Source organism: Molossus molossus, unplaced genomic scaffold (assembly GCF_014108415.1).
Source record: "Molossus molossus isolate mMolMol1 unplaced genomic scaffold, mMolMol1.p scaffold_m16_p_17, whole genome shotgun sequence".
Classification (NCBI taxonomy): domain Eukaryota; kingdom Metazoa; phylum Chordata; class Mammalia; order Chiroptera; family Molossidae; genus Molossus; species Molossus molossus.
This window is the reverse complement of record NW_023425352.1, coordinates 14,105-86,193: the sequence shown is the minus strand read 5'-3', so window position 1 is coordinate 86,193 and position 72,089 is coordinate 14,105. Positions and strand designations below refer to the sequence as shown.

At 45.2% G+C, this 72,089-nt stretch overlaps 1 protein-coding gene across 1 annotated transcript; it reads right to left on the bottom strand.

Moving 5' to 3' along the window:
• Positions 1-31,716: 31,716 nt before the first annotated feature.
• On the bottom strand, positions 31,717-58,808 carry LOC118632396 (SEC23 interacting protein). The gene is given in 20 exon segments (XM_036265475.1): positions 31,717-32,035; positions 32,466-32,567; positions 33,011-33,173; positions 33,780-33,965; positions 35,302-35,404; positions 36,046-36,201; positions 37,093-37,290; positions 41,084-41,179; positions 42,817-42,969; positions 43,283-43,401; positions 43,988-44,026; positions 44,029-44,195; positions 45,848-45,989; positions 46,989-47,078; positions 48,188-48,308; positions 49,906-49,995; positions 51,020-51,213; positions 52,225-52,447; positions 53,956-54,488; positions 58,636-58,808. Coding segments are annotated over 19 exon segments (3,015 nt in total). The 5' UTR covers positions 58,796-58,808; the 3' UTR covers positions 31,717-32,035; positions 32,466-32,485.
• Between the last annotated feature and the right edge of the window lie 13,281 nt (positions 58,809-72,089).

Below are 72,089 nucleotides of genomic sequence, written 5' to 3'. Positions count from 1 at the left end.
AGCGTGGACGGAACAACTCCAGTCAACAGGCATCTGTTATGCAGGCTCGGGTGTGGCCGGGCGTCCTTTCTGAAGCATGATCCACTCAGCTTAGTAAGTAGCACAAAAGGTCGTGAGCCCTCCGTTTCTGTGCTGGTGCCCGGGAAGGGGACGGCCCAGGCTCAGGCAACTCACCAGACAGTGTGAGCCACTCAGCTTCCTCGTGCCCTGCTGGGCCTGGACCCAAAGGCGCCTAGGGACATCTCGGTTCATTATGCCTTTGTCTTCTGAAACAGACCACATGGTGTAGGAAACAGATTCAGATATGAACAGTGGCGCCTTTGGACGTGAGTCAGCTTTGTACTCGGCTCCAAGGGTCCACCTGTGGTGGTGGAGGGCAGGTGACAAGTAAACGCACAACTATGTCACCCTACCCACCGACACGGGGTGCCTCGCAGGCAAGGGTAGCACTGTCAATCAAAGATAGAAGAATTGGGTCCTAGGCATCTGGTAAACAGAGCACTCGATATTTCTAAGTTTTATATCAGGGGGAGGGCACCTCGTCTTTCTTTACTTGAAAGAACTTGTTCTGCAGAAAGATCACAGTTAACTCCCCACCTGCAGTCTTGGATGGGTACAAGCAGTAACTTACCGCCATTTCATATCTCCAAGTTCAGCGTAAGTGCCAAGGTGTGGTTTACTTGAGGTACCCCTAAATAGAGAGGTGCCCTGGTTGATGGTCTCAGAGCATCCCTATAGGAAAACCTAACTGAAGGTTTAATCCCAGACTAGAATTCTCTTCACTGTAAAATGGAATTGTCAGTGTGGTATGAGATACCCCAAAATACACACTACCCACTGGTCATCCTTTCATTAGAGTTTAGGTCTGAGATGCCTGAGGGTTCTTACTCTCCGGTTGGAGCGTCTTCCCAGACTTCATTCAGTTAAGACAGTGTGGCATTTACAAAAGGGCAAACAGGCCAATGAAACAGCACTGTCTAGAGCTAGACACAGACATATCTCGTCAGCTGGGTTTAAACAAAGGTGCCAAGGCGATGCAATGGGTAAAAACACAATCTTTTCAACAAATGGTCCTGGAACAACTGGTCAGCCGTATGCAAAGAGAAAGAAAAGATGGGAGAATATTTTAGGGCTTAGATTATGCAAAGATTTCCTAACATACAAAAAGCAGAAACTATTTTTTAAAACTGATAAGCTGAACTGCATCAAAATTTAAATATTTTTGTGTTTAACAAACACTGGTAAGACGAAGAGCTGAGCCACAGGCTGGAAGAAAATATCTGCAAAGCTTGTATCTACCCAAAGTATAAAAAGAACTCTTGCAGCTCAATACAAAACAGATAGACAGGCAAAAGATCTGAATGGACACTGCACCACAGATGTATGGGTGGCAAACAGGCAGATTAACCATCAGGGAAATGCAGAAGGAAATCGTAGCGAGGAGCCACTGCACACCCACTGGAATCACTAAAATAAAAAAAGCAGTAACAAGTGTTTGCAAAGATGTGGAACAGCTTGAACCTGGGAGTGCACAATGATACACTTTGGAAAAGCAGGTTGTTTCTTGTTTTATAAACTGTGGGATTTTTTTCTTAATTTTAGTAAAGTCGTAATTATGTTTTTACAATTAAGATTTTCACATAATCTGTGTTATTGGTAGCAATGACCTAAATGATTAAATAATCAAAATGTAATAATATTCAAAATGTACAAGATTGCAATAAATTTTCATTAAAAATGTAAAGTTAAAAGAAAACTTTAGAATTTGAAAATTAACATTATTTTATGCTCTCAAAATAGGTTATTTTTATTCTAAAATATTCCAAGTATATGTCAGGTAGGAGGTATGTACAAACAAAATAAAAATTTTAATTGATGAATGTAAATTTTTTAATAAAAAGTACTTGAAACGAAAGTATATTTAATTTTTAAAATGTAATCAAAACTCATTAAATGTATCTTGTAGAAGTAAAACTATTCATAATTCTAGCATTCGATTTCCATCTCGTTGCCTCTATAAAGAATCGATATCGTGTGGCTCAGTGGCTGGGCATCGACCCAGCACCAAGAGGTCACAGGTTCGATTCCCAGTCAGGGCACATGCCCAGGTTGTGGGCCGATCCCTACTGAGGGGCATGTGGGAGGGGGGCAATCAATGTTCTCTCTCATCAATGCTCTCTCTCTCTCTCTCTCTCTCTCTCTGAAATCAATAAAGGAGGAACACAGAATCGGTATCACATGTCATGCATGCTATACATAGACCTACACACATGTAGGTTTAAGAACCATATACACTGTTTTAACTGCAAAATACTCCCCAGCCGCCACGTGTAACTACCGCAAACGCTGTGCTGATTTGGGAGCAGCTGTGACACCAAGAGCTGGAGCACCGACAGGAGCAGGAACAGGTGCGCTCGCATCGCTGGGAGGGGACCCCCCACTCTCTGCAGGGATCCCCGGTGCGGACAGCGACCTCAGCGCGGCTGTCCCGGCCCAGGCAGCACCTGCAGGCACAAGGGGCAGCCGCCTCCCTCGAGGACACAGTGCAGGAGACAGGGGGGCATTTCCGCGGCCTGAACAGTCACAAAAGCAAATGTTCAGGTTGTAAATTAGTGTTCATATGAGTGTTAAGTCCTACTGTGCCCATGTGGAGAACTAGTTCCTCAGTGACAGAGACGCTCTATGTTCTTGTGTGTGTGAGTGTGTGTGTGTGTGGGGGGGGGGTGCAGCGCTCCCTAAAGCAGGGGCTCAGGACGGGGTCCCCTCTGTCCCTCTGCCCGCGTCCTAGGGCAGCTGTGCTTCTGTTAGCTCCTACATTTTTAGTGTGAATATATCTGCTTGGGTTTTTTAGACTCTTAAATTAATTTTTAATTATACGCGTAACCGCGAACACACTTCTTCACTGCGGAAGGACGTAAACGTAAGGATAAGGCTCCAGCCCAACTCGGTCCTCCGCCCCCGGCAGGGGACCCGCAGGTGCACGGCCTCCGGGCTCACACCTGCCGCCCGCGCCTCGCCCCGTGTTCCCAGCGCGCGTGACGACCGCCGGCTCCTCTCAGCTGCACGCGCACACGCACCAGGCTCTCCAGCACCGTGTTCAGCCGAAGTCACACACACGTTAGTGCCAACACTCTCGTCACTGGGCACAGGAGGGCGGTTTGTCACAGACGGACACGTACTCACGGTCCCACAGGGTGACGGAGCCGAAACAGTCCTACGGCTGGGGCTGCGTATCCTACGTGACGTCTGGCATGACGTCCTATCAGCGTGACGTCTTTTCCGACATGACGTCCTCTCTGCGTGACGTCCTGTCCGACATGACGTCCTATCAGCGTGACGTCTTTTCCGACATGACGTCCTCTCTGCGTGACGTCCTGTCCGACATGACGTCCTATCAGCGTGACGTCTTTTCCGACATGACGTCCTCTCTGCGTGACGTCCTGTCCGACATGACGTCCTATCAGCGTGACGTCCTATCTGCGTGACGTCCCGTGCGGAGCGGTGTCGTAGCCACAGTGACGTCAGGGAGGCCTTAGGTGTTGTGGGGCTGCCAGTCAGGGAAACGCGTAGCCCCTAAGATGAGGTCGAGTACCCAACACTCGATCATGATAATAAAAGGCTGTGTCACTGGATTACGAATTGGCTGCGCTAATCTTGTTGTCACCATTGGAGAGAAGACTTTCCTTGTGACAAGTATCTGCTGCAGAACAGCAGCCTCACACGCGTGTTCACAGTGCCCCCAACTGCACCGCTTCTCCCGTGCCCGGTGCAGCCTCGTGGTGCTTCGCCCGGAGCAACAGGCTGTACCTGCAGCCCAGGCGAGCGCAGGCGAGCCCAGGCCGGGCGAGCACAGGCGAGCCCAGGCGAGCCCACGGTGTGGACAGCGCTTTCCCGACCGGGTCACCTCCGGCCTTTCCCAGGGCTGCCCCGTAGTTGGGGCGCCGACGGTACTTGTTCTCTTACTGTATCCGGAGACCTTCTCACGTTAGGACGTTTAGCGCACGTGTCCTTCATAGCAGGAAGAGGTGCCTGTGAGCAAAATCTGCTTTCAGACAGAAACCAGTTTCCCGAAGACCCTCGGAATGTCCGGTATACTGCGATTTCCAATTTCCAGGTTTCTAGTTTGTCTCAGCGCCTGAGAGCCGACAGTGAGCCCAGGTGAAGGCTGGCTGCGTGGGGCCCGAGGCAAGAGCTTCCCTGAGCCAAACCCACCTCGGGGGGCCTCGTGTTCCCCCCAGACAACGCTCACGGAAGGGGGTAAAAGCCCCACCAGGGCGTTCAGCAGGGTTTCCCAGTGAAGACATATGGACGAGCAGAAGGTGCAACGTCCCTACAATTATTGGTGATGGAAGAAGCTGCTCCCGCTCTGGACTAAATCACTGAGGGGTCCCAGTACCCCGACCTGCCCCCGCTCCCGCAGGCTGAAAGGTCAGGAGTCCTCCCTCCCCCACCTCCACCGTCTCCACCTCAGAACAGAGAAACCTCCTCCCTAAGGTAGGTTTCACTTGGTGCTGGAAGAAAAATAGTCCAAGTATTTCCCACGGATAAATGAGTGGCTGATAACGTCTCTGAGAACCGTTCCAAAAGGAGACTTGTTTTAACCCCAAATCTCTGTTGGGTGAACTCGGGGGGAGAAATGTAGGGACAGAGAGGACACACCCAAACCTCTCTTCCTCGTGGTTGTTACGTCAGACAAGCTGGGCTCACAAATCAAGTGAACCATGGACTAGCCAAGGCTGCTGGGGCCCTGCACCGAGAGACGGAGGAGACATGGGGCAAACATGCAGATTTAATGATAGCAATATAGAATTGAACTCCTTTACAAATCCAGAGTTTGCTTTTTAGCATGCTAGAACCTGTTCCTTCATTTAAAAAAAAAAAAAAGTGCCAGGATGATTTTGCCTAACACTTACTTGCCCTAAACTGTCACTGGAATTTTCCACCACCACCCAGTCAGGAAAACAAAAGTCCTGGACACCTGGTCCCTCTCGGTCTGTCTCTAGGCAGCTGTCCGTGGTTTAAGGCTCCCTCACCCTTTGCCTGAAGCAGCGTTGTAGTTCGTCCTAAGCAGCCCTGAATATTGACCCAGCACAGTTCACGCCCTTGTGTTCAGTTTAACCAGCACCAGTGTGGAGCTCTCAGACTTCACAGGGAAACTGAAGTCCTGGACAATCCGCCAGGGACAACCATGCCTCTCCCACATCCAGTCTGGCCCCTCTTCAGAGACCAAGGCCCAGCTCTCTGCATGGTCCTCCCGGTCTGTCGCAACAAAACAAATCCACTCAAGCACTGGTCCCCCAGCCCAGCCAAGAAGCACGTGGTCTACTGGCCAGCTCACAGACTTAATCCTTTACTGACCCTCCTATTTGCCAGGCATTTTGTGAGTCCTTTGCAGACATATAATTCTATGGCACCAAGAGGTCGCCAGTTCAATTCCCAGTCAGGGCACATGCCCAGGTTGTGGGCCCAATCCCCGGGGGGGGGGGGGCGACCAATCAGTGTTCTCTCTCATCGATGTTTCTATCTCTCTGTCCCTCTTCCTTCCTCTCTCTTTAAAATTAATGAAGAAAAAAAATTTTTTTAAATTACTTATTATTGGTTTAACTATCAAAGAAAAGGATAACATACAGTGAAAGAAAATCAGCCTACGAGTGGCCATGTCTTTGGAGGGCCCTTCAAAGTGACGACACACACAGACATTTCTCCGTGCAGTGAGTGTGCAGGAAGGGCCCTGGTGTCAGACCCCAGCCGAGCACTGGGAACCCGAGGCAGGGCGTTTACACCCAGCGGGTGAACAAAGGAATGAGCCCGGTAATGGGGCAGCAATCTGGAGGTCAGGTCACGAAAACTTCACAAGGACAAACAATTTAAAATAGGGACCTAAGTAATTTCTTGTCACAGTAGGTCTTAGATGAAAGCAGACGTGTTTAAAGTTGAATTTTTTGTGGCATGTTTAAAAATATGGAAAATCAATTATAAAGAAAGTTAACAAACAAACCTGATTTGTTGGTTATATAACCGCTAGTAAAATACTGCAGAGCCCCTGTCCTGAATTTCTACTTTATGACTTTTTCTGTATTTTACTCTGAAACACATTTTTACTTTTTCCATATACAAAACAAAACAGTCACTTAAGCACGCAGATAAACATATAGGTCTGAAGTGCAATTCTTTCTGTGTTGTGTATAAGATAAACGTTTAGGGGAGGAGCCAAAGCCAACTCAGTGTGGTGATTCATCAACCACACGTAAGCCCCCATGAAGCTTCAGGAGGAAGGCAGCCGAGCTGACCTGGGGCGCCCCTCCTTTTCTGCCCAGACGCCACCAACTCGGCACCTCTTGTTCCCCAAAGCCCACCAGGTGGAACCTCCCAGGCTAACCGCCACCCCCACTCCATTCTGCCTCATACAAAGTAAAACAAATGATTTGCATGTAGCATTTTAACTAAAATACCAATGATTATACATAATAAAAATCACATATGATAAACATAAATATAAAATACCAACATTTACGTAACACAAATGGTAATAGTGAAGAGTGAACATTTTAAATTCAAATGTAGCGAGATGTGTGGAAGTTTTGCCCTGAATTAAAATGAAGCTGTATTAAACTAGCCCAGTTCTCTGAACCTAGGCCTCAGGGTTGAGGCAGAGGTGAGGCCCAGGATCTGCATTCCCGGCGCTTGTGCTGCGAGATGCAAGGCCTCTCTGTGTGGAGGTTTCTTTCTGCTCCTGAGAACCTGACTTGGTTTCTCCTTCCTTGTCCTGGGCGCCTGGGAGGTGCTGCTTCTGGGAGGGCGTCGCGGTGCCCGGTCCATCGGCAGCCTTCCGCCTGCACCTGCTCTACACGCTCAGAGGAGTGATTCCCAGGCACGGACCAGAGTTCCTCCTAACGGAGGCAGAGCCTGGCCTCCCGGGACTCGCAGTTCTCACTGTGTAGCTGAACCATGTGCTTCTTCTCCAGCGAGTGCAGGGCCGTGTTCGCAGTGTGTCTTCGTTCAGGGCTCACTGCAGCTAAGACACAAGTCTAAGTCCTCAGAGGAATGCTGAGACTCCTTCACTTGTTAAAAGTTCTTATGGATCCTTAACTATGTACGTCTCCGAAATGCATGAATGAATACTTTTATTCAGCGTGTATTCATGGAGCAACTGCTACAGGCCAGCGTGATGCTGGGTCTGCACAGGCAGACAGCCCTGCCTCGTGGGCGTGACCGGCCGGCGGGAGGCAGGAGGCACACACAGACCAATGCTCAGATGGGACGTGCTGCGCCCTTGCAAAGCCTGGGCCCCGGTCGGTGGGTTCCCTGGTGTTGGCACAAAGAAGCTGACCCAACAAACAAAAGTAATTTCAGTGCAGCGGAAATCAGTCACAGTGGTGAAAAGCAGAATAAGGCTGAGACATGGTCCCAGGAGGCTGTGGAGATCTGATAACTGAGTGCAACGTGGGCCCTGGGCGGGATCCTGGACACGAGGGGATTAGTGGAAAACTGAAAAACCCAAATAAAGTCTGGAGTCGGGCTGATGGCAGTGCGCCAGGTCAGCCCGGCGGGGGCACAGGGTTCGTGCTGCCGTGAGGCGGCCGTGAGCAGCGGTGGGGACTGAGTGGGAAGCATGCGGCCCTCTGTGCAGCCTGGGCAAACGTTCTGAAGTCGTAAATGCCTCGAAACTAGGAAGTGCATGTAAAGTAATAGCTCATTTCTTTACCTGAATTCCCCAAAACTCATGAAGGTACCTAAACGCAGGGACAGCTAACACGAAAGTCTCTGTGGCCGACCTCTTACATCAGCTACCTGTTGCTGCGCGTCAACCCACACTAGGCAGCTGGAGACAACAGACGTTATCACCTACGGTTCTGAGGAGTGGACCTGAGGGGTGTACCTGAGCGGATCTGTCTCGGGGTCTCCCGTGAGGCTGAGGCTTAACTAGGACTGGAGAATGAAATCCAAGCTCATGCCTGTGGTTGCTCTTCTTTTTCAGAGGTTTTTATTGGTTTTCTAGAGAGAGAGGAAGGGAGAGAGGGATAGAAACATGTGAGATGGAAACATTGATCGGCTGCCTCCTGCACGCCCCCTACTGGGGATCTGGCCCACAACCCCGGCTTGTGTCCTGACCGGGAATCGAACCCGACCTCTCAGTCCCTGGGACGATGCTCGTCCTCCGAGCCGCACCGCCCGGCCTGTGCTCACTGTCAAGCATCACTTTCCTGCTGACGTGGCTGGAGGAGTCAGTTCACCAGAGACTGGCTGCTCGCAAACGGGGCAGCTGCTTCCCCCAAGCAGGTGAGCCGACGGAGCAAGAACGCACATCCAAGACAGGGCCGCGGTCTTTCGTCACCTGCTTCAGGACCCGTCCTCACGCCTCCACACTGTTCATCGGAGACAAACCGTAAGTCCAGCCCCCACCAAGGGGAGAGGCGAGCTGCCCCTCCAGAAAGATGCGATCGAACCATCTGTAGACGTGTTTCCGGAAATACCACCCTCCTCCCTCCAGACACCTCGCCAGTGTCACAGAGGAACACACCACCCGCACAGTCCACAGGGACAAGCACGAGAGGACAGCAGGAGACGACGTGAAGCAGGAGCCGTGCGGGAAGTCACGAGGCACACGCACCACACACACCACGCACCTCAGAAGCTCCGTCTCGTGAACGGGCAGCACCAGGCTGCTCTGGACGTGGCGTCGGGGTTCGGCGGCAGGTCTGTGTGAGGAGCAGTTAACAGCCCTCCTGCCCCTTGGGTCTGGGCTTGCACGGCGACCTCCTTCTCAAACGCTGTATTGAAATGGGGAAGAGTAACTTGGCTGTGAAGGAGCCCGACGAGCACGGCCCCCCGGTGACCGAGGCGGCGTCGGCGGTCTGCATCGCGCTGACACCGTGAGCACCTGACCCGTGGAGGCAACGGCGCTGCCCCTGTGGTCTTCTTCCCGGTAGCCCGCAGCCCCAGTGTTACAATGAGAAAACGCAGACCGATTCCATGCTGAGGATCCTACCGAATACCCTACCAGTGACTCCTTCCTTGAGCGTTTGCTCAAGTTCATCAAAAACAAGGACAGTCTGAGAAACGTCCAAAGCCCAGAGGAGCCTGATGAGACATGGACGCCATGTGCAGTGTGGCCTCTTGGATGGGAGCCTGAAGGGAGAAGAGGACATTAAGAAAGAAAAAAAAACTAGCCCTGGTTGGTTTCGCTCTGTGGTTAGAGCATCAGCCCGCAGACCAAAGGGTCGCGGGTTTGATGTCCATGTCTGATGGCAGGTTTGGCCCCCGGCCCTGGTGGGGGCGCAAGAAGGAGGCAACCACTTGTGTCTCTCACGCGACGTTTCTCTCCCTCTCTTCCCCCCTCCCTCCCTTCCACTCTCTAAGAATCAATGGAAAAACATCCTTGGGTGAGTATTAACAAAAAAAAAATTTTTTTAAATAAGACTGAAGGAATCTAAACTATGGACTTTAGTTAATAACAACACACCAATCAGTCCATTGACTACAACAAAGTGTCACAGTGTGAGATGCTGATGATAGAAGACACGTGCTGGGTGCATGGGGACCCTCGGTGCTGTCCCCTCTGTTTCCGTGAACCTAAAACTGCTCCGTAAGGAGAGCGTATTAGAGACGTAACGAGACCCCCTCAGACCAGGCCTGGTGCTCACAGCCCCGGGCAGTCCAGCGGCTGCCCCAGCAGAAAGTGGGGGGGGCGTGTTCACTGAAGTGGGTGAGACAGACCAGGGCCAACCCCCTGAGGAACAGAGTAAGTGTTGACATGGAAACACTCAGCGTCCCCGACTCAGAACCAAGGGGAAGCAGGAGTCCAGACCCCCAGATGGGGACATTCACGCTCTCCTCTGGCCAAGTCAACAGGACAGACAGACACCGACCTGGGAGAGGGGGAGGAGCACCCCATGAAACAAGCCCCTCAGCAAGCCCAGTCCCACATACAGTGTTTTCAGCGCTTCCATCTTACAGATATTTACTAGGTATTTGAAGAAAACCCTTAACATGAAAGACACCAGAAACTGTAAAAAGCAATTTCATAAAAATAAATACAGGAGAAGAAAAGCCTCTAAGTCCTATTTGATATTCTCAGAGCAGAGAGAGATTTTATCTCCATGAGCTATGAGTAGGATGCTACGGGAATGAACACACAAAGAGAAACAACATTCTGGGAAATTTTTAGCAGCCAAAATGAAAATTGAGGTGGCCTCAAAGGGATGGAGGGCATCACAGAAATAAGAGCAGTGGACAGTCCGGAGGCTCGACGCCAGGCCCTAGGGATGCCAGGGGAGGGCACCGACAAACCGAGGCGAGAAAGCACCTCCTGCGCAGTCCAGCGTCATCTCCCAGAGTGCAGTGTGCAGGCTGCAGGGCGCGGGCAGTGGTCACACAAACCCATGGACACAGACTCGTGACATCTGGAAACGAGAGGGGGGTCGCCACGCCGTTCCATCCCCCTTGCCAAGGGCTGACCTCTGACCTCGGACGGCCACGCCTGCAGTGTAGCCAAGGAGATGAAGGGAAGGCACAGGCCTCCTGGGGCGGCCCCTACAGCTCACAGGGACGCAGGAACAAAGACCCCCTCTGGCTGCATCTGCCCCTTTGCAACTGCCTCAGTGACCTGCAGCCCCAGAGCAGATGGCCTAGTGGACGCATTTGTTGAGCAGAAGAGCTGGGCCTTCAATCCGACTCCAGACCTGTGTCGCTGTTCCTCCCGCAGCCCACTCGGGGAGACCAACCAGGGACCGCGGCCTCCAGGGAAAGCAGGCCGGTGGCTCCCGTTGGGTCACAACCCTCGTACATCAAGGGCCCCCAATCACTCAGGGCACTTTCTGGAACCTCTGGACTTGAACTGGCATGTTTACTATAACTAGAAAGTGATATCAGAGTAACAGCAATGATCACTCCAAAGGCGTCTCAGAAGGCTCTTCCAGGTTCGCTCATGTTCACGACAGGTATTCAAACAGCACTGAAGCGCCAAGGTCATGAACTTGAATCTCCAGGTCACTTTAATCATCTCCACTGTCCTAATGCCCACTACTGATTTCAACCAGTAATTTTTCAAGCATTTTAAGTCTGACTCTGAAACAAGAGGTAAGTTCTATCAGGTGATGACAAAAATGAGGAAATGGTCAAATTGGGGGGGGAGGAGATCATCCTATTTTTTTTTTTTTTTTTTTTTTATCCTCACCCGAGGACATTTTTGCATTTTGTGTCCAGACAGAGCGGGAGGGAGAGAGAGGAAGAGAGAGAGAGAGAAACATCGATGCGAAGGGACACATCGAGTGGTTGCCACCCGCACAACCAACCAGGGCCGGGGACAAACTGCAACCGAGGTACATGCCCTTAGCGGGAACCGAACCCTGGTCTCTCTGTACCGCAGGCCGACGCTCTAACCGCTGGGCCAAACCGGCCAGGGCCATCCTATTTTTTTTAAATGTGGTCATATCCGGCCAGTGGGGCTCAGTGGTTGAGCGTCGACCCTGCACCACGAGGTCACTGGTGCGATTACTGGTCAGGGCACATGCCCAGGTTGTGGGCCTGATCCCCAGTGGGGCCCTGTGGAGGCAGCTAGTTGATGTTCTCTCTCATCAATGTTTCCATCTCTTTTCCTCTCCCTCTAAAACCAATCAAGGAAAATAGATTTAAAATAAAATAAGACAGGAAGCTTTTTGACCCAGGCAACAGCCTCACTGTCCAGTGGCGTCAACCACCTGCTTGATCAAAGACACCCAAACCCACACCTCGGGAAGACGCTCTCCTAAATCCCAAGTCTTCCAGCGACTGGTGCACCTCCCCCATCGCAGACGCAACTGGTCTCATCATCTTACCTTTCAAGCTATACTTTCTCCTGTCCGGCGAGTAGTGCCACTGGGTGTCTCCCAGGTTCCCCAAGCGAACCTCAGGAACCCTTCCCAAGCTCTCCCGTCCCCAGACGGCAGGTCTGCACCCCCTTCCGCCTCAGCATCCCCCACTCTCACCCGTGTGCCCACGGAGACGCGTCCTTCCTGCTCCCTTTCAACAGTCTACATCCTTCTGCTTCCGTAGCTCCTCGCTCTCCAGTTTTACCGAAATGGAAGCCCCATGTGAGGGCGCAGGGGGCAGTGGGAGGCGGGCAGGTGGGCCACCGAGCAGGCACAGCCGTGTGCTATTTCCTAAGCTGGGTGTCTGAAGGGCCCTGGCCGGGGGAGGGTCTCGTCACGATGTCGCGAATGTCCTGACTGAGGCTGGGCATCTCTTCACACCCTCCCCGCTCACCCCAGCTTCCCCTTTTGTAATTTGCCTATTTGTATCTTTCCCCTTTTTATTTTTTTCCTGTTTTTTTTCCATGCTGATTTTTAGATGTTTTTCTCTACGTTCTAAAAACTGACTTTCTCACAGATATTGCGAATCCCTTACCAGCTGTCACCCACCCACTCTGACGGTGCAGGTGCCTCCCAGCGGCAGCCCCAAAGCCTATTTCAGTGCATTCAAACCTATTATTTCCTTTATTGTATACATTTTGATGATCCTGTTACGAAATCTTTTCCCACCAAGATCACAAAGAATCATCTACAATTTTTCCTATAATGTTCAACTTTTAAGTTTACATGTAGGTCTTTAATCCACCAGGAATTTACTTACGGACGTGGTGTGAGGTAAGGATCCAGATAACGTAACTTTCCTATGATTATTCACCAAATACTTCCTTGCATTGAATTTACAGATTATGTGAAAACCAAGTTGTTATTCCAGCCACAGCTCTTAATTTATTTACATGTCATTTATATGCTTTAGAAAAATTTCAAATATTTCTTCATAAAGGTCTTGAGACTTTTTACTATGTTACTTCCTAAAGAATTTATAGGTTATGGGGTTTGGAGTTTTTTCTATTTTAACTGAGGTTCTCTTTTTTACACTTTATAAATTATTTCTAGAATAGAAGGTACTCTTAATACCAATTTTGTACCTCAAACCTGGATGAACTTTCAATTCTCTTATTAGTGTTATGCACTCTCTTGGGTTTACTACATAAATTCTCATAGCATTTAAAAATAAGGACACTTTTATCTCTTCACTTCTATATTAGTTATGAGGTAGGTTCAGCTGCATCTAAGAGACACGAAATAACAGTAGCTTAAAGAAGACAGAAGTTCTCTCTCATGGAGAAGCGTCGGGGGGCTGGGAGGGCTCTGCAGTCACTGAGGAACCGAGCTGGCCCTCAAACGTGCCACCCTCCTCACGGTCCACGATGTTGCTCCAGGCCCCCTGTTCACACCCCCTGCAGCAGGACAAACAGAAGACACAGCTCAGAAGCTGCCCACACAGCTCCTGTTTCAAACCGGCTGGCAGAACCTAGCTGCAAGAGAAGCTGGGAAGACACAGCTCCTGTTTCCAACCTGCTGGAAGAATCTAGCTGCAAGAGAAGCTGGAAAGTGTGGCCTGTATTCCGAGGGGCTGTGGCCTCAGCAAGAATTCAAAGACTCTGATAGAACACGGAGAGAAGGACAGCTGTGGGTCACCTCGCAGACGCTGTCGAACTTTCGAAGGCCTCTTACTTCTTCTCCTCACTTCAGTCTGTTAGCCAAGACCTCCCTCTATCGAGTTATAGTCCATGTGATGTTAATTATAGGTTTTCTTTTGCTACCATTTTCAAGTGCTTTTAAAAAAATACATTGAAACATTTAAATGATCATGGTTTTTTTATATTTATTAACATCATAGGTTATAGTGAATCAGGATGCTTTTGGATACTAGTAACAGAATGGCCACCTAAAATGACTTAAATAAGGGAGACTCACTATTTCACATTACAATGAAGCCAAAAGGAAGCTCTCAAGGTTGCTTAGTACTCGGACATCCCTTCATGGCCACAGTCCAAGGATTATTTCCTCACATAACCCCACATGAAGGCAGAAAGCGGGGTGAAGAAAGAGGGTAGGGATCCTTATGGATTGCTCCCCTTTCCCTTCCCCAGCATACTGCAGGATCTCGGGGTTCTCCTATTCAGCCCATCGAGTCTGTGAACCTTGCTGGTCCTCCCTCCTTCACAGGGCTCCTGCTCCACAGGTGTCTCCTAATCATTCTCCTGAGTTCATCTGTGTTCCTTGGAAACTACTCCTTGGCTAGGGAGGTCCTCTGGCTGAGAGAAAGGGCTTTGTCGTGTGTTTCTCCAGGTGACTTGGGGCGTGGGGACCGACAGCCTGTACCTTGGCTTTCCAAGGCCGAGCAGCTCCTGCTTGACGCCCTCTGGGGCACCCATGACGGAAGTCCTGGTCGCATGCAGGTGGGCATTCATCGGTCAGTGTGTCCGTCTGCCTGCTTGTATGAGTGGCTGCAGATTGTGAGGTTGCGGACAAACCAAGTTCTGGTCCATCGTGTGAGTGAAGGCTGAGCACCATGCTGAAGAGCACCCCCACACTAACCTGCTCACCCTGGACAATGTGAGGACACAGGAAGCCTGAGTAAGACTCAGTCCTGGTCCATCCTGGCTCTGGGTTCCTGCCCTGCCCCACTCAGACCCCAGGCCCCCACCCAACACTGCCCTCTCCCCTCCCCACCTCCCCTCCGGCACCTCCCAGGCCGGAACAGAACCAGCTGTCAGCTTCCTGGACCCCAGGGAGAGCTGAAGCGCCTGTAATGGGTTTGTTCTCCTTACGTTGGCGTATACAGTTGTTTATCGCCCACAAATTGACGTCAGTTAGATTTCAAGCCTCTCCTTTGGTCAAGCTGGTGGGAAAACATAAGCCCTGACTGTCTGTTTACAGTAGGTGATAAGTTCACATGGCTGTTCACCTGTGAACATCTTCCACCCCCACACCTATCCACTGAGCTTGGTTATGCATCTCTCCAGAGCATCACTATAGTTACACAAGCAAGCACAATAAGTATCGTGTGTGCACACTCATCTCGTCTGCTCCCCTTTTCCACGAAGGACGGCACGCAGCCAATCCACTCGGCACTTTGCCTTTTTTACGTCACTCAGAATGTCTGGTAGCTCTTTCTTTGCGGGGAGGTCGCTCGTTCTTTCCCACGGTGCACAGTACGCCAGGTGTCGAGGGCGGCGATCTATCGAGCGGACAGACGTGGGTGGTCAGCAGTCTCCGAGTCACGGTGCCACACTGAGCAGCACCAGGGCTCAAACAGGGACGAAGGAAAGAGGAGGCGGGTCCCTCCGTGAGCGGCTCCCAGCAGTTCCGTCTCCTGCTGCCGTGTCGGCTGCTGCAGTTTCATCTTCCTAGAAGCCAAATGTCGATGCCTCATTGTAGACTGCACACTGCTCAGGATCATTTTCGCTGTTGGAATCGCACAGTAACATAGAATTACATACATTTGTGGAAGTTTTGCAAGTCGCAGCAGCAGCGGCGAATCTCGCACTTGCCCAGCCCCTCGGGCACTGAGCCTCAGACGCAGGCTGGTGGGGACTGCGGGCCCCATCACAGGCGCCCCCCTTTCTGTCACGGGAGGCTGAGGAGCCAAGGCTGGGACAGGCAGGCCCGTGGCCGGGACTACCGGCACCATGGAAGGCACTCGGGAGTGTTTTCCTCCATCTCTACAGCTTCCAGGCACCCACTGGCGTATGCGCCTCCAGGAACTGTGAGCAGGGACCCAAACGACCCAGATACACCCACGTTCAGAGCAGCACTGATCACAAAAGCAAGGGGTGCAAGCAACCCCAGATTCACTGGCCAGAGGACTAGGAAAGCAAAATGTGGTCTATAAATACAAAGGAATGTTATTCAGCTTAGAAAGGAAGGGCATTCTGGTAGATGCTACAATGTGAAGGAACCTTGAGGGCATTATGTTAGATGAAATAAGCCAGTCCCAGGAGGACAAACTCTCTGCGATTCCACTTCTGAGAGTCACCTAGAGTAGTTCAGGTGACAGACACAGAGAGCAGAAGGTGGCTGCCAGGGCGGGGGGACGGCGTGATGGGTGCAGAATCGCACTTTCACAGGGTGAAGAGTCCTGGATGTCAACAGTGGCCAGGGCTGCTCAACAATGTCGATGGACAGAACGAGACTGAATTACACACTAAAAAATGATTAAGATGGTGAGTTTTATGTTACGTGCATCTTACCACAATTGCAAATTTTTTAAAACAGTTAAAAGAAAATAAACTATTGGCAGCCCCTTGACTGATGTCGATCTTTCTGTATATGCAGCAGCAAGCAGAGCCTTTTCCGGTCAATCACTTTCTCTGTAACCCATGAGGACAAGTTGCACCATGAAGTCCTGCTAGTGAGAATGCAGCGACTAGCCCAGCCCACTGAGCGGGCACGAGCTGCCTCCTGCTTCACCTCATTCACTCCCCAAGTCCGCAAGGTCAGCATTGTCTGCATTTCGCAGATAAGAAAACGGATGTTCAGCAAATCAACAAAAAACAACAACACTGAAAACTATTAGCTCTAATGAAAGCAAAGAGTAGCGGAATGGACAGGAGATAAAGGAAAAATAAGCAATGCTTTCCCACGAACTAGCAACATCCAATTTGAAATTGTTTTTAAAAAATAACCCCATTTACAACAACAACCCTAAGTACGAAATACTTGGGAAGCACTACTGGGGAATATAAATGAGAGAAATTGGGACAAGGGGCTGGAGTGAAAAAATGACCTTTTACCTGATGTAGTGGACTGAACCTATGTGTGTCCCCCAACCTGAAAATCATACTAACTCCTAACCCCTGCTGTGGTGGTATTAAGAGGGGGACCGTAGGGAGGTGACTAGGTCATGAGGGTGGAGCCCTCATGAACGAAGTTAGTGCCCTTACGAAACAGACCTCAGAGAGTCCTGGCTGGTTTGGCTCAGCAGTTAGTCAGCCCACGGAGCAATGAGTCGTGGGTTCGATCCCAGTCAAAGGCATGTACCTCGACTGTGGTTCGTCCCTGGCCCTGGTCGGGGTCGTGCAGGAGGCAGCCAGTCACTCTCAGAGATGTACAGGTCAGCTCTCTGCTTGGACACAGGACGCCCACCACCCCCACTTCCCTGGGAGGTTCCCAGTGGGGCCAACTCGGCACAGAGTGTCAGGAAGACTCAGCTGTTATTAAGGAAGAAATAAACGGCTGCTGACCAGGCTAAAGAAATGGCTCAAGAAAGTTTAAAAATAAGCCCATCCATTCATTGTTTTCTGTATATCAAGCGCTTTATGCCCATGAGCTCATTTGAATGCCACAACCACCCTAAAAAGTGTAGGCCACTGTAATCATCCTCACTGTGCGTGTAAAGTCACTGAAGCCACAGAGGTGCGATTATGTGACGAGGAAGTGGTGCAGCAAGGACTCGACCTCACAGAGGGGACTGGTTTCCAGACCTGCGCTCTCGGCCAATACTCGCACCCCTTCCAACCCCACGGACGGCTGCCAGGCCAGCACAGAGAGCTTCTCTCTGGGGTCGTGGACAAGGGCACACAGCGGAAAACACCAGCTCTGGGAGCTCACAGGTTCCAGGTTTTCACTCTGTCACCCTCCCATGATGAACAACCCCGTGTAGGGAATCTTAGTCCTTTTTAAAAGACTATTTCTGAAAGTAAAATTATTCAGTTAAAGGTGAAGATCATTTTAAGACTCTTGATACACATTATACAAATCGTCTTCTAGAAAAGAAGGACCAACTGATACCCCGTTAGCAACACATGAGGTATGTACCCATCTTCTCAACTGTTTCAGCTTTTAAAGGGCCCTTCTCTTTACATTAAAAAACTGTTTTTCTTTATTGATTTTAGAGAGAGAGGAAGGGAGAGGGAGAGAGAGATAGAAACATCAATAAGAGAGAACATCAACTGGCCGCCTCCTGCACGCCCCCCACTGGGGATGGGCCCACAACCTGGACAAGTGCCCTGACCGGGAATCGAACCGGTGACCTCTTGGTGCAGGGTCCATGCTCAACCACTGAGCCACACCAGCCGGGCTCTTTACATTTTAATTTGCACTTTTGACGAGGTTGAACATTATATTTCAAGTATACTAGTTTTTTTAAGTGAATTATCTGTTCATGTCCTTTTCCTATTTTTTAGGTTGCTATAAGTTTGCCATAAGAAAATCTGTGAAGCAATTTCTTCCACAGCTCAAATAGGTTGGAGACAATTCTGGATGTGAAACTAAAGTGACCACTTTTAAGCTGGTCACACTTTCACTGCACATGACCAAACAGAACCTAGAAAATGAAAACTTCTTTCAATGTCCATTTCTGGCCCTGGCCAGTGTGGCTCAGTTGGCTGGAGCATTGTCCAGCATGTCATAATGTTGCAGGTCTGATTCCCAGGCAGGGCACATGCCCAGGTTACAGGTTCAGTCCCTGGTTGGGGCAGGGTTAGGAGACAACCGATTGATGTTTCTCTCTTGTCTCTCAAATCTATAAAAACATATTCTCGGTTGAGGATTAAAAAAATATTAAAAATTATATGTATATCCATTTCCCCTTGGGGCTTGTTAAATGGGGATTTAGTTTCAGTTAACTACAGATGACTCTCTTGCGTTCAGGAAAGCCGTCTAGAACTTTAAGGTACGCCAAGGAACAGGCTCGCGTTCTTCTCTCGGCGCCAAGGACACGTGTCTGTGGCACGGGGTTGGTACAGGCCCATCTTGCAGGTGAGGAATCGGTCAGAAAAGCAGGGACTGGGACGAGTGACAGGCCCCAAACTCCAGCAGCAGGTGGGTCTCACTCTGCACGGAAGCAGCAGCGCTAAACCTGAAGACCACCAGGGGTTCGGATCCTTAGCCTTCACTTGTTTCTTCTGGAGACTTACTGACTCAAAATCACCACTTCAAAGCTCACGACACTGGACAGTAGTTGGGAGAACTGCCCTTTCCAGGCAACAAACAGTCCCTGTGCAGAGAACAGAACTGACCACGGAGGGAGAGGAGGACGCCTGTCGGCCAGCGGCCATAGCCCCGCACGAGTCAGACGCGGGCAGACACGATCCGGGGACACGCGGGGACCTAAGACTCGGCTCGGAAACCTGTTGGCAAGTGGAGAGTGGCGCCGGAAATGAACCGTGAAGAAAGTTAAGTGAAAAGTGCTCGGGCTGAAAGGAGTGAATGGGACGTGGTCTCAAGAGAAATAAAACAACTGTGTTTCGAACGTAAGACCAAAGGGCTGCCTACAGACACCGAAGTAGCAAAGTCTCCCCTCTGCACACACCCCAAGTATGACCCACAGGACATGCTAACGAGATGGAAAAGGGACACGTCAAACAGCAAATGAGGGGTTTCTGCACAGCATACAGAAGTCTACCTACAAAAACGATGGCGTGTGGTATTTAAAGAAACTAAAACAAGATGGTACTTCGGGGGGTATTATATGTCTTTCCAAGGGAAATCTTTGTACTAAAGTTTTCTTTCATCCAGAGAAACAAAAACCATGAAGTGCAGATCCTTCCAGAGCATCTGAGCTCCAGAGCTGGAGAGACCACCTCATGGGCGTTCAGAAGCGGGCTCCCTCCTTCCAACAACGCTGACACCGCGGCAGCTGAGGGAGGCCCACAGCCCCGGGAGCTGGGGGGCCCTTGACAGTCCCTGGCTCAGTCAGGGTTGCTCCTGTGGCCAAGGTGTCACTGTAAGAAACACCTTCCTTCTCAAGCTCCTGTTGGGGGAGGGGTGCCAAGCTGAGAAAGAGGCTGTTAGCTTTTCTGTGGGCTCTGGGTCTGCTCCCTTTAATGTTCTTTGAGAGCAAAGGATGGATCCCCTGGTAGACATTCTTCCCTACTGAACTATGCTTTTTGAATGACACACCCAAGACCAAATCCAGGTAGAATTAATGTGAATTAAATGTCGGCAGAGTGGCGTAGTTTTGGGGACTCTTGCAGCGGCTTCTGGACGAGCTGGAGGCTCTGTGCTCAGGCAGCGCAAGGAGCAGCCCAGGGCGGAGCAGCTCGGTCTCTCCGGTTGGCAAGCCCCTTCTCCCTTCTCACCTGGCACCAGCACTTAGCTTTCTGGTCACCTTGTTACCACCACTGAAGCCAGGAGCAGAGGACATGGAGACTCATCCTACCATTCTTCACAGTGTTTTGAGTATGTGAAAATGTCCATAATAAAGTATTTTAAAGTTGCTTTTATATGAGAAAATAAAAACAGGGTGGGTCATCCCAAGGACACCAGCTCCAGCTGCCCCTGGACCTGGCCGCAGCTCACCCACGAAGAGCAGTGCTGTCCACTGTCTCACGGAGGGTCCTGATCCCCGGCCCGTTTCCCAGGTCATCGCGCCATTCGTGTCCTGGACACACATGGCGACCGTTCACCGCCATGTGAAACGCGTACCCTGCCGAGCTCACGGCGGGTCACCTGGACTGAAGGAAGAAGTAACACCTGACGAGGCTGTTTTGTCTCACGAGCTCCCACCAGTGTCCACATCAAGTCATTTTCAAAGTGTTCCGTGGGGCCAATACAGTTGGACAAACCTGCCATGGTTTTTAAAGCAGGAACTTAAGAATCAGGGCGAAAAGAGGGCAGAATTTTAGGAAGGAACTACATGTTTTCTTGATCCTTCTAAAATGAGCTTAGAGAATCTGGGCACATGGAAGTTGCTCAGGTGCTCTTTAAGAGTCCCACACACCTGCATGACGGGCAGGCAAGCATTCCGGTCCCCACTCCCACTGGTCCCACAGCTCCCCCTTTTCCTCTACCACGACCCGCACCTCCTCCAGGCTTCCCCACACACACCTGCAAACACCCAGCTCTCTGAAGCACACACTCAGCCTCTCTCTTTTGTCTCAGCTACAAAAAAACCTGGCCAAAGTACAAGCCAGGCAGACAGGAAGTGGCAGTGACCTGGCACCGAAGCCTGGGTCCTCCTGGACCTCAGTACTCACGGTCAAGAACACAACACGGACCATCAGATCACTCGGACCCTCCCTAGGAGCCCAGTGCTATCAAACTTGACTCATGTTTTCACTGAAGTTCCACAACATATCTCTGAGGTTGAGCAATTTCATGACAGAAGAAATGGACCAAAAACAAAAAACACTTTGCCAAAAGGTTGGGGAGCGCGGGGCCATCTTCACAAGGACTCACGCTAAGAGCTTGGACACAGATGAGATCAGGTGGGCACCTGCGCTCTTCATCACGAGCTCCAGCTGTGAAAGGCTACGGTGAAGAAACGTCAGGACAAGACTGAGACCTGCACAAGGTGCAGCGAATCGAGAGACCGGTCAGCTGAGTCCAGAGATGCTCTGCAGGGAGCTGGCAATGGTGGGACCGTGTTGGTTCCTCTGCCCATAAAGGAGCCGAGTTCTATCAGCTCCCCTCGGAGGCCCCAGGCCTGGGGACCGACTCATCCTTAGCTAGAACACCAGCTTACTAAGTACAATGAGAACTGCAACCTGAAAGAAAACCGACACTCAAGTGTCTGCAATTCAATTCACCCACTTCTCAGATGGCAAAACCAACATGGGAACCGCCAGAATGTTGCGGGGTGGACACTGGTATAGCACTGAGGTTGTTAGTCACTGAGTCATAAAAACCTAAGACACTGAGTGTTCTTGGACAGGGCTGCTCCAGCCCCTCCCACTGCAAACACGTGACCTTGGCAGCCAGCAGAGCAGGGCTACTGACTCAGCTTCAAGGGTCGATGCAGATCACAGCTTCCCAGTAACACACTTCCCTCAAAGCTCAGCAGAACTTGTGTCATTTCACTGTTTTGAAATTCTGGAAACGCACAGGTGCAGGGGAAGGTAGAAGAGGGAATAGGGGGAATAAATGGTGATGAAAAAAATTTCAGCCCGGCCGGTGTGGCTCAGTGGTTGAGCGTGGACCCATGCACTGAGGTCGCCAGTTCGATTCCCAGTCAGGGCACACGCCCAGGGGGTGGGCCCGATTCCCAGTGGGGGCATGCAGGAGGCAGCCAGTCAATGTTCTCTCTCTCTGATGTTTCCCTCTCTCTAAAATCAAAAAAGAAAAAAATATATTTAAAAAATAATTTTAATTCAGTAAAAAAAAAAAGAAATCCATCCTAGGTCACCGTCCTCACCAGCTTTAGGATGACTTCCCGACCTTCAGTTTCAGACACTGACAAATTCAGTGTCTGTCCCAAACTGTCCCTATGAAACCAGAGTAACTAGAGAGTTGCCGTTCCTCCTGGGAACACCAGGGCATCCGTCCAGATGGGGGCTGGACTCCGGTCGGCAGGGCTGCTCGTGGGCACAGGGAAGGGTCCAGCTTCACTCAGCAGCCACACTCTCGTCTGGTGTATGTACTGAATGCGGGGAAGGTTTTCATTTGAAAAGTGTTTTGCTGCCTTTTAAAAGTTCGCAAACCACTGATTTAGATGGTCTTCCAAGGTCTCGTCCAGGTGTTAAATTATATTTTTTAATTTAAAAATTATTTCATTCAACAAGTATCTGGAAAGTGACTCCCTAAATGATAAGACTATTAGGCATGGTGATGACAACAGTGCACAATGTCCTGATAAATGGAGACTCTGCCCTCAGGGAACCAACCTATTGTTTGGTTTCTCTAAGAAATTGAATAGTGCCCTGGCTGGTTGGCTCAGCAGTTAGTATTGGCCAGCGGACAGACCAGAGTTGCGGGTTCAATTCTGGTCAAGGGCATGTACCTCGGTTGCGGTTCAGTCCCCGGCCCTGGTCGAGGTTGTGCGGGAGGCAACCAGTCTCTCTCACATCGATGTGTCTCTCTCTCTCTCTCCTTCCCCCTTACTCTATCTGAAGATAAATGGGGAAAAAAAATATCCTTGGGTGAGGATTAAAAAAAAAGAAAGCAATTGAAGAGTGATATAAATATCACGGGCAGTCACCAAATGATTCAGTTTTACGTATTCTAGGTGTTAAAACAAAATCACAAGGTTTCCCGAAATTCGGCTGGTACACATTTCTCCTATGGACACTGCTTCAAGTATTCCTTCTCCTCTGCCCAAAACTCAGAGACACAGGCTGAATAATGCAGACAAAACCAGTTGTAAATTGAAAAATCACAATAGATTTTATTAAAATATACATAAACACCCTCATTTTTCTGAGTTCATTGGTTTGGGGGTCCAGTGGAAAGCAAGAGAAAGCAGGGCTGGCGCCGAGAAAGGAAGACAGAGCAGGTGCCCGGCAGCCGCCCGGCCGGCCACGAGCAGCCTGAGAAAGGCAGGTGGCGCCAACCTGCAGCCGCACCACAGGGCCCTGCAGCCACATGGGGGGGGGGGGGGGGGGGCGGCGCATCACAGAAGGGGGGGGGCGCAGTCACACCATGGGGGCCCGTGGTGCATGTTGTTTGGTCGGCTCCAGCTCTGAAACTCTGCTGTCCTCATTCCGTTATTAGGCAGAAATGCTACAAATTAACTATGTATAGCAGGTACTCACAATGAAAAGTAAACAAATGCTGAACTTTTGAGGAAGACAACAGAAATACAGAAGTTTGATGCTTTAAAAAAATGTATTGATGTTACTGTTTTATTCACACTAATTAGTGTACACAAAAATGTGTATCATGTTTATTTCAAAAAAATTCTATGTTCCATGAGAACTGTGTAAACAATGTAAAATGTTTCTACTGCATAACAAAAGAAGGAAAATCAGCATCCCCATGTAGTGTTAGGAAAATAGTTCAGATAATTGGAAGTTATAGTAAAACAAAATGAAATATTACAGAAGTCTTTTCATGAAATTGATTTATGATCTAGAAGCAATACATTTCATGTTTTCAGTCACTTTGGTGTAAGTGAAATTAATTAATACAAAGCAAAAAAAATCCCCAAACCAAAACTCTCATCTGGTTCTCACAGGACCTGAAGCTCCAGGGTGAGGTGCAGCCCTGCTGCACGGCCAGGGGAGGCCGGGAGCTTCGGGGGACGGTGGGCAGTCAGGGCAGCCGCTCCCCCACAGCTGTGCTCCCCGCAGGAGCTTGAAAGGCTTCATGAAAACTTCACATTCAACGTGGAATGTAAAGTCATCTTGGGTTCCTCCGTTTAACAAATACAAATAGTGCCGCATTAAAGAAGCTGACAAGTCACATTTAAAGTAGAACATAAATTTTTTTAAAGTCGTATTAGTACAGTTTCTCAAGAAGTCCATACTTGAATAAAAGAACATACTACATTTTAAAAATGCAAGTTGAACAGCCCACTCACAATACGTTTTTAAGAAACAGAAACAACCGTCTGCATGCTACAAATATTTCTTCATTGATACGTACATTACTTTGACACCGGACAACTGAACTGATCTGAGGAATTTTTCACTGCATCATTTCGATAATTACAGTTTCTCATCTATATTGTCCAAATGTGGTAGTTTCCATTGTCTCTTTGCTCTGTCTGCTTTCTTCTAAAAGAGCCCTCCATCTGAGAGCTGTATCTGAGCCGTCAATGCACCCTTTGCTGTCATCCATCGCAGGAGCACACGGGGGATGTCCTCAGAGGATTTTCTCAGCGATGGAACTTAGGCTGTGACTTTCTGGAAAGACAGTCTTTAAAAGAAGAAAGAATCCGCGATGAGCTTCACACACTCACAGGAGTAATGCAGTGCTGCCTGTAGTCCCTTTCTGAGCCAAAGGGACAGGCTGTCAGCGCCCTGCCTGAGCGAGCTCCAGTTCTCAGACAGGCTGCCGGAGGGAGGGGGCACCAGGCAGCCAGGAGCACCTGGGAGGTTAGCTACCATGGTGACCTTCACACCATGACGTGTATGGAAAGTAAATGCAAGTTTTGAATGGTTTGTAAGTTAGAGGCTTACAAACACTTCTAGAAAGGCATAAATGAGGTAACATGAAAGAACTCATCAAAACTGATTGTGCCTGAATGGACCATGTATAAAAGAACTGTTAATATTTCACATGAACTACTTCAGGTATTAGTTCAGTGTTAGGAACTTAAGTTGTTACCTAAATTTTACAACCAAATAGATGAAAAAATTAAAACAATGAACAGTGGAGAAGTCAAGTGTGAAATAAAAGGTACTTTTTCATATTAGGTGATGTTAAAATCCTAGGACTGTATTGTTTGTTTTGTTTGGGTTATGGAGAGAGACTGGTGGGAAACCTACACCATTTCAAAATTCATTCGGAACAATCGCCAAGACAACGGCGGACTAGTAGCTCTGCAATGCCAGACAGTAAAAATTACGAAGTTACAATAAAACACCATCATCAATGAATCTAATACCATTATCTCACGTCCCATGTGAAGAAACGACGCCCAGGATGAGACGTATAAAAGGAGACAGAGACTGTCTCAAAAAGTGAGGATGCGAATGGCGACAGCCGCATGAAGGGTGGAAGAGCCCTGCCACGGAGAGGCGGGGCGGCCGCACACTGCTTCCCCGGCAGTGGGCGAGGAGGGAGGAGCACTCCTTGGTATCTGAGCTGGTATGCCCACCACACCTGCCTGCAGATTTTGGGATCTGAACTCACAACACCAGCATAGTCCAAACACTCAGGTTGGTAGTGCCCTCCTAGCGAGTGGCCGAAAAAATGCAAACCACGTCCAGAAGAGCTCAACTTTCATCCAGGCAACAGCTGATTTTAAGATGTATTCAAAATTTAAAGGTGCTAAAATGTGAAAAGTATATAATTTGAAGTCAGTGAAATATGGTAGACAGATAAATAAGTCAATAAAAGAGATGCATAGAGCCTAGACAACAAGGATTAGGCACATGATTATTATTATTATTTTTTTTTTTTATCCTCCCCCGAGGACATTTTTCCATTTTTTGTACAGACAGAGTGGGAGGGAGAGAGAGGAAGAGAGAGAGAGAGGGAAACATCGATGTGAAAGGGACACATCGAGTGGCTGCCACCCACACGACCAACCAGGGCCGGGGACAAACTTCAACCGAGGTACATGCCCTTAGCAGGAACCGAACCCGGGCCTCTCTGGACCTCAGGCAGATGCTCTAACCGCTGAGCCAAACCGGCCAGGGCGGCACATGATTAAAAATGTCAAACAAATAGCATATTATAAAACCATCAAACCAACGACAAAAGGATACATTTCTCAAATTACGGCACAAAGATTATTTAAGAAGAAAGTTAAATCCCTCTCTGAACCCTATTCTAACTAAAAAGTTGAATAAAAAAAAACCATTTAAGAACTGAAAAAAATAAATATAATTAAATAATAATCTTAAGAGATTGGCCTACATATTTTAAAACCATGCTCTCCACCAACCCCCCCCACCCACCCCCAAATATCCAGAGCATAAGCAAAAATAAATGGCAAATGTCCAACTGGAAAAAAAAATGTGTGTGTGTGTATACTTGGAATGGCAAAAGGCTACTATCTTTAAAGATCATAATTATAAATCAATAAGAAACAAAAATACCCTACCCCACACCTCAAGAAAAATAAGTAAAGGTCAAGAATAAGCAGCTGACAAAAGAATAAATACAGACAGCCAGATAAATACACCAAAAAAGTTCAAGTTCACTAGTAATGAAAAAGGTAAAATAAAACAATGATATAACAATTTCTGACTATCAAGTAGGCAACACTTTCATAAACTATCATATTCAGTGTTCGCAAGAGTGCAGGACAACCAGCACGCGTCGGTGGTAGATATAAAAACTGAGCCAACCTTTCTAAAATGTAAGTTAGCAGTAAGTGCAGATCCAAAGCCTTTTAAAATGTGCACTATGATTACATCTACAATGCTGCTTCTGAGGAATTTATCATAAGCAGTCAGACATGTGCACGAAAGCATGTACAACTTACATGTCAGTTATTTATAATATTGAAAATTGAGCCCTGACTGGTTTAGCTCAGTGGTTACTGCATTGGCCCATGGACCATTGAGACCCAGGTTCGGTTCCCGCTAAGGGCATGTACCTCGATTGTAGTTTGTCCGCAGCCATGGTTGGGGTCGTGTGGGTGGCAACTACTCAATGTGTCTCTTTCACATCGATGTTTCTCTCTCTCTCTCTTCCTCCCTCTCCCTTCCAGCTCTATCTAAAGATAAATGCAAAAATGTCCTCGGGTGAGGATAAAAAAAAAGAGAATTAGAAAACCACCTAAACACTCAACAATATATTTTAATAAATAAAACTATAGAATGGAATACAATGCAACTATTAAATAGTGTGTATCACTGAAGCACTGTTTATACTAATAAAAAATTAGAATAACCGAAAAACCTATCAGCAAGGAACAGGTTATACAATTACGGCATAACACTCCATGGAATGCTATACTATCATTAAAAAGAATGAGGCAGCTCTTATGTTCTGACGTATTCTTATCTTTGCCTGAAATATCTTCTTCCCACAGAGACCCACCTGGCACTTGCTCAGATGACACTTTACCAGTCAGTGTCCCTGCCTCCTACACAGAGCACTGCCCCTTCTCCTCACCCTGCGGCTCTATTTTCAACCATCGGACACTCCACCTGCTTATTCCTCATCTGTCCTCCCCCAGAGGAAGCAGACCCGAGGGCACAGACTGCGTGTGGTCCATGCTGTGACCTCGGTGCACAGCGCTCACCAGATACAGGGCGGAGGCATGGCGGATGGATGAACGGATAGCAGATGGGTGGGTGGATAAATGGATGGATGGATAGGGAGAAATCTCAAAGATTCAAAAGCATTAACAGTTTGTCTATGTAGCTATCATATGTCTTTTAACAAGAAAAAAGTCACGTCTACATACGTGTTGACACGTATTTAGGACACTGATGGCCTCTGGGAAGGGAAACGAGAAGACACTGGGGGACCCTTCACTGCTGCACTCGCAGCCGAGCAGACTGGAGGCCAGCCAGTGGGGAAGCCAGCACAGCTGTGAGCACTGCAGGCTGATGAGGGAAAATGACGCAATGTATTCTTAAGTGGGGAAAAAAACAGGCTACAAAATAACAAATACAGGAATACATGAGATAGGAAGGTTTAGAAGGATTAACTTCTAACATTTTTAGTTCACAAGATTTTAGATGATTCTGCTGCTTGTTTTTTCCTGTATTTTCTGAGGTCTCTACATGAGGTGCTGTTGTTCCATAATTTCTGAGCTGCTCTCAGGCACACAGCACTTGTTTGGCCAAGTGTGACAGCGCCCACACTGGGTCCTAGGCTTGGAGACACCCCGCCTGCCTCTGGGATCCCCACTTCAAACCTAGGGCACTCCTCTCTGCTGTGACGCTCCGACCTCTTCCTGCCACTGGCTTCCCATTGTTTTCACTCTCCATCACCCCTTCAGCTCCTTTGTCTTTCTCTTCCTTTCTTACCCAGAAAAACCCTAATCCTAGTAAAATTTAAGTACTTGCTTACTCTGAATCTCACCCAAGTAGTGGCACACGTCCAGAAAAAAGCCAGCAATTGTGTTCACTGTACTTACTTCAGATTTTTTACCAAAATACCAAATGATCCTTCAAGCCTGCAATACAAGTCTAACCCCACTTTGCAGGTAAATTCTATTTTCCACACTCTGAGATTGTTTCTTTCTGCTCCTCTGTCTCCCACAATCCCTGGACTAGTGACCTTCCTCTCCCACACTTCTGACAGAAGCTGCGGTCACCAGAGAACCCTCCTCTCCCCACACCACTCTCATTCGCCCACCTCTCTGTGCCTCTGTTCCGGCTCCTGTTACCACACAGATGCATCCCTGCTCGTTTCCAAGGCTGATCCCTGCAGTTTGCCCTGGCCCCATCCCCCACTGCCTTTTCAAGTATTTTCTCAACAATTATCCCTTTTTGCTCTAACATTATCAACTTCTCCCTCAATATGAATTCACTACCACTAGTAAACAAATACACCTAATATCACAAAGTGTCTTACCTGTTGCCATCACAGCACCACTCTGTCCTCCTTGATCCTTTACGTCTCCTCAACCCGCTTTCCCTCTGCCATCACAGTCAAACAGCACTGTTCGCCCAGCCAGTGTGGCTCTGTGGACCGAATGTCGTCCCAGGGACTAAAAGGTCCTGGTTCGATTCCTGGTCAGGGCACATGCCCAGGTTGTGGGCTCGATCCCGAGTGGGGGCGTGCAGGAGGCAGCCGATCAATGTTTCCCTCTCATATTGATGTTTCATCTGTCTCTCTCTAAAAATTCAATAAAAACATTAAAAACAAAACAAAAAAACCCAGCACTGCTCAAGGTCCCCAGTGATGGACGTCCAAGACGTCCTCAAGACAATGGCAATTCTCGGTCCTCTCTGTCCCTGACCTCTCCGCAGCATCCGACGTGGCCGACAACCCTCTCCTGGAAGCAGCCCTCTCTCAGCTTCCCGAGATCACAATCCACTGGATTTCCCTTCAATTCATTGGCTCCTCCTTCTCCACAAACCCCTCTCTTCTCCACCTACACACTCCTTCCAGGTGATCTCACCTAGCCTGTGGCTTCAAAAGGAAAATAGATGCTGAAGATTCACAGTTATTATTTTCAGCTCTGTGCTTCAGACCGACTACTGACTTGACAGAGGAGAACTACAGAACTACCCCGCTCCGCCCACAGGCCCTCCCAGGAAGAGGTGCCGCCATCCACCTAGTAGCTCACATCAAAATCCCAAAAGTCACCCTTTTTTATTTATTTATTTATTTATTTATTTTTTTTATCCTCACCCGAGGACAATTTTCCATTTTTTGTTCAGGTAGAGTGGGAGGGAGAGAGAGGAACAGAGAGAGAGAGAGAGAGAAACATCGATGTGAAGGGACACATCAAGTGGCTGCCACCCGCACAACCGACCAGGGCCGGGGACAAACTGCAACCAAAGTACGTGCCCTTAGCGGGAACCGAACCCGGGTCTCTCAGGACCGCAGGCCGATGCTCTAACTGCTGAACCAAACTGGCCAGGGCCCAAAAGTCACCCTTAACCCTCCCTTCCCTTGTACTCCACAGTGAGTTCATCAGCCAGTTCTAAACAACTCACCTGCAGAACAGACTGAATTCAAATCACCTTTGACTGTCGTACCACCACACCCCTAGTCAGTCTCCCTTTCTCCGTCTTGGCTCAGCAGTCCACCCTCCCACCAATACCAAGAGCACCCTTGTAAAGGGGAAACTAGATCCCGTCACTCGATGTCCCCATTACATGTAGAGTGCTTGTCTGATGCGCCTTCCTCCACTCTCCCTTCACATCTTACCCTCTGGCTGTGCTGGCCTGCTTCCCACCCTGCCGCAGGACACGGCTGTACCCACCCGCGCGGCCTCAGCGGCTGCTCTTCTCTCTGCCCATCTTCGGATGTCCACCTCCGGGTCATCAATTAAATGTCTTAAATGCCACCAAGTCAGTAAGGCCTTCCCCAGAAGCAACCCCCATCAATCCCCACATCTTACTTCATCTTTCCCACAGAAGCTGTCAACATCTGAGACTCACTCATGGGCGGCGTGCAGGCTTACCACACACCTCCTCCCAGTGGAATGCACCTAAGTCCTCACTGGAAATTCTTGACAGGTTCTTGGAACTGTGCAAAGCAACACATAACAGAACCAATTCTGCACAAGCTAATCGGTATAACAAGAGGTGAATCCCTAAGGCATCTCATCAATGCTGTTACGAGATGACAATGAACAAACACAATAACATGCAAGGACCGGCTATAATTTCTTAAAGATGAAAAGCGATCTTGTTTATCACTTATTCCCAGCATAAAACTGGTGTCTGGAACATAGAAGGTACTGAATAAATATTTGTTAGCCAGCTAAATGACTACTTCACACCTGGAAACCTGGACTGCGGTGGCTTTTGACATTACATTTACTTTATTTTAACATTGTACTACCAGAAAAGGTTAAGAACCAGAAAACTATTACAGTCTGATTATAAAATGGCTTTTTAGACCTCTTACCTACTCTGTTGACTAAAACTCCTTAATATATATTAGGAAATTACCTAAAGGTCCACTAGCAGGAAGCTGACCACACGAGATGAGACAGCCTCGCAGTGGGTGGCCGCCTCACTGTCAGAGAGCGAAGGAGACCCGCAGAAACTAGCACGGAGCCTGCACGTGATCTGGCCAATGGAAAGCACCAGGTCACAGGACAACACACTCAGTGATGCTCGTGTCTGAATGTGTGGACATATTATCTGACTGGACATGCACAGGCACGAGTATTTCTTTAAGCAAATTCTACTAAAAGTGGTTACCTCTCCAAAATGTCATTTGTTATAAGAAAACCAAAGCCTGCCAGGAACCACTTCTGGTTTCAGTAACTCAGAGTTCACCAGTTTGTTGATCACTCTTGCAAAGGTTTTAAAAGTTCTAACTTTTAAAAAACACATTACCGCCCTGGCCAGTTTGGCTCAGCGGTTAGAGCGTCGGCCTGCGGTCCTGAGAGACCCGGGTTCGGTTCCCGCTAAGGGCATGTACCTTGGTTGCAGTTTGTCCCCGGCCCTGGTTGGTCGTGCGGGTGGCAGCCACTCGATGTGTCCCTTCACATCGATGTTTCTCTCTCTCTCTCTTCCTCTCTCTCCTTCCCGCTCTAGCTGAACAAAAAATGGAAAAATGTCCTCGGGTGAGGATTAAAAAAAAAAAACAAAATATTTATTCAGTACCTTCTATGTTCCAGACACCAGTTTTATGCTGGGAATAAGTGATAAACAAGATCGCTTTTCATCTTTTTTTTTTTTTTATCCTCACCTGAGGACATTTTTCCATTTTTTGTACAGACAGAGCGGGAGGGAGAGGAAGAGAGAGAGAGGGAAACATCGATGTGAAAGGGACACATCGAGTGGCTGCCACCCGCATGACCAACCAGGGCCGGGGACAAACTGCAACCGAAGTACATGCCCTTAGCGGGAACCGAACCCGGGTCTCTCCGGACCGCAGGTGGACGCTCTAACCGCTGAGCCAAACCGGCCAGGGCACATTACCTATTTTTTAAAGTGATGCATAATCTAGTAAGAAAAAAAGGTCGATGTCAGGTGTCTCAGGAGGACAGTCAGAACACAGAGTGTGGCCGACTTGCAGGTGTCTCATCTCATGTTCAATCCCCTCCTGCTCCTCCCTCTGCAAAGACTGGAAGTGTCGCTTTAACCATCGTAGGTGCAGGCTGGGGTGGGCACATGAGACATGTGACACAGGCTTGGTCAACAGGCAGGGGTACATTTTGGACAGGATTTTGTTTTCCTGAGGGACAGATAGAACCACCACTGCCTTTTCATCCTTATTTACATCTTCTACGTAGATATGACATCTGGACCACAACAGCCATCCTGTAACCATGAGGCAGCGAGAGCCAACCAACATGCAAAAAGATGCAAACAATCTGGGTATCTGTTGGCATCACTCAACAAATGAACCCTCCCTGTTACATAATAAAAGTAAACCTCTATTTGTTTAAGGTGTTTTGACTTAGCTTCTGTTACCTACAACCAAAGAAATTCTGAGCTGATGTTCCCAAGAATCAATTTAAAAAAGAAACTGAAATTAAAAGAACTCAAATTCTATGCAGAATTAGAAGATTATAACAAGTCAGAAATGTAAACTGTACACTAATTCTCTTGCTGTGCTATCTCTAGTTTGAATTTTTTAACATTCAGAGGAAACAGAAAAATGGCAAAATTATTGGTCAACATCAACTCCATAAAAAAGACTTCAGAATGAAACATTCATAATTTATACACACCATAAACATAAACTCACACAGTGAAACTGAAGTCCAATCAATGCTGGGGCTGTTCGGGACTAATGTTCATTGTTCTATAAATTTCTTTAAGTAATAACAGGGCCGTATCCTCAGATTCCCTATCAAAAAGAAAAGCACATTTATTGAAGAGACAATTCGCATAAAGCAATCTCTATGCATAAAGGTGAAAAGCGCAGCTTTTACTCTACTCATCTCCTCCTAAGAATGGCAATGACAACCGTGCGGTGTCACAGATGGACGGGTAGCTCTCACCTCCAAAAGCAGCTGCAATTCACCTTGGTGAGGGGGCATATGCAGGGAGGGCTTCTCTCAGTCCCTCCCACCACTCCTTTCTACTAAAGCCCTCCCTGCAGAAACAGTGCCCAAGCCTCAAGGCCTCGGGTCGAAGGCAGGTGACATGCTGCCATCTTGTGGAAATACTGACAATATACAGGAGGTCAAAGTAATGCTCCCTAACAAAGGATGAATCAGCAAGCCTCACTAAACTAAAATGCTCCGTGCGCTACCACCTGAAGGGCACCGGAGTGTTATCAATACTTACCAATAACACAAATGACTCTGAAGAGCGAAAAGATATTCATTAAAACTCTCTATCGGCTTTTCTTGAAGCACATAGTCAATCCAGCAGCCTCTGTTTAGCATTCCAATCTTTCATAAGTAGTCCTCATCCTTGGAAAAATCTGGACTTTCAACAATCTTTTCTGCTAGAATTTAAACCATTTCAATATCAAAGTCAATCACTTAATCATAATCCTTTACTTTAGCTAACTTTACCAGGCTCACTTTCTATTCCTCCAGAGCCAGGGGAAGAGGGGCTGGTTACCCCAGAGAGGAGGAAGAGCCAGGAAGCTGACAGAAGTTTTGAAGAAAAGGGGTGAGAGAGCATTGTACAAAGAAAGGAAATAGAATTAGAATCTGAAAAAGTCAAAACAGCTGCACAATGCCCTGACACCACAGTCAAGTCCATACAACACAGTTAAACATCAGCGCCAGGAAAGATCACTTCTCAGAGAGGGTCTTCCAAGTGCCTGAAGACAACGTGGTTCTCCAACTCTGATGCCCCACTCTGCCCTTACGAATCTCAGTGAAACTTTAACATTGCAGAGCAAAAAGTTCAGCAACTATGAGGCAGAAACCTAGTAAGAAAGGATGGCATGCATTTTGAAGTATAGTTTATCATAAAAGATTTTCTCTTATAGGAAGAGTCCCTACATTTTAACAAAAAAGACTGCAATGGAAAAGCAACATTAAATGACCTAAGGGTGACATTCACCAGTAACACTTGGAAAAGGCCTCAAATATCAATTTACCTTCAACTACTTGCTTTTCTTCTTCTTCTTTGATTTGATTGGCTACCTTCTCCAGCTCTTCCTGCAGCTGAGTTGAGGAGGTATGAGCACGGGCAAACTCATTCAGTGTTTGCCAAGCACTTTTCAGAGAGCTGATGAAACCCTGCTTCAAGTCAGAGCCCATTCGAGAGAGACTTTCTTTCAATTCTAAAGAGATTAAGAAAGCACATCATCAGGTTATTAGTCAGTATGTAACATTCTGAACCGCAAAATTTAACATTTTTCACAGGCAGGGGAAAGCCTCTTAGTCTCCTCTTAAATGTCATGTACATGGAGTGTCTCAACCAAAACCCTTCAACATGTTAAAATGTTTTGAGGAGTCTTATCCCTGAAATTTCTGTAATGACTAAACTTGATCCAGCCAAACAAAAGGAGTTCAATTCTATAAAGATGTAACTAAGCACATGCACCACTTCTCCTTACTGTAAGTTACTAAGTGGGCCCACAAAATTAGAAGGTGACTTTTCCTAATTCGTAACAGTGAAACTATTTTGAAAAGGAGAGATTGTAATAGAACTACAATTTAAACTTCTAATTTAAAAATGAAGAAACTCCTACCCTTTCACCTTTTCTACTTTTGTCTAATAATTCCTATTTGAAATCAAGGTCTTTGAGTATCAAATTTCTCACTTTAACCCCAAAAGAGTTAAACACACTCTAAAAGCATGATGGAAGCAAAAAAAGAAAAAGGAAATAACTTTTAAATAAGAGGAAGGACCACTTTTCCTTTTTTCAAACCTGTGGATACGTAATGTAAACCATGAATAACATGAGAGAGACTTAAACCCCACTCAGAGTTATCGCTGATCCGTATGTTCAATGAATGTTTTAACAGGAAAAGTGTCTTATTAGCAAGGAAATAAAAGCCCATTTGACTTGAGAGTGTCACACTTATTTGTTGATGGTTTGGCCATTAGTTCAAATGCTACTAAGCTTTCCCAATGCAAAAACTGTAACAGACTTCTATCAGTCTGCATCAGGTCACCATATGCCATCGACTCCACTCCCAAGCAGCTCAGCAATGAGAATGCTATCAAGGATGAAGCCATCAGGAGAGGGGACCCCTCCATCGCGCCCCTTATAATAGCACCTTCACATAGCGAGCAAGTTTTGAACACAGTAGGCACTGAATATTAATTCATTAAGAAAGGACTTAGTGCCGGGCCGGTGTGGCTGAGCATCGATCCATGCACCAAGAGGTTGCCAGTTTGATTCCCCGTCAGGGCACATGCCCAGGTTGTGGGCCTGATCCCCAGCAGGGGAGCATGCAGGAGGCAGCCAATCGATGTTCTCTCTCATCAGTGTTTCTATCTCTCTCTCTCCCTCTCCCTTGCTCTCTCTCTAAAATCAATGAAGAAGAAGAAAAAAAAAGATACCTTTAAAATAAAAAAAAAGGACAGTGTTAAAATTCTTGTGATTCATTATAAATGACAAATTAAAAAACAAGGGGAAGAAAACAAGTTTCATAATATTTCCTTTTTACCTAAATGAAGCCTTTTTCTGCCTTTGTGATGTGGGATGAGAACTGCTTTTAAGTCCAAGTCTGGAACAATCATAGGTTCAAGTCTATATGCCACTGGATCAAGCTGTGAACAGAAGAATTTTATAAAATGCTATTTTATTTTGAGTTATATACCTTAGTTGGGGGGAAAACAAAAAAACCCAAAAACCCAAACAAAACCCAAAAACCTGGCAAAGCAGATATTTTGACTTTTTTCACACCTATTCAAATACTGGTAATTTTAAGAAGACTTTCCAAGTTTGTGGGTAAAATTACTTTGCAAGCAAAGCGATAGAATTATTTTTTGAACAAAGACTTTTGGTAGAAAAGTTGATTGCAAAGTATTGGACTGTATCTATTAGAACAGAGAGCTGAGAGTTGTACAAAATCCAAATCAGTATTAATTCCTAAGAAATAAGAATCTGAGAATATATCAAGATAAAGAGCACAGGTTTTTTTTTTTTTTTAATCTTCAGATAGAGTGAGAAAGAGGGAGGAAGAGAGAGAAATATCGATGTGAGAGAGACACATCGAGTGGTTGCCACCCTCACGACCCCAACCAGGGCCGGAGACAAACTGCAACTGAGATACATGCCCTTAGTGGGAACCGAACCCGGGACTCCCTGGTCCGCAGGTTGACGCTCTAACCACTAAGCCAAACCAGCCAGGGCAAGAGTACAGGTTTTTCATCTTCTTCAAAATAGGAAGATAATTCAGTTCACTCACTGGATGATAAATATTGAAGAATCCTTTACAGGTAGAAAGCCTGTAGTTCTCATCTATCTGGTCCACTCCTCGAACAGTGAGAAACATGCCAACTGGAGATCCCAAGGCAAAGAAAATCTCTGGTTCGAAGTCTAATGAACTGTAAACAACAGAAACCTAGAAAGAACCAAAGAGCAATAAAAGATGATCATTCCAATAATCATAAGTTGAAAATATCTTAGAAAAACGCATCTAATATAGAACATCACAGCTTAGCTTAGCCTACGTTGAACATGTCAAAATCATCTAACACAAAGCCTATTTTATAATAGAGTGCTGAGTATCTCATGTTGTCAATGTGAAAACACAACACCCAGAACACTGCTGCCAGCCCTTCACCGTGGGCCTGGGAGCTGCGCTCACTGCCGCTGCCCAGCACCACACGAGAGGGCTCTGCCACCTACCACTTGCCCGGGAGAAGATCCAAAATCTAAATTCAAAGTACAGTTTGTACTGAATGTGCATTACTTCCAAACCACCATAAAGGTGAAAAGTCGTAAGTGGAACCATCGTTAAGCTGGGGAGAGAAGGCACTCTTAGAAGCTGCCACTGTGAATACAAACCGCCAGTCTTTCAAGCGGTGAGTAGCATTAACTACCAACGTTTTCATGTGTACATCCTTTGGCCCAGTTAACCTTTTTCCACTTATTTAATTGAAAGAAAGAATAAAGAATGTGCAGGAGGCAGCCAATCGATGTTCTCTTTCATTGATTTTTCTATCTCTCCCTACTTCTTCCTTCTGCTCTCTCTAAAATCAATAAAGAAAAAATAACTGAGAGGTTGAAAACTGAAATAAAGACAACTTCAAAAGTTAGATGATGTATCAGTACACATTCAATCTCTTATTTTGAAGATTATCAAAGAAGCATACAATTTCTATTAAAACGAGTTTTCTCTACCCCTCCGTAAATGTTGAATAAATATTTAAGGAATTTAAAGATACGTGATAACATTAAAGACACATGACTCTAACATAAAACATGCAGCCCCAGCCACCCGTGAAGGTACCTGTCCAGTGCCGATGGCAAAGGACTCGCAGTCCACCGGCACAGAGGACACACACGCACCAGCCGGGAGCTTCCTCCTGGACTCACTGGGTTCCGAGGGGAGAGAAGCCATCTCTTTAGCTTTCTGAGCACTTTCCTCTTGTCCTCTGGTTGAAGCTGCCATCAGCGTCTTCTTTTCTGAGGCTCCTTTTTTCTGTTCCTGTAAAATACCAAAATTTCATAGCATAACCCTGAGGAAAAAAGTTTAGTTATGAGTTATCACCACAAAACATGCTACCTTGATAACAGGCAATGATTAATAATTTCTTAGGCACAATAATGATATTGTGTCATTAGAGAAATGTCCCTTTTAGAGACACACAATAAATATGTAGGAAAGAAATGCCAAGTCTAAAAATTACTTTAAAATTCTTAAAAGATTAAGAGGCAATGAAAAAATACAGCAAAACAGCTACAATTAAATCTAAATATTGATTATCAGTATACTGTTTGTAAACTTTTCTATATAATTTAAAGTTTTAATCATAGGAAGTTTTAAAATGCCAAATTTTCCCTTTAAGATCTAAACTTTAGACAGATAGTTTAGTTTATATAATTCTAAAATACATGCTTCTTTGAAGACGTGCGACTCAGGAGGAAGTTCTTTCAGCATTGCATCTGAATGGAGCCACGAACAAGTTCTCCTCAGAAGCATTTTGGGAGGGACAGAAAAGCACACTCTGGCCTGTTCACACAATGGAATAACTACTCAGAAATAAATAGGAACGAACATCAAATGATGTACAATTTGGTGAAGCTCAAAAACATATTTTGAGTAAAAAAAGTCAGATACAAAGAGTACATGCACAGTGTTCATTCCACTTCCAGAGAACAGGCAACACTTTCAAGAGTGTCAGGAATCAGAGTAGTTGTCTGGTGGGAGGAGTTGACTAGAAAGAAGCATGTGTGACAAAAATGTTCCTTCTTGTTTTAGGTTGTGATTACACAGGTGCAATGATTTTCAAAACTTATTGCCCCAAATACTGACGATCAATTTATCTCCATAAACAAGTGAGTGAACAGAAGCTGTGGGAGCACTGTGGACAGGGTTATCTAATGCAGGACAAAGCCCACTCGCACCCGACACCGCAGCCAGGGGATGTGCACAGCTGTCATGGTGGACTGCCGACTCCCCACAAGCGCACGTTCCCGTGGCCCTCATGCCCCAGGCTGCGAGTGACTGTGTAGGTCTCTGTTTAAACAGTAGTTGACGATGCCCAAACAAAACCACTGGCCAAATCAGCCTTATCTATCAATAAATTCCAGATACTAGGAAAGCAGGAGAATCCGCTGGCTAATTCAATAGGCACCACAGAGAAAAGAAAACTCTCTGCCAGCCAGCTGGGAACCGGCTCCACCACAAATATTTTGGAAGGTTTGGGTTTGATTATCTCTGCCCTTTGAAGGTAGCACAAGATGAAACCTAAAAACCCAAAATGAAGAACATGTTCAGAATTCTTCAGTTCAAATTTGCTTTCTTACTCAGAAGTACCTCCCATTATATTTATGAAGTTATTCCAAATTGATAAGAGAGCTATCTAAATAGATCACAAAGTGTCCTATTGCAAACAGTTGTTCTGTTTTTCCTAGACTAATGCAGTAATTATAAAAACAAAGTGAACCAACACACACATACTTGACTACTGGTGTTTCCAACACTAAAAAACATTCCTTTCACATGGAAATCACTGTTAGTTTACAAAGACAACAGCAGCACTCAGACCGAAGTACTTAATGTCCTGATTATAAAATAATTTGCTGATTTCTGTCCCATTATCTGTTACATTAAATCGAGAGGAAACACCACATTATCTTATTACTGATCTGGCAGCACCTTGTTATCTTTGAAAAATGAAGAACGATCAATAGCAATACGGTTAAGAAAATGACATGGTTCATCCAGAGGCAATCACTTCTTAAATTAAAAAAAGATTGCTTTACAGATTTTTATTCCTTTCAAAACATTCTCTTTTTTTTGCTTTTGTTTTTTTTTAGTACGTGCCCCTAGCGGAAACCGAACCTGGGACACTCTGGTCCGCAGGCCGATGCTCCAACCGCTAAGCCAAAACAGCCAGGGCAAAATATTCTTATAATACCTTAATTTATATATCTAAGCAACTACAGTATATGTGAACCAGGCTCCTTCTAGAAATTTTCCAAGAACTGTAGAATATTTCCCACTGGTTTTCCTCTTATTACAGCATAAAGTCAAGGACATGCTGTACAGCCTGAAAACAGCTTCTTATTTGCTTGTTTTTAGACTTGTCTTCACTGATGTGCACATGGATAATGCTGATAATGGAAAGACCAGGAAGGAGTCAGTGTGTTTAAACATTAATTTATTATAGAAACATCTGCAGTTAAATTTTTATAATGCAGTTTATAGCACTTATTTTATAAACTTAAAATTAAGATTTAGACTAAACAGATGATTTGGCACCAAATCATAACTGATGATGAAAGTAATGGGCAGGGCAACGTTTTGTGATGTTGAAAAGCTTTATGAGTATCATGGCCATAAGAACAAGTTTGAGAACCACTTCAAGACAAAATCCAACTTCCACACCTGCCATCTGGGCCTTCAGGACCCTCTGCCTTCCCCTACGCTCACCTCACCCGAGTAGCTGCAGGCCCACTTCTGAAGGCCACTCTACCCTCCTTCAAGCTCAGACACCAACACCTTGGCAAAGTCTTCTCTGACCAACCCACCCTCCTCCCAGGCCAGAACTCCACCCTCACCTGGCTCTCACAGCACGGATGCACTGTTACAGGACTGAACTGTCATCATTTGTTGTCTGATCTCTCCCTCTAACTAGACACAAAACCTCAGTTCATCTCCAAATCCCAAGAATTGAGCACCACGCCTGATACAAAAGATATATTTATAAAATGCTGATTAACTCAACTAATCACAACAAATCAGCCTATGACTGCAGTCATGTTACACAAACTGACATATGTTCAGTTCCAAAGAAGTAACACAAATATAAGAGCCACAGAAGTTCTAAGATGGATCAATAAACCCATGTTAATAAAAATAAAACAGCCACCCTATGTGGGATCTAATTTTTCAAATCTCTGTGAAATTAACTTAATAAAAATTAAACAAGTGATTTTTTCCCCCAGTTGTTTTCTTTTTAAGTGATTTTTAGTTACTGCTGCTGTTATGTTTTGTATTGTTAAGAATTTTTGCTTTTTGGTCCTGGTCAGGTAGCTCAGTTGGTTAGTGTCATTCCAATACACCAAGACTGTGGGTTCAATCCCTGGTAAAGGCAATACAAGCAGCAGCCAATGAAAGCATCAATAAATGGAACAGAAAACTGAAGTTTTTCTCTCTCCCCTACCCCCCTCTAAAAATCAATAAATAAAATTTTCAAAATGGAATTTTTGCATTTTGGTTAATATTAGTGAGATTTGTGTGTGTGTGTTTATCTTTAGAAGGTGAGAAGGATTGTGAAGAGGGAAAATGAGCTCACATCTATTGGGTTTAACCTTCACATGCATTACTTCATCCTTACTGCAATGCTATAAGGAAGGTATCATTCCCAATTTAGAAATGAAGAAATTAAAAGATCAGAAAGGTAAGCAAATTGCTCATGAATATGTAGTTAATAATAAGAGACTGAAATAGGAATCAGGGTAACCAACTCATCTATTTGTGGAGGATTTACCCAGTTTCTACACAGGGAAATTCCCATTTTCAAAATCAAAGTCCTCTGTCCAGGAAATTCTCTCAGTCCCCAAGGAAACTGGGTGGTCAGTCACTCTAACAAGAATTTAAATCCAGTTCCGGCTGACTCCACAGTCTGCGCTCCCATCAACTCCATGGCTGTGCTGTGTCAAGGAGCATTCCAGCCTGCCTAGCCAAGATGGCACTGACAAAAATTTCCAAAATATAAACAAACTAGTCATAGATGAGTTCTGTTTTCTTTGGGGCAGAGATGAAACTTTACCAGTTTGACAGCTTTGAGTTTCAGGAAGTTAGTTATCTTCTTTCTGGGTCCCAGGGGTATCCCCATTTCCTTCAGGTCATCAACTGTACACATAAGCTTTGAAAGAACACAAACAAGCTCATAAATGATAGCGAAAGAAAAACTGATAAAAGAAAACACAAAAATAGACTGTACATCTAAAGCAATCTAAAATCCAGTAAATTTTTTTAGAAGTTAATTTTTTTTGTTTTTAAATCATGGATGAATTTAGGATGTAAAATCTTGGCCCTCCATATCCAAATCATTCTATTAATTCTTTAACAAAAATACATGCATGTTGTACAAAATTCAAAAGCTACAGCCAAGCGGAAGCTTTGAAGTCTCTCCTCTCCAGTTCTGCCCCAACCATCCAACTGAGCTGCTCAACAGCAGCTGCTGGACACCTGCTCCCCTTCCAGAGAGACAGCTTCTAGGTGCTTTTCCATGTACGCGTGTGTGTGCGACCTACTATGCAAACAGGACTGAACTTCAGGTCTTTTCGCTTGACGTACCAAGAGATCACTTCAACCCTGGCTGGTTTGGCTCAGCGGTTTGAGTGTTGGCCTATGGACCGAAGGGTCTCATGTTTGATTCCCGGTCAAGGGTACATGCCTGGGTTGCAGGTTCGATCCCAGCATGGTTGGTGGTGTGTGGGAGGCAACCAGTTGATGTGTCCCTCTCACATCAACGTCTCGCTCCCTCCCTCACTCCCCTCCACTCTATCTAAAAAACAAAAAACTAAGAGATCATTTCACACCACCATCTCTGACACTGCTTCATTCATTCTGCAGCTGCAGGGTACACCAACGTGGACACACCACAACAAGCTTCATCAGTGTCCTACTAATGGGCACGCAAGGTGTCTGTTTTGCTAGTACAGACAGTGCTGCAGTATCCTAGCACACATTCCAGTGTGTACATTTCTCTACAGGAAATTTCCTGGCAGTGAATTTCCTGGGCTAAAAGGTATGTCCTTTTTTACATTTTAAAACTATAAAATGCCAAACTGCCCTCCAGAGAGGTTGTACCAATTGACATTCTCACGGACAATGTGTAACAGTGCCTACTTTCCCTCATACTAGCCACATAGTGAACAGGGTGGTGCAAAAGCGGTTTTCAGTTGTTCATATGCAAAATATTACAGTAATTAATGAACAATAATAAAAGAGTAAATTCTATTCTGCATACTCACAACTGTACACCTAGTTTTCCCCACCCTGTATAATCAAACTTTTTATTTTTGCCAAACTGATAGGTTAAAAATAAAATCTCATAGCACTTCTCACTTGCATTTCTCTTACAAATCTTCTTATAAGAAGCCATGTTGTTTTATTTCCTGATATCACCTGTTCTTATTGTTTGCCTCTTTTCCTACTATGTTATCTTTCTGTAACTAATTTGTACAAGTTTTGAATAGTAAGGAAATAAACCATGTGTCTATAATATGTGCTCCAAATATTCTTAATCTATCACTGGCCTTTAGATGTCGTGTATGGCATCTCCTGCTATGCAATTTTTTTCTTTTATGACTTTTGGGTTTTATGTCCCTCTTAGAAAATCCAACTGAGATTGTTTCTTGTTGGTTTGTTTGTTTCTAATTCTCCTGCGTTTTTCCATTTTTTAACCATTTAAGTCGCTGCCTTATCTGGAATGTGTTGTGATGGAAGAGTGTTTTAATCATTCTTAAACAAAATGAATCAAACTATCCTCAGTACCAAAGATTCCATGTCGATCTTTTCCTTTTCAAACGTGCTAACGTATTCCGAGAGGCTAAGTGCTGCCAGTGTTCCCTGCAGAGTTAGGACTTCTTCATTTTCAACATCAAGGTCATAAGACTCATCCAAGGTCAGCTTTGGCTCTTCCTGCATCTTTTAAAAAGTTGAGAAAACATTATAAATCTCAGAAAAACTCCCATAAAATGTCACCAATCTACAGAAAATTTTAAATCATTCTGCTCTATAAATAAATCGTAATTTTTGTAGTTTGTAATCCAAAGTTTAAAATAGTCTGAAAAAAGCATATACATTTAACAAAGCATTCACGCTCCCACATATTACAACAACGAACTGTATGGTTCGATTATACTTGTAAACCTCAGTGTATTCTGATATATAGAAGCAGTTCAGATTTTGGGAAACAGTTCAGCTCCACTTCCAAACGTAAGCATTAACTCAGCCTTGCCTGCTTCTCCTGAGAACGGGGCTGCTTCATGGCTCCATTAGCAACAGCAGAAGGCCCTGGAGACTTCGATCAAGTCAAGTCTTTTTGATTAGACAGGATGTCAAACAAGATTAAAGAACCTAAAAAAAAAAAAGCATTTCGCTTTATAATGTTGTAGGTGTTTTTTGTTTTTTGTTTTGTTTTTATCCTCACCCGAGGACATTTTTCCATTTTTTATTCTGATAGAGCAGGAGGGAGAGAGAGGAAGAGAGAGAGAGAGAGAGAGAAACATCGACGTGAAAGGGACACATCGAGTGGCTGCCACCCGCACGACCCAACCAGGGCTGGGGACTAACCGCAACCGAAGTATATGCCCTTAGCGGGAACCAAACCCAGGTCTCTCTGGACCACAGGCCAATGCTCTAACTGCTGAGCCAAACCGGCCAGGGCTGTAGGTGTTTTTTATAACACTAAACATATTCTCCTATTTTTTTCTCAATGTCCCTCAGCAGAAGTCGTGCAAAAGTTAGATATTAATCAAGATCTTAAAACCAGTATTCTTGTTTTACCACATAGCAGAATAAATTAAAACATACAGCATCCATAGGTAACATGAAAGGTGACTAGCAAAGGCAGAATCTGAACTCTCAGCAGGGTCATCCACACTGAAAGCAGTGATGGCTCAACAGACAGTCTGTTTAGAATGTGAACGTTTGACAGTTTTACCTAAACTGTGACCAGCAACAGAGATTCCTCCTTTAAGCTTGGGTTCCGGCTCATGAAGAGGGCATGCAGATGGTTTAGCTCCATTCCCACTTTTCCCACAATCTTCTGACAGTAGGTGGGGCTATTGTAAAACAGAATATCTAGCAAGGTTTCATTGGTAAAGTGACGAAACCGACCGACGCTTGGTAAAGTGATTTTCTTAATATTCCTGTTTAAAAAGGAAAAAAAGTATATTATCCTCAGCTACCTTAAATCTATGAATTTTTTAAAGTTCAGATTTTATATCCTGAGAATACACTGAATAAAAAAAAAATCCCACAAACTAATTATGGGTTGATATTGTACAGTTATCATAAATAAATCAAGATTAGCAAAAAAGTTCCTATTTGTGCTTTTAACTGTACTTTCAATTTTGGGATTTTTCTGAATAGTTATCAAATAAAATAAGGCTTATGAAAAGAGTTTTCCCCCCTTTGATTTTAGAGAGAGAGGAAGGGAAAGGGAGAGTGAGACAGAAACATCGATGAGAGAGAACATGGACTGGCTGCCTCCTGCATGCCCACCACTGGAGATCGGGCCCAAAACCTAGGCATGTGCCCTGACTGGGAATCGAACCGGTGACCTTTTGGTGACACTCAACCACCGAGCCATACCAGCTGGGCAAAGATACTTATTTTTAAAGAAGAAAGCCTACTCTTCAATTTTTCTTACAATGTACTAGAAATCAGAACACCTGACATCAGCTGTGAGTGGAAAGGACAATAGAGAAAGTAGCAGGAAGCAAGAAAGAAGCTTAATGGAATGAAGATCTTCCCTGATTTGAGAATGGCCACAGCAAAGTTCAAGAACATCCAGAGAAAAAAACACCCTCATAACAGGGCCCAGCACAGACATAATGCGGTTTGCAGGACCAGTGTTATTAAACCATGGGCCCTGACACACGATGACGTTCACCTAAAAGCAGATGTTATTATTCCTGTGTTCTCACAGAAATATGACCTGGAAAAAGAACCAAAATCACCTAAATGTGTGGTTCTCAATTAAAAGTACTGAAAACTGAATGGGAGTGGTCATCACAGTGCCTGATGACTGCTGTGGGCATTCAGTGGCATTCAGACTAGGGCACTACAGCACACACAACAATGAGACGGCAAAGAACTGCCCTGCCCAAAGAGCCTCCCCTGAGAAACAGTCATCTACACCAGTGGTTCTCAACCTGGGGTGGTTTATCCCCAGGGAACACCTGCAATGACTTGAGACATTTTTGGCTGTCACGCTGAGGGAAGGAATTTACTACTGTTATCTACTGGGTAGAGGTCAGGGATGCTGCTAAACACCCTACAATGTACAAGACAGCCCCTTACCTAAACCACTATACATCAGTATTGTAAAACCAGCTTAGGTATGGCCGGTGTGGCTCAGTGGACTGTGCATTGTCCCATGGGTTGAGAGGTCCCGGTTCGATTCCTGGTCAGGGCACATGGCCAGGTTACGGGTTTGATTCCCAGTGTGGGGTGTACAGGAGGCAGCCGATTGATATTTCTCTACCTCATCGATGTTTCTATTTCTCTCTCTCTCCTTTCTTCTCCATCTAAAATTAAATAAATAAATAAAACCAGCACAGAGGTACCAGATTGTCTTAAACATTTATGGTAAGAATACCTGTATACATATGTATGCACACACAGAAAAGTAGCATGAACTTAACAGCGAGTACTTAATGATATGTCAGAACAAGTATAAACTTAGAATAAAAAAAAGACATTTGTTTTAAAAAAAATACATTTGTTGAAGTCATAATAAACTACTATGAATCTAAGTTTGAACAATCTAAACAACATGTTCTCAAAATGCACCAACCTGTCAACACCTGTGGCATCCCCACCCAAGGAGCTATGCCAATGAACTGGAAGGAACTCCACTCTGCTTATTTTCTGATCATCTAAAGATTTCTTGAAATGTGTCTGCAGCAATTTGAGAGAAACCACTCTAAAATCATCCACTTAAAAAAAAAATTCAGGGAAAACAACAAATTCAATTAATTAAATCTTCTTAGCTTGATAGGTAGAGTTAGCAATTACCTCAATTATGCCAGTATTTTTTGTAACAAACGTTTTATGGAAAAAAAAAAAAAGATTTAGCCCCCAAAACAATAAACCTAATGTTTAAAAAGTTCTTGTAAATTTTCATTATTTCAGAGGTACGTATAAATGACTGGAGAACTTCAGTTTAAACACCACATCCAGGCAGCATGTACTGTGGGTACAGACTCGGGGATCACGATGCCTGCTCCAGAACACACAGACCGTGACATGGGAGAGGCTGACCCACCCTCTGGGCCGCGGCTGCTTACTGAAGGGGGCATGGCAACACCTGCACCCAGGCTTTACTGCGAGGTCAGCTGGTACAATACACGCAAGGTATTTGGCACCTACCGAGTATTTAATAGACATGAACTATTACACAGACACAAAAATAAACTTCAAAAATTCCTGTAGCCTTGGCCGTGTAGCTCAGTTGGTTAGAGTGTTGTCCCCAAGGTTTTGGGTTCAATCACCAGTCAGGGCACATGCAAGCAATGCAATCAACCACTGAATGCATAAATAAGTGGAACACCAAATGGATTCCCCCCCCACCCCTCCTCCTTCCTCTCTCTGAAAATCAATAAAAAATATTTCTGTAAACCAAGCAGATTCATACTTCCAATATACAACTTTTCACAAGGAATTCTCTATAAATCAGTTCAATATACAGGTGTTCCTAGTTGCTGAAAGTGCTGGGAAGAGGCTGTCAGAAAAGCTAAATTATTTACAAGATCCTATCTAATTCTTCAGTCTAGAATTGTATGAGTTACACAGGTCATAAGAACAAATTAAGTACAAGTTAATATTCCCAGTGATCATTTAAATCTCCTCTTACAGTCCCTCAGCTGGAACCTCTTTTAGCAATGAACACTTCAAAGTCCTCCCATCACTCTTGAATCAGTCCATATGACACTCACCACATTCCACAATGCTCCTGAAGCGCAGGTCACACACAGGCCCGACGCCTTGCACCACGAACACCAAGTGGTCCACCTGAGGCATTTCCCCTACAAAAGAAATACACACATACGTATAAGCTAGAAACTTATTGGGTTTTCTGAACTGAAAAGCAATATTCTAGATATCCCTTTTGTCATCACAAACATACCAGGACATTTATGACCCTTCCAACCTAGTAAGCCTAATTATCCTCTACCAACTTAGAGGAACAAAACTCAAAGTCAGTCTTAGCAAATAATAGTGAACTGGACCCAGGAGTGCAAGAGGCAGGCCATCCCTAGTCCCAGAGGTTGTCATCATATGATGGCCAGCAGCTTTGTACCTATAAAGGATCCAGAAACTCGTGAGTTCCTCAGAACTCCACAGGCACTAAGCCCCACACAAGGAAGCAGTTTGCCAATATAAAACTTTAAAATCTTCTCCCCAAATCCTTCTCTTTGATTTGTTAGATTCATACATACTGTAAATAGGAACATCTCCAAGTTAAATCTAATTTTACTGTGTTTATTTCATTCTCATTCAGAATAAGAGTATATATTTTTTGTAATTTCATAAGACAATGAAACAAATATAAACTATGTAATTGTCAAAATAAAATCCATACTTTAAATGGTGTAATAGGAGAAACAAAAGCACAAACACTGCAGCAGGGGTTAGCAAACCATGGCTCACAGGCCAAATCCTGCTCACTGCCTGTTTTCCTAAATAAAGTATTACTGAAATACAGCCATGCCCATTTGTTTACACACCGTCTATAGATGCATTCACACTACAGTGACGAGGTGAATACATGCAACAGAGTCCACATGGCCTGAAAAGCTTAAAATATTTACTATTTGGCCTTCACACAGAATGTCTGCCACCAGCATTAGTGAGGTATGACAGAATAAGCCCAAAACACAGCCAAAAGCCCAATTTCAACCAGCAAAGTGTTGCTTTACAACAATACATATTGTAGAATCTGTATTACATGGTTTGTATATCTTCACAGAATTTAAAAATATTAAAAGGTAACAAGATTTCTAAAAAGATATGTGCCAACCTGGCTGATTTCTGTATGTTTCTAATAACTATTTCTTTTTGTCATCATTCTAAAGAATGATTCTAAAATAGAGAAGTTCAGAAATGACACTGGTTCTACACAAATTTTACACACCATCAGGAATTTCATCAAGGTTATTGTCAACTCCACGCTTTACAACCCTGGGTCTGGTCTGTCCATCTTGAGTGGTCCCCCACTCATCTGGCACTGATGAAGGCTGGAACTGAACAATAACCTTCAAGATACAACAGAAGGATTGACAGTTCATCACCAAATCCATTTCCACTACAGGCCAAATAATGTGTTTCAGTACATTATAAAGTACTTCATAACACGGATAATTTATATATCAGGTACTACCATTGTTCCCCTAAAACCAGTCTGTAACAGTCCTGGAAGTGATCATTAATCATTAAAAGTAACCAAGTCAATACCACTATTTCTAATGATAATGTTGGAAAATAACACAACTAAATGAGAATACACCTTGATTTAGGAATGTAATATAAACATCCAAGTTTACACATAAGAAATTAAGGAAAAGTTACATGCAATACAGAAGTCTATTTACAAATGCATTTTCAATGCCAAACACTAACTTATTCACCACTTTTTTGGGAGACATATATTGTTTAATCCAACTATATTAAATTAAACTTGATGTCATAAGAAAATATTTCTTAAAAAAAAAAAAAAAAATGAATGTGCCCAATTGGTGTGGCTCAGTGGATTGAGCGTTGTCCCACAGACTGAGAGGTCCCAGTCGATTTCCAGTCAGGGTGCATGCCAGAGTTGCAGGCTCGATCCCAAGTGTTGGAAGTGCAGGGGACAGCCAATTGATGTTTCTCTCTCACATTGATGTTTCTCTCTCTCCCTTCCCCTCTCTCTTCAAGAAAAATCAATGAAAACATAATTTAAAAAAAAAATGAATGCATGCAAGATGTTATGCAAAGTTTTTGTTTGTACACAAAACAAAAAGTTAAAAAATTTTAAAACAAGAGGACAAGTGGTTATCAAGAGGAGAAACTGGGAAAATGCAGACGTAAGAGGCTTTTTTCATTTCATATCTTTTTATACTGTTTAAATTTTGTTGACATGTAAATGTTTTCATTCTTATTCACTTTCGTATCAGTAAGGACTGAGGAGGTGGTTAGAATATAGTTTATCTCATACTTTCATGGAATAAGTAAATAGTCCACGTTCTGAACAAGACTGTGCCAAGCACTGTGCTACATGCTGTTGCATCAATCACTTCACTTCACCCAGAATACGGCCCAGGAGGCAGAGCTTGTTGCAGGTGCGGAGCCTGTGGCCCAGAGAGTGAGGAGGATGCGAGAAAGGATGTAAACACCGTGAATCATCACCTTAAAAAACCCTCCATCGTGGACAGGGCCAACACTACAGCCTTCAGGCAAAATCTGGCCCACCACTTGTCTTGACACATAGTTTTATTGAAACTAGCCATGTTCAATGTCTGTAGCTGCTTTCCAGCTACAAGGGCAGAGTTGACAACTGTAACGAAGACACGTGGCGTAAAAAGCCTTAAATCTCTACTCTCTGTCCCTTTACAGGAAAAGTCAGCTAACCCCTGATCAAGTGCAAACATTTATCAAGCAACTCCTATGGTGCATACTAAGCCTCAGCTAAGATGCGCCATAAACAGAAACTTCATGAGATAAATTTAAAATTTATTTTTGTTTCTCTGATCCATGTGAACTATACCTATATCCCTACTGCTACAATTAATAAAAATAAACATCTATCGAATACATTCAGCAAAATAATTATTTAAATAAACCTAGAAACTGCAATAGCGTAAAAAATATGATTACCTTTGGATTGTGCATAACAATGGTCTCTCCACTTGGAAACTCTAATCTGCGGTGCCACTGATTCGTGGTTACAGCTTTTTTATACTCAGCCTACGATAATGGAAACATGTATTATTAGAAATTTACATCGCATTAAAAGAAAAAGGGAAAGTTTTAACTATGATAGTAATAAAAATAATAGGAGGTCTCATGTACTAATTGGTTACCACACTCAACATTTTACATATACTACCTCATTTAATTAATTACTCTCAGTCATTCCTAAAAATATTATCCACATTACATAAAGGCAAAAATAAAAATCAGTTTCCTAGAGCTCTATAAAAATGTGCTTAAAACAACAGAAATGTACTCTCTCACAATTCTGGAGGCCAGGTGTCTGAAATCAAGGTGTCAGGAGGGTAAATGGCTTAAAAGGGCCATGTTTCTCTGAAACCTGCAGGGAACCCCTTCATCGCCTCTTCCTAGCTGCTATGGTTTGCTGACTATCTTTAGCATCCCTTCGCTTACAGGTGCATCACTCCAATCCCCTATTTTCACACAGCATTCTCCCCACGGCTGTCTTCTTACAAGGATGCCAGTCATATGAGATCGGGGGCCCACCCTACTCCACTGTGATCTTATCTTAAGTAAGTATATGTGCAATGACTCCACTTACAAACAAAGTAACATTCTAACCTACTAGAGATTAGGACACTTTAAGTTCATAACTACATGAAATCACACATTGGAAAGCAGCAGAGGCAGAATGGCAGTTCACTCCCACCCACAACTTCCTGACATCAAAGATCTTCTTTGTGTATAGGATCAAGACAGGCATTCTTGACCCTGGCTGGGTAGCTCAGCTGGTTAGTGTCATCCCTATACACCAAGGTTGCAGGTTTGATCCCCAGTCAGAGCACATATAAGAATCAACCAATGTATGCATAAGTAAGTGGAACAACTAATCCAAGTTTCTCTTTCTCTAGTAAATAAAATAAGTAAATTTAATTAAAAAGGAACAGGCTGTCTTGCAAACCAAGTCTGCTTCCTGTGAGTGCTACTACATGAGGCTCCAAAGTACACAGGGCCTACATATTTTTTAAAAAAGCATAAAGAAACAAAGTCCACGTACCTCTAGTTTTTCACTGAATTCCTCTGTATAGGGAATAAATCTGCTATCTGTGTCTCCTTTGTAAAACCAAGTACAGCTTCTCACTTCAGCTGGCTCCTCCTCCCAGTACCCAGCTTTCCTTATTCAGTCACACAGGTAAACATCATAGCGCCCTCCATCCGTGCCTAGAACCACACTCTCAGGGTCTGGCTGGACTGGACAAGGCACATTTAAAAGAAATAAATAAAGACTACAGTGGCCAGTTGATCCTTAAAGACAAAAAACTAAGCTCATTTAAATTTTAAAATAGCTTAAGACCAGCCGGTGTGCCTCAGTGGATTGAGCGTCATCCCATGGACTGAGAGGTCCCAGTTCGATTCCCGGTCAGGGCACATGCCCAGGTTGTGGGCTTGATGCCCAGCAGGGCATGTACAGGAGGCAGCTGATGAATGTTAATGTTTCTCTCTCTCCATCTCCTTTCTTCTCTCTCTAAAATCAATAAAAGCATATATTTGTTTTTAAAAAAGAAAAAGAGATTAACTGTGTTGATCAAAATGATGATTCTTCTTAAGCTAAGAAATAATCCAGGCAAAACTGTAAAACATGATCATAAAATAATTTAAATAGCTGGTAGATTTTTTTAAAACAAAAGCAGCTATATTTATGAAGTATATTTCTAAAGAATATTAATAGGTAATCTTTAAGTCCCATGATAAAATATCATCAGGATAAACAGATGAACATGTTTCTATATTGCAAGATTTCTGAGCATAAACACACTCCTGTGCACTGTGCACCTCAAAAGGTGGATGTAGTTACAGTATTTGTATAAGTCACCTGACGATGGGACACATTTTTCACAGCATCTTAAGAAATAAGGTTTCCATAGAAAATGCTTTATAAATACTACATAGCTACCAAAGAATCAGGGAAATAAGAAAACTGACAATCAAAAAAAGGAGAAAAAACATTTACACCTGGATTATATAAACTGCTCCATTTTTCTGACTCAAAATAACCTTTAAACAAGGAAGACAATTACTAAAACACTTCTTCAAATACCTTGCTCAAATAATTACATTTGTATTATCATCTGAAGAAACAGAGTCTGGGTGGTCTACAGGGACTAAGGAGTGTGATATTCACCAAAAGGGAGCTATCGATGAATATCCCTCATTTCCTCTCTCCCTGAAATCAGCTATAAATGACACATAAGCAGTGCTCACCTGAATTGTAGACTTCTTCTAGATTCAAGGAGTCCAGCACACTGAACGGCACCCAGAGCTGTCTGCACTCTACCTCCCTGCAGTGAAACCAGTGGGGCTGGACAGGCTCATACTGGCTCTGAAGTGTGAAAGGAGGTGGCGCCTGTACAGAGGGGCCCACGGGCCTGGGGAGTGCCTGCTGCTGGACTGGAGGGCACAACCCTGACTGCAGTGAAGGAGGGATCTGGAGAGCAAAAAGGTGAGACCATCATGCTTATTCCAAGGAATATTTTGCATATAATCCAAACCCATTATCAAGAGTCTGGGTACCAGTATGATTTAAATTAAATATAATGAAACCCTTCTCTATCCCCAAGAGTAAAGTTCAGTGACACTCATAATACTGCTACCCCTGCTCCTCCGGGTTGGGTCCTTCTTTCTCTTGTTTCCTTTTTTATGTTTTTATTTTATTTCCCTTTGGAAGTCAGCTGTATATCAGTTGGCAAAAAAACATAAGGGAATTTCATTAAATTTACCCAGTGTATTATTCCATTACTCTAGTGAGACTGAGTTTAACTGTCTAGATCCAAACTCCATAAATGTAAATAAAAGAAATTACGGGAGTCTGGCTTGGTGTAGCTCAGTGGTTGAGCATCAGTCCATGTACCAAGAGGTTGCCAGTTTGATTCCCGGTCAGGGTACATGCCCAGGTTGTGGGCCAGATTCCCACTGGGGGGCATGCAGGAGGTAGCCAATAGAAGTTCTCTCTCATCAATGTTTCCATCTCTCTCTCCCTCCCCCATCCTCTTTAAAATCAATAAAGAAAAAATATTTTTTAAAAAAGGAATTACTGGGATAATCCATTTCAGTCCCTGAGATTGAGTATCTTGTTTGAATATTGTAATTTAAAATTAGAAGTTGGCAGTCTATTAAGATAATAATTGCTTCAGCTCTCACTGGTCTGTAGATCACATTTATCATTGGTATCTTACAATAAAATCTAGAAATATTGGTACAGATTAACTCATTAAACTCAACAACTTCAATACAGATTAATACAAACTAAAATGTGAACCATTCAATGAGCTCCTTTTAAAAAAATGTTTGCTTCAAAGCATATAGCTTACAAAGAATATCCTCTGGCCCAGCCAGTGTGGCTCAGTGGACTGAGTGTCATCTGAAGGCACTGAGAGGTCCAGATTCGATTCCTGGTCAGGGCATGTGCCTAGGTTGTGAGCTTGATCCCAGTGGGGGGCATGCAGGCGGCAGCCGATTGATGTTTCTCTCTCACCTTGATGTTTCTTTCTTTCTTTTTTTAAATATTTCTTTATTGATTTTTAGAGAGGAAGGGAAAGGGAGAGAGATAAGAGACATCGATGACAAAGAACATCGATTAGCTGCCTCCTGCATGCCCCCCTCTGGGGACTTGGCCCACAACCTGGGCATATGCCCAGCCCAGGAATCAAACCAGCGACCTCCAGGTTCATGAGTCGATGCAACCACTGAGCCACACTGGCTGGGATCACCTTGACATTTCTATCTCTTTCTCCCTTTCTCTCACTTAAAAAAATATATATATATATATATACATATATATATATATAAATAAAACAAAGAATATCTTCTGAAAATAATTTATCATCATATTGATTATGAAAAACACTGTGCATTTATAATATAAGCATAGGCTAAGTGAGAGAGAGATTAAAAATTAAAGTGAATAATTAGGAAACAAAAAACGTGTCTCCGTACCGGTGGCAAAGATCCCGGAGGTGTCTGGTACATGTGAACAGGGGCTCCAGAAGGTGGAGGATGGGTGGGATGGCCTGACGTTTGGCACTGCTGCAGCTGTGGTGGTGTAATGTAAGGGTTAGCTCTGCTGGTTACAGGAGTGTGGCGATAGGGATTGTATCCTTGTTGGGACAGTCCTTGGGGTGGGCTCCCAAAATTTGAAGGAGGCAGACTACTTGGTTGAAAAGGCAAATAAGTATTTGTTCCCATCTGTGAAGAAGCTGGAGCACCATACTGAGCCTTTGAAATGGATGATGGAAATGTATTCAACACATCTTGGGATCCGGTTGTAAAGGGGAGAGCAGCGGGGAGCTTGGAGGATGCTGCTTGCGCAGCGGATGCTGCTGCAGTTGTTGAAGGTGACTGTTCAATATTCCCAAACGGGTCACTATTGCTTGTTACCTGAGAGAAGTAACTAAATGTCTGTGGAGCAGACACTTGAGCAGAAGTCTGACCAAGAAAGCTGTCCTCCTCACCAACATCTGTGGAATCCTCTGGAAGGAACAGAAGAGTAAATGGGTTAAAAGGTATGCTATTATTCTGTAGACCCAGCTCTTGTACTTCTTATTTTGTTTTTCAGGTTCACATTTCTGCATTTTACAAAAAAAATGAAAAACTTCTCTTTTGTCTTTGAAAACAAACTAAAAAATATGAATAAGGCCCAGCCGGTGTGGCTCAGTAGATTGAGCATCAACCCACGCACCAAGAGGTCAACGGTTCAATTCCCGGTCAGGGCACATGCCTAGGTTGTGGGCTTGATCCCTAGTGGGAGGCGTGCAGGAGGCAGCCAATCGGTGTTCTCTCTCATCAAAGTTTGTATCTCTCTCTCCCTTTCCCTTCCCTTGTCTCTCTAAAAATCAATTTAAGTTATATATACATATGTGTGTGTGTGTATATATATAAAATGAATAAGAACCAAAGGAAGAAAAAAATTTTAAATTACTCATAAGCCCACCTTCCAGAGATAATCACCACTAAAAATATTTTGGTACATACCATTCCACACTTTTAAAATAAGTATAAATAGTTACATAGTACTTATTTTGTAAATATATAGCAATTATACATATTTGTATATAGAAGTTCTTAAAATTAGAAAAAATCCAAACCTACTATTACAGGTTCTTCTAAATCGTGTTTTCTCTAGTAAGAAATCAAGTTGTATTCCGCTACCCAAATACACAATGTTATTTCTACAGTAATGGCAGGAGACTAAAGTACAGATATTAACTCTTGTTGAGAAGGGGTGTGTCAGCGCTCTTACCTACAAAGCACTCTTTTTACAAATGAACATGTGGTATTTGTATTCAAAGGCAAAGCAGTCATCCCCAAAATCAAAGTATCATCATAACCAGATAATTTGTCATTACAGAATGCCAAATCACTAGAAAAGTCATTGTCTACCAAAGGGAATTTCTTCTCACCTCCCTTTGCCCAAATGGATCTTCATTGCGAGTATCTCCAACCCCAAACTAAGTATCTTCTCTTCTGCCACCAAGTTGCACACTCACAGCATCTCCCTCTACATGGCCTCAAAATTCCAGCCTCCTCTCTCTTATTAAGCTTTCCTAAGCCCTTAGCTTGCCCTAACTTCAGTTGTCCTCTTCCTAATCTTTTTCTTCTTTTTAATTCTCTGTGTCTCCTACCTCTGAGGCATGGAGCAGACCAACAATGGTGGACCTGCTCCGGGCACATGGGACACGGTGGTCCCCGTCCTTGAGACCTGACAAAGGGGCCTTCTTTCTAGCTTCAGGCTGCGTCTTGACCTACTGAAGGAAAACACTGGGCGTGCAGACTCTGGAGCGAGCTTGTAGGTTTCTCTCACTCTACTTGAACAGCTGTAATCCACTGTTCAAATAATCTTCTAGGTTGTTCCTTTGTATCTAAAAGTAAAAGATCACCGCCTACACAAGGGCTTCTGTCTGCCTGCATCAGTCTACTTTTCTCATGTATTTCCAGTTCCCACCATATCTTTTGAGTCATGTAAACCTCCCTTGGACTCATCTATATTTTTCATCTCTCAACAACGAAAAGCATGGAAAAGAAAACTCTGTGGTATCTTTCATCCTTTAAGACAACTTAAAGATCAACCTGATTCAAGAAGCTTTTTTTCTGATTAGCATCAATTACAAATGAAATACTCACCTCACCATGATGCCAGCCTCTAATTACATGTGGACACATTTGGCATCCAGACCCAAAACCTGAATGAGCATCTACTTGTATACCTGTGACACTCCCAACTCTGTCTCAAATTAGATTTCTCATTAGTTCTTGAACTTATTTTCCAGCTGCTTCCTCAATACTTTTGGCAGGTTCAGGCACACATACCTCAAACTCAGTACACGTGTGATGGAATTTAACACCCCACTGTCCCTTTCACATACTCCCTCACCATGCTCACCATCGCAGCATCTATCCATCCACTGAAACCAGCAGCCCCATCTCATAGACTCCTCTCTCCCCTACCCTCCATTTAATCATTCAGACACTCATTCAAAACATATGTACAAAGTATTTATGTGCCAGGCCCTGGAGCCAGATCTTGGGGCCAAAACTAAATGAGAAGGGGCTGCTGTGCTCAAAGAGCCATCTGGTCACCAGTGAGTTACTAAGTCCCAACAATTTTATGGTCTGAAAAGCTCTCACACACGTTCCTTGCTGCTCAAGCCTAATGTGGGTGACTAGGGCTACAGTGCCACCCACTCCTGCCTGATTCACAATGTCCTCCAGGGTGACTGCTCCTGCTGCAGTCAGCTTAACTCCAGTACAATCTCGGAAAACTCCAGGCTTTCCGAAACACACCTGTAATTTCGCTGCCTTGTTTAAATCCTTCAAAGGCTCCCTACATCCCACAGGAGCATGTTATCTGAGGCTTTTCATGATCTGATCCCCATTGACCTCTCAAGCCATTCCCCTGCACACACGGTAGTCACACTGATCTATGAGGGAAAGGGAGGAGGGACAGGGAAAGAGAGGAAGAGTGGGAGGTTTTCTCACACCTCAGACTTTTACATCTGCCCGTTTTTCCAGTTGCCCTAATTCCTGGGTACCCTTCCATACGGAGCTCAAGAATCACCTCCTCTGTGAATCCCTGAGTTCTAAGGGATGTCCTCTCCCAGTTCATTCAGCCCATAGCTTTCATGGCAGCCTACCAGTCCCTCTCTGGCCACTACGAACCTGCATCACAACTGCTTACACAGCTGGGCAGTGTGCACACATACACTGTGCAGTCACGGGGGCAAGGCTAGCCGCTCTGTGTCTCCCAGACATCTGGAGCAGGACTTGGCAATACACGTTTGCTAAATGAATGAACTGCTTCCTCTGTGTTTCTTTCTGAGACGATTAACTGTTGCTTACAATGGGACAGGTCCTTCCTTTGTCTCTGGAAATTCTCTGAATGGGTTTCTAACGATGAGATCCTTTTTAGGGATGGAAAAATAATTGTTACAGAATTAGCTGCATGTATGGCCTTATTTATTCGTACAACCTGCTACAGACACACTGGTCCTTCACCCAAACGCAATGCCTAACCTTCCAGCCACTCTGTCAGAAGAACAGGTACCTTATTCCTGACTCCCACACGTGCATTCATCCAACCAAATATCTGTTGAAAAGTTGGTCTACAGCATACCAGGTACCGCTGCAGGTGTAGATTCCTGCTCTCCTGGAACCCACATGCAGGTCGGATGAGACACACAAGCATGCTCACGTGTCGGTGGCGATGAGCCCCGAGAAGGAACATGGGACAGTGGCAGGAACCGGCAGTGCAGCTGCCTGCAGCTCGCTCTGCTCTTCCCCACGGCTCTCCCTAGTCCTCCAAGAGTACATCGCTCAGTGGGAAAGTAGTCAGCATTTACTAAGAATCTAGGTGTAGTCACTCAAGATCCCAGAAACAAAAAGAAAGTCGGCCCAGCCAGTGTGGTTCTGTGGTTGAGCGTCCTCTTGTGCACCAGGAGGTTGCAGGTTCGAGTCCGGTCAGGGCACAGCCCGAGCTGCGGGTTCGATCCCGGGTAGAGGGCGTGCAGGAGGCAGCCGGTCAGTGTTTCTATCTCCCTCTCCCTCCTCCTTCCTCTCTCTATAAACGCAACGAAAACATATTTATAAGAAAGTTAAGAAAGTCAGAACCGCAAACTTCAAAAAGCCCCCGTCCAGATATACACGCATGTCACAGCATTTCCGTAGCGCTCCGCGCCAGGCTCCGTCCACACTGCACAGAACCCGGGCTCCTCGCCCCGGCACCGGGGCCGCACGGAAGCGGGGCCGCGGACCCCACCTCCGCCGCCCCGCCCCGCTCGTGCCCTCCCTCCTCCCACCGCAATCTCCCTGCGGCCGCAACGCTACGAGCGAGGAGCAGCCGCACACCGCAGTGGGGACCCAGGACAAGACAGCCCGAGGAAACGCGGCTCCGCGTGCAGACGGGGCTCAGTCCGCGGGGCAGGGGACCGCCCGCCCCTGAAAGGACCGGCCGCCGCGACACGCCCGTGGGCCTCGGAGCGGGTCCCCCCAGCAAGCCTCGGCCCGGCCACTCCGGCTGCCCGCGACCGCCCCGCCGCCTCCCGGGCGCTCGAGGCGGAAGGAAACCTCCAGGGCGACCCCCGCCGCCGCCCGCAGACCCGCCCGCGCACCCCGCCTCACTACCTCCAGGCAGGAGCAGGGAGGCCGAGGCGGCGGCGGCTTGGGTGACCGGGATGAAGGGCACGTTGAAGCTGAACTCCGTGGCCTCGGACGAGAAGAGTAAATTGGTGCCCGACGAGGCGGAGGCGGCGCCGCCCCCACCGTTCGGCTTCCTCTCAGCCATGGCTGCGGTCCACCACCCGTTACACGTCGCCGGGAAGCCGATGCGGCCCCACCGGCCGGAAACCAGTCACACTCGGGGCCAGCACACTTCCGCACTTGCGCACAAAGGCCGGAACTCTGGGCAGCTGGACAGTGGCTCTCTTCCTGCCCCTGGCTGAGCTGGCGCCGCCCTAAAGTAACATGGCGGCGCCGGCGTCCCGCCCGAGTCTTAGCACGTGACACCCCCCGCGGCTGCGGGGCGGGGCGGGGCGGGGCCTGAGAGGAAGCGCTGAAGCCGGACCCCAGCTGACTCTGAACGTCACGCTTGCGGGAGGCGCTCCGGCCTTCCCCAAAGTGCGGACGGAGCGGTACCGGGCAGTCTGGAGAACAGCCGAGCCGCCGGCGCTGGTGGCAGAGGAAGAGGTGTGTGGGCCATTTGTAGCCGGGCCCAGCCAGACTCACCCCCTGGCCCCCTCAGCCACCACCTGCATGTTCTGGGCTGAATGTGAACTCGTCTTTGGCTCAGAAATAGTAAAACTTTTTAAGTTTTGAAGCCATGAGGGAAAAAAATGGTTTAAAAGAGAAAACCAGGTCATTGAAATATAGAGGTGTGCCATTAATTTTTTTTTCTTTGTTGATTTTAGAGAGGAAGGGAGAAAGGAGAGAGAGGGGAACACTGACGATGCCGCCTCCTGCACGCCGCCCACTGGGGTTGGGCCTGCAACCTGGGCAAGTGCCCTGACCGGGAATTGAACCTGGGACCTCTTGGTGTGCGGGTCCAGCTCAGCCACGGAGCTCAGCCACACCTGAGGGGGTAGGGGTGTGACTTTTTACACAGCTTCCTATATGGACAATAATCTGACTAGTTCATCCCCACAATGTGCTGTGGATAATGGAGATCTCATTGTCAATTTTCTTTAATTAATTATTTATTTTGTTATTTACAGCTATTCCTCCTTTTTCTCTTATTGTTACCCCCCTCACCTTCACCCTATTGTTGTCTGTGTCCTTTGGTTGTGCATATATTCATATAAATTATTTGGTTAATCTCTTCCTGCCCCCGACCAAGTTTGTTAGTCTGTTCCCTACTTCCATGTCTTTGGATCTATTTTGTTCATTAGCTTTTTTTTTTTTTTCTATTATATTCCACAAATAAGTGAGATCATGTGATATTTGTCTTTCTCTGATTGGCTGATTTCACTTAACATAATACTCTCCAGGTCCCTCCTTGTCATCTCAAAGGGTAAGAGGTCTTTCCTTCTTACAGCTGCATAGTTCTCCATTGTGTACATATAACACAGCTTTTTTATCCACTCATCTGTTGATGGACACTTGGGCTGTTTCCAGATTTTAGCACTATTCATAATGCTACTATGACCATAGGGGTGCATATATTCTTTCTGATTGGTGTTTCAGGCTTCTTAGGGTATATTCCTAGAAGTGGGATCACTAGGTCAAATGGCAGTTCCATTTTTAATTTTTTAAGGAAACACCATATTGTTTCCATAGTGGCTGCACCAGTCTGCATTCCCACCAGCAGTGCACTAGGGTCACCTTTTCTCCACACCCTCACCAGCACTTGTTGTTTGATGATTTGTTGATGGCAGCCATTCTGACAGGTGTGAGGTGATACCTCATTGTTGTTTTAATTTGCATCTCTCTGATGATTAGTGATGTTGAGCATTTCTTCATATGTCTCTTGGCCGTTTGTATGTCCTGTTTGGAGAGGTGTCTATTTAGCTCCTCTGCCCATTTTTTAATTGGGCTATTTGTCTTCCTTTTGTTGAGTTGTATGAGCACTCTCTATATATTGGAGATTAACCCCTTATCTGATGTATCATTGGCAGTGATGCTCTCCCAAGCAGTGTGTTGCCTTTCCATTTTGATGGTTGTTTCTTTTGCTGTGCAGAAGCTTTTGAGTTTGATGTAGTTGCATGTGTTCATTTTTTCCTTTGTTTCGGTTGCCTTAGGTGATGTATCAGTGAAAATTCTGCTGCATATGATGTCCAAAATTTTGTTGCCTACATTTTCTTCTAGAATTTTTCTGGATTCACATGTCACATTTAAGTCTTTTATCCATTTTGAGTTTATTCTTGTGTATGGTGTAAGTTTATTTGCATGTAGCTGTCCAATTTTCCCAACGCCATTTATTAAAGAGGCTGTCTTTACTCCATTATATGCTCTTGCCTCCTTTGTCAAATATTAATGGAGGATAATGTCTTGTGTTCACTTCTGGGTTCTCTGTTCCATTCCACTGGTCTATATGCCTGTTCTTGTGCTAGTACCAGGCTGTTTGATTACAGTAGCTTTGTAGTATAACGTGATATGTGGCATTGTGATCCCACCTACTTTGTTCTTTCTTTTCAAGATTGCTATGGCTATCCGAGGTCTTTTTTAATTCCATATGAACTTTTGAAGTATTTGTTCTAGTTCTGTGAAACATGTCGTTGGTATTTTGATGGGGATTGCATTGAATCTATAGATTGCTTTGGGTAATATGGACATTTTAATAATGTTAATTCTTCCAATCCAAGAACAAGGTATGTGCTTCCACTTTTTTATATATTTCTCTATTTCTTTTTTCAATGTCCTATAGTTTTCTGCAAATAGGTCCTTTATTCTTTGGTTAAGTTTATTCCTAGGTATCTTAATTTTTTTTGCCGCGATGGTAAATGGGATTGTTTTTTAGTTTCTCTTTCTGTGAGTTCATCATTGGTGTATAAGAATGCCATCGATTTTTTGACATTAATTTTGTATCCTACTACTTTGCCTAATTCATTTATTAAGGCTATTAGATTTTTGATGGAGTCTTTAGGGTTTTCTATGTATAGTATCATGTCATCTGCAAATAATGACAGTTTCACTTCCTCTTTTCCAAATTGGATCCCTTTTATTTTTTCTTCCTGTCTGATTGCTGTGGCTAAGACTTCCAGTACTATGTTAAATAAGAGTGGAGAAAGCGCGCATCCTTGTCTTGTTCCTGTTCTTAAGGGAAATGCTTTTAGTTTTGCCCATTGTGTATGATGTTGGCTGTAGGTCTTTCATATATGGCCATTATAATGTTGAGATATGATCCCTCTATTCCCACATTGCTGAGCGTTTTTATCAGAAATGGATGCTGGAATTTGTCAAATGCATTTTCAGCATCTATTGATATGATCGTATGATTTTTATCTTTCATTTTGTTTATGTGGTGTATCACATTTATTGATTTGAAAATATTGTACCAGCCTTTCATCCCTGGGATGAATCCCACTTGGTCATGGTGAATAATTTTTTTGATGTATTGCTGGATTCGATTTGCTAGTATTTTGTTCAGGATTTTGGCATCTGTGGTCATCAGGAATATTGGCCTGTAGTTTTCTTTCTTTGTAGTGTCTTTCTGTGGTTTTGGAATTAGAATTATGCTGGCCTCATAAAACGAGTTTGGAAGTCTTCCTTCTTCTTGAACTTTTTGAAATAGTTAGAGGAGAATGGGTGTTAGTTCTTTTTTGAATGTTTGGTAAAACTCCCCGTGAAGCCATCTGGGCCTGGGCTTTTGTTTGATTGGAGAGTCTTGATTACATCTTCAATTTCCTTAGTTGTTATTGGTCTGTTCAAGTTTTCTATCTCTTCCCAGTCCAGTTTTGGGAGACTATGTGTTTCTAGAAATTTGTCCATTTTGCTTAGATTTTCGAATTTGTTGCCATATAATTGTTCATAGCAGTTGTTAACAATCTTTTGTATTTCTGTGGTGCCAGTTGTTACTTCTCCTCTTTCATTTCTGATTTTGTGTGTTTGGGTTCTCTCTCTTTGTGTTTTTTTTTGTTTTGTTTTGTTTTTTTGTGAGTCCAGCTAAGGATCTATCAATCTTGTTTATTTATCTTTTTAAAAAAACAGCTCTTTGTTTCATTGATCCTTTGAATTTTTTTTTGGTCTCTATGTCATTTATTTCTGCTCTAATCTTTACTATTTCCTCCCTTCTACTTGCTCTAGGGTTTTCTTTTTGTTTGCTTCCTTATTCTTTAAGTTGTGAGGTTAGTCTATTAGAAATTTTTCTTGCTGCTTGAGGTAGGCCTGCAGTGCTATGAACTTCCCTCTCAGAACTGTTTTTGCTGCGTTCCATAGATTTTGTGGTGTTGTGTGTTCATTTTCATTGGTTTCCAGGAAGTTTTTAATTTCTTCCTTGATCTCCATGGTAACCCATTCATTGTTTAATAACATGCTATTTAACCTCCATGTGTTCAAATGTCTTTACATGCTCTTTGATTTCTAGTTTCATGCCATTTTGATCTGAGAAGATGCTTGATATGATTTCAATCTTCTTGAACTTGCAGAGATTTAGTTTGTGTCCCATCATGTGGTCTGTCTTTAAGAATGTCCCATGTGCACTTGAGAAAAATGTGAATTCTGTATTATTGGTGTGTAATTCTCTGTAGATATCTATTAATTCCATTTGGTCTAGTGCTTTAGACCAAATTTTAGAGTCTCTGTTTCCTTGCTAATTTTTTGTCTAGAGGATCTATCCAGTGATTTCAGTGGGGTGTTGAAGTCCCCTGCTATGATTGTATTGCTGTCAGTTTCTCCTTTGAAGTCCTCCAGGAGATTTTTAATATATTTTGGTGCTCCTACATTGGGTGCATATATGTTTACCAAGGTTATATCTTCCTGTTGGATAGATCCTTTGAATATTATGTAGTGGCCTTCTTTGTCTCTAGTTATGGCCTTCATTTTGAAATCTATTTTATCAGATATGAGTATTGCTGCCCCAGCTTTTTTTCCCTTTCAGTTTGATTGGAAGATTTTTTTTCCATCCCTTCACTTTCAACCTATGTGAGACTTTTGTTGTGAGGTGGGTCTCTTGTAAACAACATATAGATGAGTCATGCTTTCATATCCAATCAGCTACTCTGTGTCTTTTTATCAGAGCATTCAGTCCATTTACATTTAAGGTGATTATAGATATGTACTTTTTTACTGCCATTTTTGTTTATTGTGGTTTTATTTTTCTTCCTATTTCTTCTACTAATTACAGCAGTCCTTTTAACATTTCTTGCAGTGCTGGTTTGGTGCTAATGTATTCCCTTAGCCTTTTTTTTTTTTGGTCTGGAAAGCTGTTTATTTGACCTTCATATTTTGAATTATAGCCTTGCTGGATAGAGTAGTCTTGGATTCAGATCCTTGTTTTTCATGACCTTGATTACTTCATGTTATTCCCTTCTGGTCTGTAGTGTTTCTGTTGAGAAGTCAGCTGAGAGCCTTATGGGGGTTCCTTTGTAGGTAACCTGTTGCTTATCTCTTGCTGCTTTTAGGATTCTATGTGTCTTGGTGTGGGCCTGTTTGGGTTCCTCTTACTTGGGCCTCTCTGTGCTTCTTGAACTTGAATGTCTTCTTTCTTCACCAAATTAGGAAAGTTTTCTGTCACTATTTCTTCAGATATATTCTGTAACCCTTGTTCATTTTCTTCTTCTTTGGGGATTCCTATGATGCGAATATTATTATGTTTCCAGTTGTCCCATAGTTCTTTTAAGCTGTCTTCCTGTTTTTTAATTGTTTTTTCCTTTTGGTTTTCTGATTGGTTGATTTTTTCTACCCTGTCTTCTAATTCACTGACCCGGTTTCTTTGTTTTACCATTTTTGCTATCACAGTGGGCTTTGGAGCCTGCCAAATTTTCCCTGTGGGTGTTCATGTTCTGCTGTTTGTGGCTCCCTCTCCTGTGTTTGGATGAGTGAGGGAGGACCCACATTAAACACCACTGTCAGGTCTTACTTTCCTGGTTAGAGTTGCTATCCCAGGAAAGGTTCAGTTATCCTCTAACTTTTTGCCTTGAGGCTATTAGTCCAGGTTACTTGAAGAGCTTTGGGTTCTCAGCGGAATGAAAAACTCCTTCAGGTGCTCAGCATTAGGGGATTTCCCGAGGGTGGAGCAGATGCTTGTTCTTAATGAGCCTTGATCTGCAGTTCAGTGGCCCACCTGGGTGGGGTTGAATCTCCAAGGGAGGGGCTGCTGCCTCTCCCCAGAGTTCTGGGAAGGAGTAAGATGGCCACCATCCTGTGTGGCTGCAACTCAGAAAAAGCTCTGAGTGCCCTCCAAATCCTGAGTGTTGCCACACAGTTCCAGTCCAGTCTGCCCTCCCTCTGCCAGAGCCCAAGGTGAGTGGCTGTGGCTATTTTAGTGTCTGTCCCAGGTCTGGGCTGTGGAGCCACTTGGGAGTCTAACCTGAGGGTGCTGCTCGTGGCTAAGGCTGCTGCTGTCTGTGGGCTCCCAGGCCCGCTCTCGTGCCTCCGCAGTACTACCAGGATCGAGTCATTGTCCCTGGTTATAGGATCCTCACAAGCTGCTTTTCTCCGACAGATTTGTCTTTATTTTAGTTGTAATTCCAGTTTGGTCCTGGGAGACAGTCTGTTTAGCTTCCATTCACTCCGCCACCATTTTGGAATCTCAGATACTCAGTTTTCTACGTTCTTTCCATCCTGTCCTGATTCTCTCCCATTTTTGTGTTCTCTCTTCTATCTGCTCATTCTCTCCATTTTCTGTGTTCTCTCCTCTTTTTCCAGAGTCTCTCTATTTTTTGCTATTTCTGTTCTATCTCATGATATTCTGCATTGTCTGCTCTCTCCATGCACTCCCTTTTTGTGTTCTCTCCTCTCTCTCCTGATTCTCTGTTTTCTGCATTCTCTCCTTCTCTCTTGATTTTCTCCATTTTCTCTCTTCTTTCCTCTCTCTCCTGATTCTCTCTTTTATCTGTGCTTTCTTCTCTGTCTTTTGATTCTCTCTGTTTTCTGCATTCTATCTTCTCTTTGCTGATTCTTTTCATTTTCTGTGTTCTCCTTTCTCCTGATTTATTGTGTTTTCTTTGTTTTTTCCTTTTTCTCCTGATTTTTTTTCTGAGTTCTCTCCTCTGTCTTCTGATTCTCTTCGTATTCTGTGTTCTCTCCTGTGAGACCTACATTGCAGCGTGTTAGCCGGCTGGCTCCAGGTGCCCTCCAACGGCCACTGGGAATCACATCGGGACACTTTTGTGTGCATCTCCCCAGACTGACAATAATTCCGGATCCCCCTGGAAGTAGCTGTTATTGTCTCACTGTAGCTTTTGTTGCTGTGGGTTATGAGTTCCCACCTTCTGTCAGGGTGTCTGACCGGCCAGGATGCATTCTGGTGGGTTTGTCTTGTTCATCACTTGAGAGTGATCCCTACTCTCCCCCACATGGCAGGTGTCTTGTCAGACCCTCGCTTCCCATCTGAGTGTTTCCTCTCGTGGTCCTTCAATGTCTGCCTCTGTCATACACAGCTCCTGTGAACAGAACTTAAGTTTAGAAGCCTAAATATGTCCAGTTTAAACATACTCACATAATTAATGAGTTACTTGTAGTTCATTTCGCTCATCTTAAAGGCCTGTACTGTCAGTTTATTTCATAATTCCTGTGTCTGCGAGTTTGTAGATTATATGAAGGAATAATTGTAGCCAAATCTATTGAATGTTCTCATCTTGTCTTTGGCAAACCTGACTAAGATAACCTGCAAGGGCCCTTTAGCTTGAGAAACCAAGAAGATCCTGCCTCTTCTTCATGCCTCTGGTCCAGCCGCATTGCTTGAAGTTGGGGAAGTTGAGACTCATCCAGTTACATGAGTACGGGGACCCCGACTTTGCTGCACAGGTCTTTTAATGTCTTAAAAAGCATTTTCAACCTACTGTAGCCATAAACTTTTTCAAGTGATTTTTAGGCAATTGAAAAATTATAATCCGCCCAGCTGGTGTGGCTCAGTGGATTGAGTGACGTCCCACAAACTGAGAGGTCTGGGTTTGATTCCCAGTCAGGGCACATGCCCGGGTTGCAGGCTTGATCCCCAGTAGGGGGTGTGCAGGAGGCAGCTGATGGATGGTTCTCTCTCACATTGAAGTGTTTATCTCATGTCTTTTTCTACCTTCCTCTTTCGCTAGAAAAAATCAATGAAATTATTTTAAAAAAATAATAAAATCCATTTTCAGCACATTGTAGGTTATTGTAGCCTGGTTCTAAAATCTGCAGAGAGCTGCACTGGTGAAGCCCTGGGAGGCAGAAGAGCCACACAGAAGGTAGTCAATCCGCCTTGTGGAGAGTGTGTCCCGGGCACCTCTGGCCATGATGCTCCTGCAGATCCCAGATCCCTCTGCTCAGGGCAGCTGATGTCCACTCCACTTGCCTGTGGGGGTGGGGTGGGCAGGTCTGTAGTGGGGCCTCCTCGGCCAAGCCTGTGCCTTTCACTCCATCAGGGTGTAGACCCAGCGAAGAGCTAAGCATTCTTGCAAATGTAGTTTCTAAATTTAAATAAAAATATACACTGCAAGGAAAATTGTAAAAGTCTTCATTTAAAATAAAACCATTCAGCATGCACCATACTTTCTAATAATTTAGAAAATTTCAAAAAAGAAAAAAGTCACCTTAATCTCACCACTGAAAGAAAATACATGTTAGTGAATTCCTTCCAGATTGTATTCTAATGTACGAGAGGGATCATTTATGGAACAGTGACAGCATTCTCAGTCTCTGCCAAGTGCAGGTCACGTGAGGCTGACATGGTCATTGAAACGTGATGAACTGTGATCATGAGCATCTCTGGAAAGCAGAAAGGGGCTGCGAGGCATCGAGTTTGTAGAGGGTGAGATGTTCGAGAGGAATTCCCTGAGGAGACGAGAGGGAGGGAGGATCTGAGCTGGGACTGTGGTGTGCGGACTTCTAGGTGCTCAGAGGAGCATGTGGGAGACCCTGCACAGTCCACAGGGTAGGCTGGAGTTTGCTGCACGGGCCACAGGGAGCTGCCCGGTGTTTCTGATGTGAGGTGGTGCATTTGCACTCAGGACCACCCTCTGCCCAGGTGGAGGTGTGCACTGAATGTTCTCCCCGAGAATCCCACAGAAGAACTGAGCAGATGCTGACTGCGGTCAGGGAAGGTACCACCTTCCAGAGCCTTAGGACCGTGTCAGAGGTGAGGGGACTGTCGGATGTCTGGGAGGTTGATCGTGCCTGGATGGGAGTCATGGCCCCTGGAGGGCACCCTGGGATGGGTGTTCGAGGCCATGGCTTCCCAGTGTGTTGGATGGTAAATAATCCTGTGATGCTGTTTAGGCTCATGAAGTGAACAGCAGTAGACGAGTGATGTCACATTGGCGCAGACAGTGAGGTCAAGCGGGTGTAGACGGGGTCGGCTGTCAGTGGGCGTCCCAGGGATAGTACAGCAGGAACCAGTTAGGAGGCAAATTGAATCTTCCAGGCTGGAGATGAAGATGGGAAGTCAGACCCTGGCTTGTTCGGGAAAGGACTCCTGGAGGCCCTGGGGCCTCTCTGAGGAAGGTGTCAGAGGCTGTTGTGGATGTGGGCTTGTGGGAGGCTCCGGACCCTGGTCAGGGCTGGGTTAGAGCCCTGGGTGCCATTGGTCAGTTTCATCAAAGCCACAGAACAGGTGTCAGACCCAGGAATAGACAGGAGAGCAGAGAGGGTGGGAATCACAGTCTTAGGAAAGGCCACTGGGGCTGGGCGGGGGGCAGCCAGCGAGGGACTCAGGCTGCCAGGAGCAGGCTCCTCCCCACGCGGCCCCTGTGCAGGGGGAGGTCTGGTGGCCTGTGCAGGACTCCTTCTAGCTGCCTTAGGAGCAGCAGCGTGTGGAGTGACAGGATGAGCCCTGGAGCCCTTCCTGCAGGAGGAGGACAGTGAGCAGACAGAAGAGTTGGTTCTGACAATGTAGAGAAGGTGCAGAGAGCTTGAGGTCACAGGAGTTTCCAGAGCTCCCCTAAACCAGTGGGCATTTGCTGAGATTCTGCACAGACCTCTCTGGTTTGGGAAATAAATGTTACAGTGTGAGAGCGCCCTACTGTGGGTTGTGGTTTTTGGAGTACTTAGGTACTGGAGGGGAAAAGAGATGCTGATGCTGAGTTTAATGTATTGAAACACTCGACCCCCTAGTTCCTTGCCCTGTGAGAGAATCCCTCATGTCCTCGTGTGCAGGGCCTGCATTCAACGGAGTTGTAGTCGCCAGGTTTTGCTTCTCTTGGGTGTGCTGTGCAGTTTTGTTCTTTACGATGCTGTGACCCACTTTACTTTCACAGAAAGGAAACATTCATCCCGTAAAGCGTGTTGGAAACAGTGAAGTGGCCAGGGGGGTGCTGGGTGTGCTGGACGGAAGGGTTGTGCGTGGACACAGGGACCAGAGTGAGGAGCCAGGTGACGACGGGAGAAGAGGAGCCAGGCTGTCGCTGCTGAGTCACCAGCAGCAGGGAGTTTACTTTCCTTGTCAGAGCTCAGGGTGACGTGCTTAGAGAGCCTTCTGCAGTGAGCTCCCATCCTGGGCTGTGTTGTCACGATGCAGTTTTCGGTTGCTTAGGCCTGTGCTGTCGCAGACACTGATCCTGTCCTTCACCCCACAGCCCCCTGGCCGTCCGCAGCCTCCAGGACTTGGCTCGCATCGCCATCCGGGGCACCATGAAGAAGGTCATTCACCAGGAAGCAGTGAGCAGAAATGGGACGGACTGAAGACCACTCCCAGGTTCAAGCAAAGGAGAGTTCACCACTGTCGAATGGAAACCATCGTCTGTTTGGACAAAGAGGTCTTTGCCAGTCGGATTTCCAACCTGTCAGAGGGCAACAGGTTTAGCAGAGGAGCAGCAGGAAGAGGAGGGGCAGAGCTCGGCTGAGACAAGCCAGAGCCCCCCGTGAACTTCCTAAGGGAGAAGGTCCTGCGTCTGACCCTGCCTGACCCCCTGAAGTGCTACCTGCTCTACTACAGGGACACGTGAGGGCGGGCGGCGCAGCCTGCGGCCAGCAGAGGGCGCCCGTCCGCACGTTTCTTCTTCCAGTTTGATCTCGATTATCTTGTAGAATTTTAATTAAATGGTAGATTTCTTTAAATATAACCTGACAAACATAAGTGCAAGGGAGATTGTTTTCTTAAAAGAGAGAGTGTCCCAGAGAAGGGTTTACTGCCAGTTCCTGTGACACAGGTAGAGGCATCTGCGTAGCAGTGAAACTGTGGTCCAGGTGACCCCGCTGGGCTGGGGTGGGGCTGTGGATGGAGCGTGAGAGGGAAGCACAAGGTCATGAACCTGCAAGTTGTTTCTGGGCGTGACACACCCATGTCCAAGTTCGAACGTTATGTTATTAACCTCTTAATTCCTGGCCCTGACTTTAACTAGTTTTAAAGATGGGACTTTTCTCGAAAAGCCTCCCTTATTGTAAGTAATGGAAGTCACTGTTATGGGACTTGTCAGTGTAGGGTGTTTTTTTAAAAATTGTACTGGGGAAGGAGGAACAAAAGAATTCCAAGGGATTTTTTCCCTGATGCCTTTTATTACATTTTAAAGAACTAATGTCATCCTGTATGGGTAGCACTGTTGGCTAGAACGTCGGCCTGAGACTCCAAGGTTTGGGGTTCAATCTCTGGTCAGGGCACATAGGAGAATCAACCAATGAATGCATAAATAAGTGGAACAACAAATCAGTGTCTCTCTCCCTTCCTCTCTCCAAAATCAGTCAGTCAATCAATAAAAAATAAAAGAAGCAATGTCTAGTAATCCTTGGAAGACTATCCTAAAGAAGGAAACAAGTGTTTTGTGCAGGTAATAAACCACGTAAGTTCTACCAAATGACGGGGATCACCGTGGTCCTTCAGTAGCATTGTGGGTGTCCGAGGACTGCCTGTTGGTCCTCAGCAGGTGGGGGAGGGACTCAGGCTGGGCTGGACTCAGGACTCTTGGAGGCGGCCTGTGCTTTTTGTCTTAACTTCAGTTGGTATTTTCTGTAATCACATTAGAGCACTGATTCATAGATTTTATCCTTTGTAATTCTGCAGAGGATTCGCTAGTTTTGTACATTTTCTCAAGAACAAATGCATGTGTTTTGCTGGCTGCACTGTGACAGCAGTTTCAGCCTCAGGGAGCCGTCTGGGCTCCTGTGGCAGGAGCTTCCTGTCCCATCGGGGTCTGGTCCAGAAGGAAAGGGGCTTGGTGGCGGCGGAAATGTTTTGAAGTTACACCTGTTATTCCAAAACACTGGTTCTCTTCCACATTTATTTTTTACCAAAAGAAAAGACTAGTATTAAATGTTAACAGTAAGCCCAAGCTCAGAGTGCTGGTGTCGGATTACTCACTCAGATGTTAGGATTAGTTTTATCCCTTAGCCTCTTGGGTTTTGTTGAGGTTCATTGTCTCTGTGGCTTCAACCAGTTAACTGATGACAGCCCGGATGTTTTGTTACCTTGTTGCTGTTTGTAGTCACTGAATCATCTTTGTCACTGGATGCTGTGTGCATGTGTAGCGAGAAAACTTATCTCGTCCTCGATTTGTAACTTCAAGCTGTTGTAAAGGGGGCCTGTCCTGGTTGTGGGTACTTCCTCTAATGAGGTTGGCGGCATCCTGCAGAGAGAGGAGCGTGGTGTGTGCTACACTGCATGGTGGGCGTTATTCTAATCGATCTGTAGCAGCCTCTGCGATCTGTGTACATCTCCACACATACTATTGAACAAAGGACATCTGTCAATCTGTTGTATTATGTTGCCTGACTAAATTTGTTCCCCTATGATTGTCAGTGGATTTCATTTATTTTAAACCATCTTTGCCTTATAAAAAGGCAAGGCGTAAGACATGTTTTCCCCATATATGCATTAACAGTTTGAATTTACATGTTCTCAGTTGTCATTTTAAAACCAGAATTTGGTTAAAAATAGGAAGATACAGCACACGTGAACCATGTCACAGGGTCCGTGTGACTGCGGTATTTCCAAACAGGTGTGTCCAGTATGGTCTGTGTTGGAGCCACAGTCTGGACAGCCGTGGCTTCTGTGTTCAGAGTCATCTGTATTTTTATATGTGACTTTTGTCCTGAAAGTAGTAAAGCCATAGAGATGTACAAAACAAAGATCAAATATATATTAAGTGTGTAATGTAAAAATCAACTGTGTGTGTAAAAATGCTTTTGCCGGTCTGGAACTTCCAGAGGTTTCGTGTAATAAATTTTAAACAGATTTAAAGGAGCTGATATGCCCGAATAACTACAAGATATCAATAAAGGTAGTTAAGACATTTTAGCCTTCTTAGCATTGCTTCTGTTTCATCTGTGGGATAGAAAGTCTTAACTACACCACCCCCCAAACATTAAACAATAAACTTTCTTTTCTTTCTTAGAATGTATTTTCATTTACACTTTGTTTCATTGCTTAAATTTGTTATATGAGAGTGTCTGTGGTTAGATTTTTGGCACAATGTTTCCATGCTGTGAAATGTTGAAAGATAATTAAGTACTGGCGACACATCTTACTGGCAGCAAAGGGGGTGAGAGTTGAGGGTCGGGGTTGGTTTGGGGTCAGG